A 72,089-nucleotide genomic window follows, 5' to 3' on the forward strand; every position below is an offset into this window, starting at 1 on the left:
AGTTTAAGTGTTTTGTTATCATCAAGTTAACCCTGAATTTATGCCTACAATTCTTATAGACATAAATAGGGGGAGATTGTTAGGAATGTATGTGCATTAGTTGAGTGATATGTTTAACAAAATACTTAAGTAGAAATTTAGTGTCTGTAGCCTCAACGGATAAGACCACTTTGGCTATCCGTTGATGGTGTAGCTTTACTTAGAAATAAGTCTAGTGTTGTAGCATATTTCAGTCTCTGTAATTTAAAATGTAATTCCTTGGAAGTTGAGAGAAACTATGAGTCCTGTTTACTACTAGAGATATGACAGATAGGAAGGCCAATTGTAATACTTCATGCCTTGTAATTTTGTATAAGTGAAGTGGTATCACGGATGACATTAAAGACCTTCAACGGATGAGAAGCTAAGCTTCAACGGATGTCTCTAAGCTTCAACGGATAAAGTCATCAACGGATAACATCCTTCAACGGATGAGTGCATCAACGGATGAAGCCTTCAACGGATAACATCCTTCAACGGATGAGTGCATCAACGGATGAAAGTTCAACGGATGTTCGATGATTAGCCGTTGATAAGAGTAGTTGTACCTACAGACAGAGGCACATGGGTTGATAGAGACAACGGATGTGGTAGCCGAATTTCAGGAACAACAGAAAAAGCAGCCGTTCTTCTCATGGTACAAAGATGCAATAGTCAACAAGTACTGGAGTGAACAGGAAAAGAAGCAAGTGAAGATCTTTATTTTATTACTGTATTTTATATTGTTCTTCACTTGTACACTTGGTAATATATAAACCAAGTAGAAGCTAGTAATCAGATGTGAGATTTTCCAGAGCTTGTTAGAAAAACATTGAGAGAAAATTCATCTAGTTTGTACTAGGATCAGCTGTGATCAACATTGTTTAATCACAGATTTTCTATATACCATCTCTGGTGGAACAACAAATCCACCAGAAAAGTTTTTAAGGTCTGTTGTGTCTTTACATTTGTGCTTGATATATATATCGGCTGCATTAGCTTAAAGCAATTCACACACTTGTTCTTCTTGAACACACAACTTTCATAAACTGCTCAAAACTTGAAAAAGTTTTGAGATTTACATTCAACCCCCCTTCTGTAAATCTCATTGTTAGTCCACTAGGAATAACAATTGTCTTAACCGTTGATACTCATACATACAGCTGTATGTATTTGTTTTAAAGGTAGTTTTCAGAATACTTACGGTTTATTCTTAAACGGCTGAAATTCACTTACACATATTTATTGTTTAATCTCTTATTTATGGTTTTTTTTATTTGAGAAAGTATATAAGCCCTTCTGATTTTTCATTTTTACTTTACGCTTTCTTGAAATTTCAAAGCTTTTACCATTTTCTCTCTGCAAAACCTTCAAGTTATTCTCTGCAATTTCTACTCAACAATGGCACCAGTAGTAAAGATTATGTCTCAATCTGGATTCATCTATGAGAAGAACAATTTCATAGCTTTGGTAGAAAAGAATGAAGCCCACTCAGATTATCACAAAATGATGGACTTCATCAAAAACTGTAAACTTAGCTATGCAATGCTGGAAGCCCCAATGATTTACTGTGAAGTAGTTGAGGAGATTTGGACATCTGCTGAGTTCAACTCCATAGATATGACTATCTCTTTCACTCTCAAAGGTAAAAATCACTATGTTAACTGTGATGACTTACTAGCATGTTTTAAATTACCCGAGAACAATGCCATGACACCACACACTGATAATGATGTATCCAGCATGTTAGATTCCATAGGTTATTCTCTTAACTCTGCTAGTTTAGGGAGTATTAGAAGAAAAGGCCTTAGGAAAGAATGGAGTTTTCTTGGGGATGCCTTTATCAAGGTTTTCTCTGGGAAAATTAGCAATTTTGATGCCATAACTTCATCTCTTGTTAATATGCTCTATATGCTTGTTTCTGATAGGTATTTTAATTTTAGCAACTATATTATGCTAGAATTGGGTACTAGATTAGGTAACAAAGCTAATAGACCTAATAACATCTATTATGCTAGATTCTTTATGTTATTGGCTAACCATGTTGCTGAAGGTTTGGTCATTACGAATGAGAATAATAAACTCAAGTGCTGGGCACAAGATAAAAGAGTTCTTGCAGATTTATTGAGAATGGATCTCAACAGCCGTGTGCCATTGGTATATTTACCAAACATGAATGCACCACAGGTAGGCGAGGTAATTGCTTCTACAACTCCTACTTCTTCCAACCCCTCTATTTCTTTATCTTCTAGTGTGGCCATGGAATCTGTGACAATGCCCCAACAGATTCCTACCAAGGTCACCAAAACTAAACTTTCAAAATCAAAGACAAAGAAAACCACCTCTGTTGTTTCTCAAAAGACAATAGTTGTAACACCTACCATTAACCCTGAGGGGAGTGAACAGGGTGTGAGTGGTGAGGGGAGGGGTGAACATCAAAGAAACCCCCAGGATAAGGAAGGAGAGAAAAGTGCTTCCCAAGCTAGCCAAGCCACAGTTTCTCAAAAAGCTGTGGTGGTTGAAAAGGTTACTAGCATATCCCTAGCTGCATCCTCCCAAAAGGATGTAACTATTGAAAATAGTTCCCAACCAGGAACACACAAACGAGGGAGGGACACTAAAGCCAAACACTCACCAACAAAAGCCTTTATTAGAAGAAAGAGAGCTAGAACCCAATCTTCTACACAGGGTGCACACACTGCACAGATACATCCATCTGTATCTATGCCTTCTCAAACTCAGTTTGATGTGGCTCCAACAAATGTGGAGTCACAGCCCCATTCTCTCACAATTAACACACATCAATCACCACACACTTCCTCACCATCTCTAGATGTGGATATGTTATTCCCATCAATTCCTGATTCTCCCTCTTTACAACTCAGGGAGGAGCCCCACTCAAATACAGGTGATCATCATCTTTTAGATGATTTGTTGGATCACCCGCAAATTCTTTCAGATGTAATTGAAGGATCTGTGTCACCAAAACTCATATCAATCTACACAGATTCAACAGTTATATCACTTTCAATTTCTACTTCTTTTCCTTCTTCAACGGATATCACTCATCCGTTGACAAGTGGTTGTTCTTCAACGGATAAGCTTAACAGCAGTTATCCGTTGATACCATCAGTTTCACCTTCAACGGCTATTCCTCATCCGTTGATAGTCTCTACACACACAAATGAAACAATTCCAAGTGTAGAAGACTTGTTTACTGTACAATCACTTCTAGGACTGAGGGAAGGGAGTGACAATTTGAGTGAGAGGCTGGGTTGCTCCCAGACAAAAGGAGAGATTGAGAGCTCAAATATGCATGCTATTTCTTCCAGCATGGCAAAAGTAAGTGAGAGGAGTACCACCTTAGTAGGTGAAGGTGAGGGAGTGAGTTGTGTGAGCCAGGGGGAGCCCCTGATGCAAGAACATAGAGAAAATGAGAGAAAGGCAGGTACAGCAGATATAAGGATGAATCCAGCCATTGCTAGTGAGTCAATGATTGTGAATGATGCTGAAAAGGAAAGGCAATTTCAGCAACATTACAAAGCTGTAATTGATAACATTTCCTTGGATGCTGACACTTTTACTCATCCTGTTTCAGCCTATCAAGTATTGGCTGCACATGGCAATGTGGAGGCAGAAAAGGCACTACATCTAGTACATACAACAGCATCTCTTCAAAGGGACAAAACTGCTATTAATAAGATGCCTTCAACAGCTGGTGAGTCATTTGAAGAATTTGGAGTAAATTCTGATGATGATGACTTTGTTTCTTCTGATGGAAGCATGAACTTAGGGGGAGATGAAGGCCCTAGTTCTATTCCAAATCTACCTGAATGGGCTTTCACAAAGGAGTCTACAACAGGGCAATTCAATGTCTCCTTAGTCAAACAAATCAGTACTATCAAACAGGCCATTCAGAAAACTTCTCATGCTGGTACAAAGGCTATCCTTACAGCTCACTTGGACTCACTGCATCTCATGAAGTTGTAGCAAGTAAAACAGAATCTGAGTGTGGATGAACTCAGAAAGGATATTGCTGACTTGAAATCCTACAATTCTGAAAAATTGGATTCAGTCATGCCCTTTGGTACAATTCAGGACATTTTGTTGAGATTGAAAAAGGAATCACATACTGAAAAGAGGCTGGCCAAATTGGAAGACAGAGTTCAAGTTATTGAAGATTCTGTGGCCACCATTCTTCACAACCAACAATCTCAAACAAATCTACTTATGCAGCTGGCAAAAGCACAGGGCTTGACCCCTCTCCTTGATGATAACAAAAAGGGGGAGAGTAAAAGGGAAGGGGAAGGAGAGCCATCTACAAAAATCCAAATATCTAAAGTGCTAGTTCCTGCCATCACTACTTCTCCAATCATTCAAATCAAAGGAAAGCCTGATGGAATTGATTTAATCCAGCTAGCAGCAGCTGAAATTCAAGTGAAAGAGCAAAGGAGGAGAATTGATGAAAGGATGCAACAGCTGTTTGGCTCAACACAAGATAAATCAATATCTGTGAAACATAGCACAAAGGTTGAACCAATCAATATGGAGCACAAGCCAGAAAGGAGAAATAAGGTTGGAGAGACTTCTTTCAAGAATCTAAAACCTATGGTTCTCAAGCCCAACACCAGAACCAGCAAGGACTCCACAAAGAACCCTCTTGACTTTGCTCAGATGAAAGAAGTGGACTTTCCTCTTCCAAAGCCTGATGAAGACAAAGTTTTGGGTACAAGCATCATAAAACACAAGGAGACCATGGATGAGGCAGTAAGGAGAAATATGGCTATTATCTTTAGAGAGGGAAAAAGCATATGTGTGATGCAAGGACATCCCAAATTCTCAATAGCCAAGAGGGAAGAAACCAAAAGGTTAAAGAAAGAAGCTGAAAAACTCAAGGCTGACAAAAGAGCACAAGCAAAGCTTGAACAAAAGCTAAAGTCAAGTCTAGTTGAAAATGAGAAAGGAATTGAAGTCAGGGGTGAAGACAAGATTGTAAACTTAGATGAGGTTTTTGGGAGTATATTTGGTGAAAGCATGGAGGAAAAAGAGAAATGACAGAAGGGAAACAGAAGAAAGGCCAAGACACATAGAAGGAGTGAAGGCAACACTGAAGAAACTAAATCTCTACCTTCCATACCTGAACCCTTTGTTGTTGATCCCACTATAAACATCCATGGTGAACCAATCATCCCAAAAGAGGAACCTATTGATTGGGACACCATCAATTTGCCTACCTTTTTAACCACTCTTCCACTACCAAAGAAACAGAAAAGAAAATCCAAATCTACACCTCCCCTAAACTCTAAGAAATTCACTCAAAAATATAAACCTAACCCTAAGCCACCCATTTCTAAAGATGATTATGTTCACATCAGTGAAATAAAAGAAATTTCAGACATTGAACTTTATCTGGATGAGCTGGAGGATGTAAGGGGAATTGCTGCTTACAGACAGCTACCAGAGAGATTGGTGTTCAGATACAAAGGAGCTAGGGAAAGAACATGGCCTCTCTACAGGATTCTGAATGAAGGCTACTCTACCTTGATCAGAGTCTTTTCAGCCATTCAAAAGGATTCTGGCTTTACCAGGACTGCCAAGACTGAAATTCTCAACAAGATTGCCAACATAAGGAAAACTTGGAGGGAGCCCAATGCTTTGCCCAGAACCTTACTCATTCAAGAAAGGGGAACTAAAATTCACAAATCACCTCATTGGTTGGTGGAATTCAGAGATGATAAAGGAGTCAGAAGATTTTTCAGACTTGAAGACCAACTCAAGATTGCCAGCAATGAAACTCTCAAAGAAATGCAATCTAAGTTGGATATCAGTGATGAAGATGAAGCTGAATTCTTCAGACAACTCCAACTCCAAATTGAGGAAAATGACAAAGGGCTAGGAAAGAAAACCAGGGATCAAAGAAGAAAAAGATGATTTTTGCTCAGGCTAGAGGAGCACCCTTGGAAACACTGTAAATCTTCAATTACCTTCTAGTACATACACTTTTGCAGCACTTTTAAATTTCTACTTAGTTTCAGTTCATATATTTGTTAAGTGTTTTGTTATCATCAAGTTAACCTTGAATTTATGTCTACAATTCTTATAGACATAAATAGGGGGAGATTGTTAGGAATATATGTGCATTAGTTTGATGATATGTTTAACAAAACACTCAAGTAGAAATCTAGTGTTTGTAGCCTCAACGGATAAGACCACTTTGGCTATCCGTTGATGGTGTAGCTTTACTTAGAAATAAGTCTAGTGTTGTAGCACATTTCAGTCTCTGAATTTGAGATATAATTCTTAAATGTTGAGGAAAATTATAAGTCATGTTGACTACTAAAGGATATGCAGATAGGAAGGCCAATTGTAAATATTTCATGCCTTGTAATTTTGTATAAATGAAATGGTGTCAACGGATAACTTAAAGACCTTCAACGGATGAGAAACAAAGCTTCAACGGATGTCTCTAAAGCTTCAACGGATAACATCCTTCAACGGATGAGTGCATCAACGGATAGAGCTTCAACTGCTAACACATCAACGGATAAAGCCATCAACGGATGAAGGCTTCAACGGATGTTCTGTTAAATAGCTGTTGACAAGTGGTAGTTGTACCTACAAACAGAGGCACATGGGTTGACAGAGACAACTGAGATGTGGTAGCCTATTTCAGGAACATCAGAAAAAGCAGCCGTTCTACTCTAGTATAAAGAGGCAATAGTCAACAATGCACTGGAGTAAAATGGAGAAGAAACAAGTGGAGAACTTATTTTATTATTGTACTTTTTATCTTTGTCTTCACTTGTAAACTTGGTGTTATATAAACCAAGTAGCAGCTAGTAATTAGATAATAATTTTTCCAGAGCTGTTTAGAAAAATCTTGAGAAAAATTATCTAGTTTGTACTAGGATGCAGCTGTGATCAACTTCTTGAATCACAGATTTTCTGAAATACCATCTCTGGTGGAACAACAAATCCACCAGAAAAGTTTTTAAGGTCTGTTGTGTTCTGTACTTTTATGCTTGAATATATATCTGTCTGTATTAGCTTAAAGCAATTCACACACTTGTTTATCTTAAACACACAGCCTTTGAAACTGCTCAAAACTTGAAAAAGTTTTGAGATTTACATTCAACCCCCCCTTCTGTAAATCTCATTGTTAGTTCACTAGGAATAACAATAATAACACAATTAATAATGTGGTGGAGTGGTTGAACATGACACGTTAAAACTCTTTTTCTGCACGTTGCGTGTTCGAACCCAAACACTTGCAATATCAATAATTATACAAAATTTTCAAATTTTGGGTTAGAGTTTCGGGTTCGGGTATTAATATCCAATTCAAAAAAAAAATCGGGTTTCTGGTATACCCGAATCCGATCCGAAATCCGATGGATCGGGTTCGGGTTCGAGTATGGATTAAATTTTCGGGTTTGGATATAAATTCTTTAATACTCGACCCGATCCAACCCGATTGTCATCCCTATTTATCCATTTCAATGTGGTGTATAAGGTTATTTAACTACATTTTCACTTACAAGGAATGATTTTTAAGAACTCATATCTCACTTATCTTTTAATAATTTTGAGTAATTCAAAATATCTCGGAAAACTGTTATAAAGGAGGACGCATTACAAACATCACTTATTGCACACATGCAACATTCGCTCAATCAAGTAACGCTAGGACAGGCTAAAACCCGCATTCTCCAACAAAGTTGAGTTATCTCGTTACTCTAATTTCTTGAAATTTACGCGGGCATAAAATACCAGTGGTGTCTATATTGTCTTCACGTACAGTTTCTGGGGTTCTATCATGCAGTTCATGATTTGTTTTTGTTCATGGGTGTTGTAACACAAACCTACATGGAACTGTCAGTCCCCAAGTGCTGAACTGAAACAATATTTTCCTTATAATACTCGCCATATAACATAACTCTCATTCCAAACCAGTCACTGAGAAATAGGGTTCAAATTTATTAGCTCAGATTCAGAATCACGAATAGGGATGGCAATTTTACCCGACCCGACAGATACCTGACCCGTTCTGATCCGATTGGATTTATTTGAACCCGATTTTTTAGGTTTGAATCTTATTTTTAGACCTGAAAAAGTTTAAATCTGAATTTAGATCTTAGGTATACCGAACTGATACCCAATCGAAATCGGAAATTCGTTCCAAACCCGATCTGAACCCGAAATCCGAAAAAAATTCGATAGCATGTTCAAATCTTACATTATTTTATAATAATAATAATAATACATTCTATGGAGTCCCATATTTCATTGGAGTCATTGGAGTCCATATATGTTCTGCAAGTAAAATATAGCTTAAATTATTGCAAAACATATTATTTTTCGAATGATATTATACAAATATCACATTTTTATTGAAAATCTTGCAGATTGCATAGATTTTACAAGTAGAACATTGCAAAATATATTATTCTACAAAACATGCTTAGTTTGCAGAACATATATATTGTTATTGTAAATATATGAGATTTGCATGATTTTATTGAAATAATGATATTTGTGAAATATGTTTTGCAAGATAACACGTTTTAGAAAATATTTTATTTGCTGAACATAGATGGATTCCGAGAACTCCAATTAAAAGGCGAACTCAATAGAATTTTACTCTATTTATATATATTAAATATTTAAATCTAATATTTATAACCGGGACATTGGATAATTATCGATAATTAAATTTATTATATTTGACGCTAATATTGAATTATCTAAATATGTCTAGTTCTATTTTTTTAGTTAAACAAACGCACACATACAATATAGTCGAACTTTTAACTTACATTTAGAAAAATGAGACCTCGACCACTGTATCAACCCTATATTAATAATATATAAAGTACTATTTTTGTGATCTTAGCATCCAAAAAAATATGTTAACATATTTATATAATAATATAAATTTATTTATTTTAAATTAATTATTTTTAAAGTATCTGACCCGAAACCTGATTGATTGGATCTAAATCTTCGTTTTTAACATTCGGATCCGAACCCGATCCGAGCCGAAACATAACAAATCTTACGAAACCTGATCCAACCGTTGCCAGCCCTAATCATGCATCAATGCCTTCGGGAAGACTAGAAGCTTCAAGCCTTACTATCAAAAAGGCCTAAAAACCTAAACCCGAAATGCTCTTATTAAAATTAAGGCTATCAATTTGTTATATCTTGCGTACATACTTGACAGATCGAAAAACAGAACCAAAAAAATAAGATAATACATTGTACACCCAAAATTACAGGATTGTCACAAAATCAAGAGCCAACTCTGCTCAAGCTGGGAACAATTAAACGTTCACACCAAGCGGCACCCCGAAACAAAATCAGTCTTTAAAGGCATAACAATGAATTCTATAATCAAATAACATTCACTATAGTCCACATTTATAATAACGAAACTAACAAGCATATATATAGTAAGAATCAAATGTTAACTTATTTCACTAATTAACTTAGTAATTAAATAAGAACCATCAGATTGGTCACATATTAACGATCTGGATTATTTATCAAACGTAGAAAATAACTGCCTAATTTCACTTAAATAGAGTTTAAAAACCTAACTTGCAAACTAACTTGTACTTGAACACCTTTCAAAAGAAAAAAAAAACATGCACAAAAAACACGACACTTTTTTGTTTAATTATAATTATTTTTTCTTGTTATATGTATTTTGTACATCTTAAATTTAAATTTTATGTTTTGCTGTTATATATTTTAACAATGCAATGTGCCCCTTTCAAGTTCAAATTTTTTATAATTTAAACTCAGAAAAGAAAATATATATCATATCTATATTATACAAATTTTAATTTATTAAAACATGACATTTTAAAGGCCTTTGTAAATGATTTAATTTTGTAAAACATATTAAATTTAAATATTTTATAAAAATATGTTATATGTGACTTAATGCTAACGTGTTCTGTAAATTTTTAGTTTTGTCTTGAATTTCTTGTTCACTTATTTTATATTCCATGTTTTTCATAAAATAGAATTGAAAATTAGAAAAACTCTAAAGAACCTTATACAAGTAGAATAGAACTCTAGAAAAAAAGACATGAAAATAAAATTAATGAAAAAACAAAAATTTACTATATAACACAAAATATAGAACACTAAAAAAATATACATTACACAATATAATTACAATACATGTAAAAATTATATAAAAATTTTAGCTTAGAAAAATTGATTATATGCAAAAAATAATACACCCTATTACACAAAATAAATGTTCAATCCCTATATCCTACGGTAATAATTATAGAACACATAAAAATTAAATAACATTAGTTAAAAATACAAACACATAAAAAAATATACTGTACACAAAGAGTTAAAAGAACATAAAATTAATTATATAGAGCGCTGGACATATTTAAGAACACTCAAAATAAAAAATAATTAATATTTATAAAACACTGAATACGTGTAAAGAAAAAAACAGTACACTATAAGAAAAATTCTACAGAGAGTGTACAAAAAAAACAAAGTGATGAATGTGTGTGTTATATAGGTGGACCTATCACAAATAGTTACTTGGTTACCTCAGTACACTGGTTATCCATTAAATCTTGACCTATATATATATATGTAAAAGTGGCGTGCAGAGGATTAATGTCATTGATTTGTACAAAAACAGATCCAGCAATAATACTGGAAACTGCACAAGTCCAGTATCAGGCTACAGTAGACAACTAGGAAAAAGATTAAAGATACATAATTATATTTAAAATTTACTTGCAGAAAATACATGAGCAGGGTTTATCTAATTAACATATTTCTTAATATCCAAATGACTGCTTTCTTCCTCTGTATACTATACTTTAACAGTCATGGAAAACGGCATACAGTTGTCAGGGTTCTGGACAGACATGTTAGCTGTGAAACCTACGTTCTGAGAAACCTTGAAGTTGCGCTCCCTGGGGTATGGATGTTTACATGACAGCTCCTTCACACGATGCAGAATATCATGTGGTAGATGTTGCTGAGTCACGAAATGTTTTCCTCTTCCATCCTGCAAGAAAAAAAAAGGTATTTCTTGACAAGGGTTTGTAGAAAATTTGATCCAATGTTAGTACAAGTACGAGTCCTACAAAATAAAGCATTTATCGACCCATCAATGCATAGTTGCTCTATTATAAAAATAGAATAGTTTAGCCATTAATAACCAATGCTCCATTTGGTTAAAGGAATGGAATGCGGAAGAAATGAACTAAAGAATTTTTAAAAAATATTACAAGTCAAAGAAAGGATGCAAGGGGAAAGGGTGAAATAGGGTGAGAAGTTTCTGCGAAGAGGTTTTTTACAGTCGGTAGAAATAGAAATGGTGCATTCATTAATCTCTAGTTTTAACATTGTATTTGTAGAATAGAGGGGGATGAACTAAAATAACGACATTAACCTTTAAAAATAATACAAGTTTCATTTCTTACCTACCTAATTCATTTCTTCTAACCAAATTGATTCAGAGAGATGCTATTTAATATATGCAACAGTGTTAACTTTTAATAAAAAGAAAGGCCAACTATTTGTAACATGTTGGAGGTGCAAATTAAGGATGAAGGAGATGAAGAAGACCAGATGATAGTTTTGCAAGATAATGAACAAATTTGTGAAAAAGGAATAAGTATGCACTACAAGAGACTTGATGGAAGGTGATGGAATGGAAAGAAGGAAGAAGGAACATATGCTAATTTCAATCTGATTCCAACATTCCATTCCTTTCAAGTATCAAAATGTAGTGGCATTGGCCAAGTTACCTGTTCCGCTACAAGGAAAAGCCAAGAATATCAATCCTAGTGTAATCCCAACATACAATGTTAGTGAGATGGATGATATAACTATGTAGTCACGATATCAGATATGGAACAAAAGGATATGCATTTTTACAAAAATGTAATCATAATATGACGGTTCATTAATTGATGGCATTGGGATGGGAGAATGGTTCAAAAGTCTGATAAAAATGGCATTCAAAACATACTACCACCGGTATTGCTCTGACTCTTCCAATGAAGAGGAAAGGTTTCAAATATCCGAGTAAAAATGCAGTCTCACAAAAAAATAACTTACCCTTTTCTTCCTCTCAAAATGTCTGTAGCTAGCACTTAAAAGATTTCTCCATTTGTCCTGAATAAAGCCAAAATAAAATAGTTTTTAGATTCTTAATTTAAGGGCGCTAGAAAACTGTAAAACTAGAAACAAAAAATACCTTGAGATCAACCGCTGAGCGGTGTGGAGATGAGGAAAAACACGTCTTCTTTATCTCAGTCCATTTCCCAACTCCATGTCCAGAAACCCCATCAACTAGCTGCTGCACCTCTCCAAGAGACCATGGTAGATGTCGCTGTCTCTTGCTACTATTGTTCTTGTGTGTCTTAGCTACTGAAACCAAGCTACCATCCGAACTGGTCTCTTGAGACTCCAGAGAATACAATCCCATATCAGAGTCCACATCTGAGCCCGATGATACATTATATGCAGAATCCTTAAACTCGTTTCCCTGAAGAGAGGTTATTTACAAAAACTTTTAACAAATTGATGATCCGAAAAAGAACCATAGGCCAACATAATACATCACCCCTCATTCCCATTCCCACCTCATACAAACAAAAGTCTAATTACAGATCTCAGACTTTCGACATCCACAAACGTACAAAAGCATGAGATGGTAATAATAGTGAGTAGTGACTACAATTTCCCCCCTATAAAATCTTGCTTACTAAATTCAGTATTATTTTCCAATCTGTATCAGACAGTTAAACTTGAATAATTTAAAAAAATCAGGGTAAGCAGGCAACTGTTTAACAGATGATATATAATGTAATAAATCACACCACAATAATATTTTTAAGGAACATGCTATATATGTGTCTGTGCACGTGTTTTAATATTAGCACCTTTTTAAGTGAGCTCTGCTCGTCAAGCGGTTGACCAGATAGCACCCCAGAAGAAGCACCTTCACAGGTTTTCGTCCCTAAACCATGGATCAACACTCTTGGCCTTAATCCTTCTCGATGACATTGTCTAAAGGAAATTGTAGGATGAACCATATCCTTTGAAGCTGCAGAATATTCAGAAGTCCTATTTGGAAATTTTGAACTCTTGGCTATTGATCGGTTCATGTATCTTTGGGCTGGTTTATGTTTCCCTCTGATGACCTTCACAGTAACCTTTTCTTTCAGATCAGGTACACTGGACAAGACATCAGTATCCTCCACATAAAATGTACTCAAATAATTGGAATTAGTATGCTTGTACCTCCTCATGCGTCTGCTCCTTGGCTTAGTTCTAAAATTAAACACTCCAGTTAAAGGATTGGATGCACTTGTCGAAATCGCATCCTCTTTTGATGCAACCATTATCCCTTCATCAACTGTCAATTTGAAAAATGAGTTCTTATTAGCTTCAGGCACTAACTTGCTTGAGGCACACCATCCCTCTTTCACGACATTACACTGGATTAGACCAAAATCTCCACACTGATGATCTAAATTTAAGTTTCCTGTGGAATGTCCTTTGCCCGGGACAGAGTTCATGTCAGAATCACACTCCAGGTATTCAGCATCTGAAAGACAGTCAATTAATAATGTAGAGAAAATTTTGGGGTAAGATAAAAGATTCAAAATTATAAAGGACAGTAAGAAACATAAATATGTCATGCTGACGTACCCAAGAGGTAGTCTTCATATGCATCAAGAAGATCATTTGTTGCAGAAGACAGAGTGTGATGACTTCCATTGTTTCCTTCTGACTTTACATCAAAAGACTGCATAACCAATTGTTTCAGTATATCAACTATAGTCATAAAATTAAAAAGATTCATGAAAAGAAATTGACATAATTACAATTAGAACCAGTGGTCATAGAGCAATACTATTACATGCAAATACTTCTAGAAAATGTGGTATTTGTCTATGCTATGTCGGATGTTTTGCCAGTTCAACGCAACTAGCAAGAACCGTCAAAAACTACCTTGCCCTGAAATCCCCCCTCCCCATAGGCAACTCCATGTGACTCTTAAACATTAGATTTTGATACTTGCTGGTCTAACCAAAGTAACCCTTAGCATACACACACCTATTGTACCTACTACCAACTACCAACGGAAAAGAAAATCAATTGCAAGATAGACAACCAAAATGTAAAAAACAAAAGGGACATACTCTTTGTCTTGCCTTCTCATGCAGCATACTACTGATATTTGGTTTATCTGAATCACAAGCCACAATGAAAGCATCAATTAATAAAACCATTTAAACACTTGAAGATGAACGAAGATACAAGACTTCTACTTGTCAATTGTAATACCACAACAAAAACACATAAAGAATAAGCATATTAAAGATGTGACATCCAGCAATGAGAAAATCAACTTCCATTTCCAAAGATGTAACTAGTGTCTGCTACTGCGGCGGAGCTACACAGACTCAGGCACTCAGCAGAGGAAATTAGTTAGCCTGCCAGCTAATGTTAACTTTTCCATGTCAGGTTAAGATACAAAATTTTGTTGACTGAAATCAGTGGAATAGAAATCAACAAAACACAATCGGCCATGCAAGACAAAAATATAACTAATACACGCTTAACATGCAATTTTTTTCAATATTCATGAACACTATGGACTCAGATATAGAACTTTAGTAAAAGATCTGTCTACTCAATCTTTTGCAATTTGAGCTAGTAACACAAACTTATAAAAATTTATGTTCAAAGATGCTATTTGATATTACTATATTAGCAATCATAATCTGCTGATATATCCAGGATAAGAAGCGAAGCCAAGAAAAATTCATTTGTGTATGGATTTAGTGTCTCTGCAAAGTTTATAAAATGATAAAAGTATATTGGTATTACAGATTATATTTGTAATACAAATATATATTCAAAGATGATATCATTACCTGCACTAGATTCTGAGTGCCTGTAGTCGGGTGTTGATAATTGTTCAGTACTAAGGCAATTACACAAACTAAATGCATCAAATTGTAGAACACTTCTAACCGCATCGATGTATTCAGGTACCATTTCCTTTAGCAAATGATCAACTGCTTCATCTTCAGAGCCTAGATTATGAAAGCCACCTCCACTTACCTAGACATAAAATATCATATATAGAGAGTTTCTTTGCATCATCACCTTCTGGTGGATTAAAATAATAATGATTTATGTTGCGGAGAAATATATAACAAATCACTTCATCAACGCAACAACCTCCCACTTCAACATAATAAAATTACAAAATAAAAAGGGAAATGTAAGAGAAGTAACTTGGCAAACTTGAAAAACAATATTGGGTTTTAGAATGCAAATAAGCGAGCCTTCTACACGGACATTAAGTTGAACAAGAACTATGCTAGCAATCAATTATTGGATTCCATTCAATAACATTCTGCATTTTCAGATCACAAGCAAGGAGTGTTCAAATTTCAGTTAGTTCTTACTTCTTAGTATACATAAATTAAAAAAAAAAACAGGAAACACTTTTAAGTAATTGTACAAGCTCATGCAGACACCAAATTTATCCGGGAAGAGATGATATACTGAACAGATCTACACTTTCAGAAGTGACACTCGTACCTACAAATTATTTGTTCTTTCTTTTGTTTATGCACAAAGGGTTGTGATGACTGTGAGCCTTTGCCTATAGGTGTAATCCCCCTATTCCAAATTACTTGTCCGATTTGACTACTGTTGACAATTTAACATAGATTTAGGTTGTAATAAAACCTCATCTTCATGTATCCATTTGTTTCTTGACAAAACACAAACAGATCACATTTAAACAGAGGAACTTCAACAAGATCAAGACAAATGATATAAATGGAAGTTCCTTCAGTTAAAGAGGTTATCATACTTGGTGAAGCCCATTAGCAAACATTTCCGGGCACTCAATTGAAGTTACTGTTCTATTTGGGGCACTCATCAGAGTCCTGGAACTGAATTCTTTTTGCCTGTTCTCCAACACTTATTCAAATGCCAAACAACGAAAAAGCATTAATAAACTTATGAAAACAAGCCAATAACAAACAGCAGTAAAATCCCTTTACTTCCACATAAATACATAACTAGTATAAAAACTTTAATTCATATCAGCTCACATTTATAGGCATAATAAAGTAAGCCAATTACAGGTAAAATATTTAGAGAGACCAGGACATGCAATCCTGTAGCATTAATCAATCATCACCTCCCCCTTGTATTTTCGAGTGACTTGATTAGCTCTATGTTTCTACTACGAAATGGAACAGAATATAGCTCACTTCAGATGTTAGAATCAAATAATCCTTAATAATAAAACTTAATCAAAAGATTAGATTCATCCGGTATCAGTACAATCATTTAACATCAGTGTGTGTGTGTGTATACACACATATAAAATGAAGCAAGAGTTGTTCTCTGATTTGTAATGTAGGGCTCACTATGACTAATAATCCCCAAATTAAGTCTCACATTTAATCAAACAGTGAATCTGTTGTTGCATGTAAAACTAATCAAACAAATACAAACACATGCATATTCATATTCATGAATACTTAACAGTTTGAGAAACCCCATGATACATTAAGAAAAAAACAAAAGAAATCAAGAAAAACTAGTACCCACAAAATTCCAAACATGAAAATCCAAAACTAGAAGCTCAAAAGTCCAAAACACACACAACAAAAAACAAGAAACACAAAATAACAAAACCCAAAAACAATAGTAATAAAACTGCAAAATGATAAAACAGTGTATGCATATGTACCTGGTCCTGACATGATGAGCAGAGCTGAGAAAAGAGAACACAAGAATATGTATCAAACAGTTCGAAGAGAAGTGTAAATGGATAGGAAGCTGAAGAGGTGAGAGTTTACACATACTAAAATCACATAATTAAGGGAGAGAGAGAGAGAGAGAGAGAGAGAGAGAAGTGGTGGGGAGTGGAGGGGGGCAGGACAGAGATTGTGGCAAGGTAAGGACACTGGAACAGAAGGGGTGGAGCAGAGATTGTGGGTTCTCTTTTTAATGTTGTTGTAACCTTTTTGGATTCTAATACCTCCAGTGCCACGGACTTGAAATGTTTTGTTTAAGGTGGTTTCCATTTATGGACGGGGATTTTGAAACACTGTTGGAGTCCGCATGTCTGACACGTGGATCTTCGGGTGATCCCCTGGCCCTGGCGTTACTTTTTAGGACCCTCCTTTTCCATTATGCAAGCCGTGTGTTTTGGGATTTCAATATCTTTCTTTGTCCATCTATGTACTCCATTTCGGGTATGATTAATTATTAGGAAGAAGATTGTCATGTCATACTTTTCAAATAAAGAAAATAGTGATATGTTTTATATTTAATTTCTCGCTTAAAATTCGTGTGATACGTTATATTTATTTCATATTATATAATTTTTTTTATGAATGGAAGGTTTTTAATTGAGATATGCAATTGATTTATTTACATTTTTTAAATAATATGATTTGATAATAATATTATAATATTATATAGATATTACCGGGTTCTAAAAATCGGCGATTTGCCCGATAAATCGGCTGAGAGATCGCTGATGGGAGAGCTATCGATCTGATAAGATAAAATCGCCGAAAAAAATGTTTTCCGATCAAATGGGTCAAAATCGCTGAAAAGCGTGTCAATTTCGAAGAAATCGTGTGATTTATCAAGATTTGGTAGAGCAGAGTGCAAATTGGACGAGGAAAAGAATAAACTTGAAAATGAAGAAGCTAGTTCGGCAGCTCAGTTGAGAGTATGTAGGGGATCAAAAGGCCGAAAAAGAAAAGAAGGAGAAGATAAGGGGCGTAAGATTCAATTTTATCATTTAAAGACGGAGTACAACTGTACAAGTTTCTTTGTGTCTAGTACAGCTTAGAAGTACTGTTAGAAAATTAGGATTTTAGAGCTTAATTTAATTATGTTCTTGATGTTAATCCTAAAATCTAATGATTGGAAATTGTTCAATGATATTTGAACTTAAATTTTCATGTATGGTTTTAAGAATTTTCTTAATGAAATCCATATGAAATTAGAGATGAAAGTAGCTTGGAAAAGCTTGGAAAATTTGAGAATGTTTGTCCCACATTGAAATAAATAAAGGGGGTTGTGTGCTTTATATGGTATTACCCACATGAGTAGTATACAACTACTAAGGTGTGTGATGGTCCATTGTGTTGTTGTGTGCTTCACGCGCACACACGCGCGCCCCGCCCCGCCCCGCCCCGCACCGGACCGGGTCGGGTCGGGTCGAAGGGCGATTTGGGCGAATGTCTCTGCGTCTCGCGTACGCGAGGCGACCTGGGCGAGGATTTTATTTATTTGAGAATTATTTTAATTCGAATTTATTTATCGGTGATTGGATTATTGGGCTGGGTTCTGAAATAGGCTAAGTAGTCTAAATATATTGAACCTGCAAATAATCTGATCTGTAACAAGTTCTGATATTAGAATCAGAACTTAAGAACTGATGAATAAAATCAGAACTTAACAAGTTCTGATATCAGAATCAGAACTTAAGTACTGATGAGTCGAATCAGAACTTAAGTACTGATGAGTTAAATCAGAACTTAACTTAAGTTCTGATAATAATGTGGGTGTTAATGTGAAAAGCTGTTACAAATAATTTAAATTCAAAAGCTGATCAGTTTTGATTTTTTCATTAATGAATTCAAAATCTGATCAGTTTTTATTTTTTATTAATGAAGCAGTTTAATTCAGACATTAAGTGTGTTGACAGTTTCATTTTTCCTCTCCTATAAATAGAGGCTAAACTGAATGAATATAACATACAACACACTACATTCTCATCTCTTCTCTTCAACCTCTCTGCATTTTTCTCCCACAAGAACTGAAGTGCTGATATTTTCCGGCGACTGAGGTGCTGGTCGAAGTGGAGGTTTTGTTGCTGCTGTTAACATAAACTCCGAGCTGTTTTATCCTGGTGGAGATATTGCGCACATCCCAAACGCAGCAGGTAGGGGGCAATAATCTCTTCAAGAGCAGCCAGGACTTCAAGCAAGGCCTGGTGACTCAGCTGTAATCATTTTCTTGGCGTTTTGTATCTGTAAACCTTTATTTCAGTCATTGTTGAAAGCTATGGTTTCGGGTACATCTTTCTTTCTCTCTACGTTATTTCAGTTACTGATTTTGTTTACCTGCATATTTTGTTTTGTTAACTGTGGTCTTGGCCTAAACTTGTTAAATTCTTTATACACTTGCCTCTATGTTGCTATACTTGTTAGTGAGATTCTCAATATTCTTGAAGAGATTATTGGTTATATAGAATTTAGCATAATGGTTAACGAAAGTGAGGTTATCGTTGGTGGTGGTAGCAGTTCGGGTGCAACTGCTGGGGCCATTGATTGGACCACCTATAGTTTCCCACAAGCAGTTGAACTAACCGGTTTATCGGAGAAATTCAACGGTGGCATTGGCTTTTCTCGCTGGCAGAAAAGGATGAAGTTGTGGTTGACTATAAAGGGTCTGTGGCCGGTTGTGGAATATGAGAAACCAGTAGTGGATCAAGAGAAGGCTGACACAGTTAAGGCTTTTGCGAAGTGGGCTGAGAAGGATGGAGTGGCTAGAGCGGCCATTCTGGCGGCACTAACAAACACTTTGTTTGATGTCTATTCTTCTGATGCCTACTCTGCAAAACTCTTATGGGAGAAGCTGGACCAGACACATAATACTGACTCACAAGGTCTAGAAAAGTATTATGTGGCAAGGTTCCTCGAGTTCAAGCTGGTGGACAATAAGTCCATGACTGAGCAGGTGCATGAGTTCGAGATGATAGTGCATGCTTTGAAGGAGTCTGGAATGAATCTCCCGGAGAAGTTCAAGGTGATGAGTGTGATTGAAAAACTCCCGAAGTCTTGGGAAGAGTTCTCTCTCTCCCTGAAAAGACAGAAAGGAGAGATCACCTGGACCAACCTTATGCTGGACATCTCGGTGCAAGAACAACACAAGTCCAAACAGGGACATGTGATGCCAACTGAACACGGTACCTCGAAGGTAAACATAGCAACTGTAGGACAAAAGAGGAAGGCTTTTGCTAAGAAAGCTAATAGTAATAAACCTAAGAGTGACAAGGACAAGGCCAAGAAACCCAAGGCAAACAAACCATGCTGGTCTTGTGGGCAGGTTGGGCACTGGAGTAAGGACTGCCCTACGAAGAAAGCGAAGAAAACCGAGGTAGCACAAGCAAATGTTGTGCTTGGAACCGCAAGTGGGCCTGTAGTGAACATGGTTGTTGGTGAGGCTATGGCTTCTGAAACCAACGTTGACCGGTATGTATCCTACAACCCTGTGATATTTTCTACCTATCTGTCAAATGAATGGTTGATAGATACTGGAGCTAATGTACATATTTGTGCTGATATTAGTTTATTTGTATCTTATCAACAGAGTCATAGCTTGACTGTGAAGATGGGGAATGCTAGTGTTGCTCAAGTACATGGAGTTGGAAACGTGGATCTGAAGTTCCCTTCAGGACGTATTCTATCTCTGACGAGAGTGCATCATGTTCCCAACATGCGTAGAAATATAATAAGTGGAAGCTGTTTAGTTTCTAGTGGTTTTGAAATTTCGTTTAAGTGTAATAAAGTAGTTCTTATTCACACTGGTACATTCTTTGGCAAGGGTTACTTGTCAAAAGGTTTATTTGTTATTAATGCGGATCCCGTTTTGGGAAATTTGATTAATAATGTTAGTCCTACTGTTAATTTTATTGAATCCTCAAATATATGGTATGCTAGACTAGGTCATTTAAACTTTGGTGCTCTTAAGAACATGATGAACTTAGAGTTGATTCCAAAATATACCATAGAAAAGAATTCTAAATGTCAAGTATGTGTGTCTGCTAAACAGATAAGGAAACCTTTTCATAACGTTGTTAGGGATTCAGACTTGTTAGATTTAGTACACACTGATATTTGTGAATTTGGTGGTGTGTTGACCAAGGACCAGTTTAGATACTTCATTACTTTTATAGATGATAGTAGTAGATACTGTTATGTTTATTTACTTAGACATAAGGATGAAGCACTTAGTAAATTCATTATATATAAAACTGAAGTAGAAAAACAAACTAGTAAGTTACTTAAAAGGTTGAGATCTGATAGAGGTGGTGAGTATACGAGTAATGCTTTTAATGAATTTTGTGCAAACAATGGTATAGTTCATGAAGTTACTCCACCATACACACCTGAGTCTAATGGGGTTGCTGAGCGAAAGAACAGAACATTTAAAGATATGATTAATAGTATGCTTATTAACTCTGGGTTGCCTAAATACATGTGGGGAGAGGCTCTAAATACGGCTTGCCATATTTTGAATAGAGTCCCTCTGAAACACATGGATAAAACACCCTTGGAGTTATGGAAAGGCAGGATGACTAGTCTTAAGTATCTTCGTGTGTGGGGGTGCCTTGCTAAGGTGCTTGTTCCTGAACACAAGAGAAAGAAACTAGGTCCAAAGACTGTTGACTGTATCTTTCTGGGCTATCTTGAAACCACTACAGCTATGAGATTTTTAGTGTTAAAATCTGACATAGATGGTATAGTGGCAAACACGATAGTTGAATTTCGAGATGCGACATTCTTTGAGGATGTCTACCCTATGAAGACTGGAATACCTAAAACGACTTCTGAGGAAGATCCTACTCACACATCAAGTTCTATTCCTGATCATGTGGAAAAGATGACAAATGTGGGGACGGAACCTAGTAGTAGCTCTATTCCTAAGGAATTAGAGGAACCAAGGAGAAGTAAGCGTGCAAAAGTAGTCAAGGATTTTGGAGGTGATTTCATCACTTACAATATCGAGGACGAACCTTTAACTTTCCGGCAAGCTATGGATTCTTCTGAGTCAAGGCACTGGAAGGGCGCTGTCAAGAGTGAAATTGACTCTATTGTTTCCAATGGAACATGGGAGTTGGTTGATCTCCCTCCTGGGTGTTCTACTATTGGGTGTAAATGGGTCTTTAAAAGGAAGTTGAACCCTGACGGCTCAATAGATAAGTACAAAGCTAGACTGGTAGCTAAGGGTTTTAAGCAAAAGGAAGGAATTGATCATTTTGATACATACTCACCAGTTGCAAGAATGGTAACAATCCGAATGCTTATAGCATTGGCTTCAGTCCATGGTCTTATCATCCATCAGATGGATGTAAAGACGGCTTTTCTTCATGGTGAACTTGAGGAAGAGATTTATATGGATCAGCCTGATGGATTTGTTGCATCAGGCAATGAAAGGAAAGTATGTAAGTTGATCAAGTCCATCTATGGCTTGAAACAAGCTCCCAGAGATTGGCATAAAAAGTTTGATGAAACTATATTGCCTTTCAGTTATAAGATTAATGAAAGTGATAAGTGTGTCTACACTAAAGTTAAAGGTAATGAGTGTGTTATTTTGTGCCTATATGTGGATGACATTCTACTGTTTGGAACCAATATTGAGATTATTAACGAGACTAAAGAATTCTTGAAAAGGCATTTTGAAATGAAGGATATGGGTGAGGCAAGTGTGATTCTTGGAATCAAATTGATTCAGTCCACTGAAGGAATAACCTTGACTCAATCTCATTATATAGAGAAATCTATACTTGAGAAATATGGTTATTCACAGTGTAGAATCGCTAGTACACCTTATGATTCAAAAGTTGCCCTTGTCAAGAATACTTCAGGAGTGCCTGTGTCTCAGTTAAGGTATTCTCAGATTATTGGGAGCTTGCAGTATCTTGCTAACTGTACTAGACCAGATATTTCATATTCTGTGTCTAAATTGGTGAGATATACAAGCTGTCCAAACAGAACTCATTGGGATGCTCTTGATAGAGTACTTAGATATCTAAAAGGCACAATGTACCTTAGTTTACACTACAGGAGATTTCCTGGTGTGCTTGAAGGGTACAGTGATGCAAGTTGGATAGCTAAGAAGTCTGGTTCCAATGGAGTGACTGGATACGTGTTCACCTTGGCTGGTGGAGCAATATCCTGGAAGTCAAGCAGACAGACTATTGTTACTCGGTCTACTTTTGAGGCTGAGTTGTGTGCACTTGATGCCACAGGGACGGAGGCTGAATGGTTACACGGACTTATGTCTGCAATACCTGTAGTAAGCAGACCGCTTCCTGCTATTGCTATTCACTGTGATAGTCGAACAACTATCGACAAGATTAGCAGTAAAAAGCATAATGCTAAAACTAAGAGACACATCCAAGTTAGACTCAAGTCTATAAGGGGTTTAGTGACTGATAGGATCATAGCTATAGAGTTCATAGGAACTCAGAATAATATAGCTGATCCTCTTACTAAAGGACTGGAACCTGCAGTGGTCCTTAAGTCAAGGTTGGGGATGGGATTGTCAACCCATCATAATTCATCAACAGTGGGAACCCAATACACATGAGAGGAGATCCCTCGAAGTGTATTCAATGGGTAATAACAAGCTGTAAGGATGAGTTGGTAGTACCTTTGCTACATAGATGATACTATAGTATCTGAGTCTATCCCCTGTAAACCTAGAAGGTACTGACACTGCCAGAAAAGCAAGAGTGTTAAAACGCTGAATGGGATCAAGTCATTTGACGAGATAGAGGCAGTATATCTCTGGAGATGCCCAGCTAAGCGAATGTAATTGTGTGGTCGCAATTAGAGGATAGGGTTAATCCTTGAAGCATTCGACGAACAGGATCGAGACATGACCATTAATGTCTCAAAGCCGTAGATTGGCACCATAACCTTTGACTTGTCGTCGTCTATGGAATATGGTTATACTAAACGGATTAAGATTCAAGGTGAAACATTCCATCTGAGTCCGATAGCCATTGAAGTAGAGGAATTAGGAGGGTTCAAACCCGGAAGGGTACCGACTCTGAAAAACAAGTCATGATGGGAAATTGATCACATTTCTGTATGGATTTGTGGGGGATTGTTAGAAAATTAGGATTTTAGAGCTTAATTTAATTATGTTCTTGATGTTAATCCTAAAATCTAATGATTGGAAATTGTTCAATGATATTTGAACTTAAATTTTCATGTATGGTTTTAAGAATTTTCTTAATGAAATCCATATGAAATTAGAGATGAAAGTAGCTTGGAAAAGCTTGGAAAATTTGAGAATGTTTGTCCCACATTGAAATAAATAAAGGGGGTTGTGTGCTTTATATGGTATTACCCACATGAGTAGTATACAACTACTAAGGTGTGTGATGGTCCATTGTGTTATTGTGTGCTTCACGCGCACACACACACGCGCGCCCCGCCCCGCCACGTACCGCACCGGACCGGGTCGGGTCGAAGGGCGATTTGGGCGAATGTCTCGGCGTCTCGCGTACGCGAGGCGACCTGGGCGAGGATTTTATTTATTTGAGAATTATTTTAATTCGAATTTATTTATCGGTGATTGGATTATTGGGCTGGGTTCTGAAATAGGCTAAGTAGTCTAAATATATTGAACCTGCAAATAATCTGATCTGTAACAAGTTCTGATATTAGAATCAGAACTTAAGAACTGATGAATAAAATCAGAACTTAACAAGTTCTGATATCAGAATCAGAACTTAAGTACTGATGAGTCGAATCAGAACTTAACTTAAGTTCTGATAATAATATGGGTGTTAATGTGAAAAGCTGTTACAAATAATTTAAATTCAAAAGCTGATCAGTTTTGATTTTTTCATTAATGAATTCAAAATCTGATCAGTTTTTATTTTTTATTAATGAAGCAGTTTAATTCAGACATTAAGTGTGTTGACAGTTTCATTTTTCCTCTCCTATAAATAGAGGCTAAACTGAATGAATATAAAATACAACACACTACATTCTCATCTCTTCTCTTCAACCTCTCTGCATTTCTCTCCCACAAGAACTGAAGTGCTGATATTTTCCGGCGACTGAGGTGCTGGTCGAAGTGGAGGTTTTGTTGCTGCTGTTAACATAAACTCCGAGCTGTTTTATCCTGTGGAGATATTGCGCACATCCCAAACACAGCAGGTAGGGGGCAATAATCTCTTCAAGAGCAGCCAGGACTTCAAGCAAGGCCTGGTGACTCAGCTGTAATCATTTTCTTGGCATTTTGTATCTGTAAACCTTTATTTCAGTCACTGTTGAAAGCTATGGTTTCGGGTACATCTTTCTTTCTCTCTACGTTATTTCAGTTACTGATTTTGTTTACCTGCATGTTTTGTTTTGTTAACTGTGGTCTTGGCCTAAACTTGTTAAATTCTTTATACACTTGCCTCTATGTTGCTATACTTGTTAGTGAGATTCTCAACAAGTACAACATATTTTTTATAATGGCAGGGGCTGTTATATGCACAGACTATATTACATAGGCCCAATTTCTGTTTAATAAGGTCAGGATGGACGACATTATGTCACATAACATATATATTTAACATATAAATTTAAAAAATAATATTAAATTATATCCGATTTTATTCCGATTTAATATTCCGATAAATCCCCGATTTCCGATAAATCGTAAATCGGTATCTCAACTGATTTGGTCCAATTTCCCATTTCTATAACCATGAGATATCATGATATTTCTTAAATAAGACATACTTTGGTTTTTTAAAATAAACTAACATCCATTAAATTATGAAGATATTGAAAAGATAAGCACCACCATAAAGTACATTGCAACAAAGTAAGTCTTATCTCTATGACATGGTTTGATCGTCATTTGTCATTCAAGTATTGTCATCATTATGGAATCAACAAACGATTTGGTTAACGGAATCAACAACATATCGTTGGAAGAAGAGAAGGAAGGAGGTATGGATCTGATAACTGAGGAAATAATAAGAAACGAACAGCAATTGAGTGATATTGATGCAAAGCTGTGTGTGGTGGCATGCTTCTTATCCGAAGGTCGTACAGACTTTCAGGCCATGCAACAAACATTAGTAGCTTTGTAGAGACCTGGAAAGGGCGTCTACACTAAAGAACCAGAAATTTATCTCTTCTTGTTTCAATTCTATCATGAAGTGGATGTACAAAGGGTAATGGAGGGCTGTCCATGGTCGTTTAACAAAATGGCGCTTTTAATGCAACGCTTGAAAGATGGAGAAAATCCTCGAAGTGTGGAACTAAAAGATTTTATGGGAAGAAGTTTTGTCAGCTTGGGGAAAGGAAATCACAGGAAATTTTAAGGGAAGAATAAATAGAAGCAAAAAGATTTTAAAATCCTTGAAGGGAAGAAGAGATTCTCAGTCAACCAAAATAATTCAAGAAGAAAAAAAAACTTTTGGAAACTTATGCTCAACAGGAGGTCTTCTAGAGACAAAGGTCAAAACAATTGTGGCTTCGCGAGGGAGATCAGAACAGTAAGTTTTTTCATGCTTCCAGAAAGAATAAAAGAAAAAAAATCTCATCAGTTCTTTGAATAATAGTGATGGCAGCAAAGTAACGTGGGGCTCTGGGCTTGAACAGACGATGGAGAAGTATATCAATTTGCTTTTTACTGCCACCAACACATATTGGGATTGTGTAACAAATTGTATAACAAGTAAAGTAACTCCAACACAAAATGACATGTTGCTAGCAGAAGTTAGTGAAAAAGAAGTGAAACAGGCTCTTTTTAACATGCATCCTGATAAATCCCCAAGCTCGGATGGCATGAGCTCGGTTTTTACCAAAAATGTTAGAATATAGTGAAGAAAGACATGGTCTTATTTGTGAAAAGATTCTTTGAAACGGGGGTGATTGAGGAGAAATTAAAAGACACGAACATTGCTTTAATTCCTAAGAAGCCAAATCCAATGTTGCCCAATATCTCTCTACAATGTAATAAACAAAGTTATTTCCAAAGTCATAGCAAACCGTATGAAGAACATTATTGATTCTTTATTCTCCAAGGTACAAAGCGCATTTATCCCAGGAAGGTTAATCACGGACAACATTATGGTGGGTTTTGAAGTTATGCATTATATGAAGCGAAAGACTAAAGGAAACAACTATTGGATGGCTTTGAAACTCGATATGTCCAAAGCTTATGATCGCGTTGAGTGGAACTGCTTGGAAGCGGTATTGTTAAAAATGGGGTTCAATCAAAAGGTGATGCAATTAATCATGAGCTGTATAACTTTTGTAAGATACAGTATATCTCATGCAGGTAGACACGTTGGAGATATTTAAAAAAAAAACAAATTGAGGCCTTAGACAGGGGGATCCACTGTCCTCTTATTTGTTCCTAGTCTGCATAGAAGGCCTCACAACATTAATACAATATTTTGAATGAAGAAAACTGTTAAAGGCATCAAAGTGGCAAGACAACACCTACCATATCTCATATCTTCTTTGCATACGATTCTTATATTTTCTGTAAAGCTACCGGTGAAAGTGCTAACAATCTTTTGCAGATGCAAAAATTATTTGAAGCTGCATCAGGACAACAAATCAATGTGGATAAGTATTCGGTCCTTTTTTAGTAAGAACACCCCAAACTCTCTGAAAGTCGAGTTATGTCAGCAGCTAAGATTCACAGAAGCTGGTGATCACAGTTTATATTTAGGTCTTCCTAATACATTTGGGAGAAAAAATTCTTCATCTTTGGTTTTTTAAAGGAGAAGCTGCAGCATCAAATTCAAGGTTGGGACAAAAGAACACTTTACAAAGGTGGTAAAGAAATTCTTCTAAAGACTGTCGCTCAAACTCTCCCCAACTAAACAATGGGAGTATTTTTATTGCCTCTAGATCTGTGTCAACAACTTGAGCGGCTAATGTGTATATTTTGGTGGAAGACAGACTCAAAGAAAGACAACGACATTCATTGGAAAAGTTGGAGCAGCATGTGTGAAAGGAAAGCAGTAGGTGGTATGAGGTTTAGAAGTATAAAAGACTTTAACATAGCTTTACTTGGGTAAGCAAGGTTGGAGGTTGTGTTACGTGCTAATTCTCAATGATCAGAAGAAGCTCAGGATCTGACTGTGTTTAGATGTCATCGGTATTTGATGTGTCGTCAGGATTTGATGCACCGTCAGTATTTACATATCATCAACATCTGAAGGCAGTCTGTTATGAAGATTGATTATGTTTCTTATTTTGAGGGATGAATATCTATTACGTTCTGAGTGATAAGACTTTGTATATTCAGTTGAAAATATGTATCATTTTCTGTTAGTATTTGATAATGCATATCTTAGACTGATTTGTAGCAGCTGTGTAATATATAAACACAGTTTAGGTCATCACATAGTAGAAATCTCAAGTATTGTACGACCTAGAAGCTCTCAAGAACATCAGTATTTCTTGAGAGAGTTTGTAACAATTTTTACCAGAAATATAAAGAACTGTTATATTTTTATACTTGTTCGAAATATCAATACAATTGTATCCAACCCCACTTAAACAATTGTATTACTACTGGGCAATAATTGGTATCAGAGCAAACTGATAATTTACTATCAGAAATGATCTAAACATGTTTCTAAACAACTATAAAAGTATCAAAATTCCCATTCTAAAAAAGACTGAATATCCCACATGGAAGGTAAAGATGCTCATGCACTTGGAAGCTACAGATCCAGACTACCTCGATGTAATCAACGATGGACCCTACAAGCCAATAAAACTGGTTCTTGCAACTCCTACTGTTGTTGAACATCTTCAGTTGAAGACGAAGAGTAAGTTGTCACCAGAAGAAAAAGTTAATGTGCTGAAGGATGCAAAGGTAAGAAACATTTTACATAACAGTCTTGACTCCTTTATGTCAAACAGGGTTATAGCCTACAAGACTGCCAAGGAGATCTGGGATGCTCTTGAGACTCAAAGTCAAGGAACCATGGCCATCAAGAAGAACAGAAGGGTTGTTCTAATTCAAGAATATGAACATTTTGAGGCCAAGTCTGATGAAAGTCTCACTGACATCTATGATAGGTTTCTCACTCTACTAAACAACCTATCTTTGGTGGGAAAGGTGTACGATCTGGAAGATTCAAACACCAAGTTTCTGAGAGCTTTGAATAAGGAATGAGAGACTCAAACTTCAATCATATGACATCAGTATGATTTGAAAATAGTCACTCTGGATGAAATCTATGGCATGCTGAGAACTCATGATTTGGAAGTTCAGCAAAGGAAAGAGAGGAAAAGCAACAAAGGAAAATTAGTTGCTTTGAAAGTGAATGTTAAAGCTTCAAAAGACAGGTCTGGTGAAGCTGCAAGGAAATAGAACAATCTGCCAAAATCAGATACTGATGATTCATCATCAAATCCTGATGATGATACTGATTTTAAAACTGATGAGAACATGACAGATTCTGATGTCATATAAATGGCTGCATTACTAGTTAAGGGCTTCAAGAGGATGCAATTCAGGAAGTCTTAGAAGAAAGGAAGCTTCAGGAAGAAGTTCACTGAAGGAGAAAGGAAGTCGTCTGGAAGAAGAGAAAGAAATGACTCTATAGCTGGAAAAGTCGACAGGTCAAAAATCAAGTGTTACAACTGTGATGAACCTGGTCACTTTACTACAGAGTACAAAAAGACAAAGCATGACAAAGGGAAGAACAAAGCCTTGATTACTTCAAGTAAGGATTGGATGGATTTCACTGACTCTAAAAATGAAAAAATATGTTATGCACTGATGGCTAGCTTTGATACTCCTGCTTCCTCTGATTCTAAGGTATCAACTTCCTTCCTATCTCTTGATACTAAAGATATATCTGAATTGAAATCTATTCTTAAGTCTCTCCATGGAAATTTTAAAAATAGGATTATAGAGAATAATAGACTGTTGACTTAAAATGAAGTTTTAAAATCTAGGAATGATCAGTTGGAGTCTGACTTAGTAAATCAGATGAAATTCAAAAAGAATGTGAGAAAGCTAAATATACAGTAAAGATATTGGAAGCTAAGTACAATATGTTAGAAGATGAATTAGAAAATGAGAGGAAACCCCTTAAAGCCTGGATCCGTTTCAGGCAAAAAGGTTCATGAGATGATCTCTAAGAAAAACTGGAAAGAATGTATTGGTTATGTTGATGGGGTTAAGGATGTTGACACTGAAAATAAAACTTCCCTTAAGACTCTTGTTAAGTTTATCTCTTCAGAAGCTGATGAACCCAAATCTACCTTTGAGAAGGGTTCAACCTCAGCATCCCAAGAAAAGTCAGTAAGTGATAAATCTCAAAGAAAGGAAAACCAGGAAACTATTAAGACTGTTAAGAAAGAAAAGAACATAGGACTTTTGTCTAAAAGACAATTGAAAAAGAAATTATCTGAGGTTACTGACAAACCTCAAGTAAAAAGTCCTAAAAAACAGGAATGGTAAGCAAGATATTTCTAAGGATTCTAATTATAAGTTTGTTCTCAATGTTCTTAGAAAAACTTGTTTTAACTGTGTAATTCTAATCATCTTGCTATTGATTGCAGGAGGAGTAAGAAAATGAAAACTGCTATTCCTGAGTCTGATGTTAGAGGTAGATCAGTATTTTATAAACCACAAAATCCTTGTTTTCATTGTGGTAGTAGTTGGCTTTCAATTTACACTTGTAGTTCCTATCATAAGCTATACCATAAATATTATGAACCTTTGCCTAAATTCAATAAAACTGCTTATGTGCTTAATTCTTCTAGTTTTACTAAATCTACCTCTGATAAGACAAATCCTAACAAGAGAAAAACTGTCAGAAGTAAGCTTGAATCACAAAGATTTAAGTTGTCCAAAAGAGGGCCCAACAAGTGTGGGTCCTTAAAAATCCTTCTAATTAATCACTCATCTGACTGCAGGGTAACATGAAAAATACTCTTGTCTTGGATAATGAATGTTCAGGACACATGACTGGAAATAAATACCTACTGTCAGAATTTGAGAGGAAGGCTGGCCCAAATGTATCTTATGGGGATGGAAATATATGACACACTCTGGGATATGACAACTTGATAATTGGAAAGGTAGTAATAGAAAATATAGCTCTGATGGAAGGACTGAAGCATAATTTTCTAAGCATCAGTCAAATCACTGACAGAGGTTATCATGTGGTATTCTATGACTCACACTATGAAGTTATTCATAACAAGTCAAAGAAAATTGTCTTGATGGGATACAGACATGGCAACATGTATGAAGCAAGACTACATGAAAGTCTTGAGCAAGAAGCTACTTGCCTTATCTCAAAGGCATCAGTAGATGAGAGCTGGAATTAGCACAAGAAGCTCTCACATCTTAACTTTAATTTAATCAATGAAGTTGCGAAGAAGGAGCTAGTAAGAGGATTACCAAATATGCTATACTCTTCTGATGGTCTTTGTGATGCTTGTCAAAAATCCAAGCAAAGAAGAGTATCTTTCAAAAGTAAAACATAATTCTCTATCACTGAGCCATATCATATGTTACACTTGGATCTCTTTGGACCAGTAAACATAATATCTATCAACAAGAAAAGGTACACACTTGTAATTGTTGATGATTTCACTAGATACATTTGGGTTTATTTTCTACACAGGAAGGATGAAACTCCAGAAATTCTTCTGGATCATATAAGGCAAATTGAGAATGGATCCAACTTCAAAGTGAAAATACAGAGAAGTGATAATGGCACTGAGTTCAAGAACTAAAAAATGGAGGAAGTCTGCAAATACAAAGGCATACAATAACAATTTTCAGCTCCTGGCACACCCCAATAAAATGGTGTTGTTGAGAGAAAGAACAAAACCCTGATTGAAGCTGGCAGGACTCTGCTAGAAGAAGCTAAACTATCCACTTACTTCTGGGCTGAAGCTGTAAACACAGCCTATTATACTCAGAATATCACACTGATAAACTAGACATGGTGTCACTCCTTATCAGATGCTGAAAGAAAAGAAACCCGGTCTCAAACATCTTCATGTATTTGGATGTAAGTGCTTTATTCTGAGAACTCATACTGATCAGCTAGGAAAATTTGAATCAAAAGCTGATGAAGGAATCTTTGTTGGTTACTCACCATCAAGAGCATACATGGTGTTCAATCTGAGAACAAATACTGTAGTTATCTCCATCAATGTATTTTTTGATGATAAGAAGATTCCTTGTTTTGAAGAAGACTCTCATGAAAGTCTACTCTTTGCAAATGAAAATGCATTGTTGGAATCTGTATCAAACTCTAATGGAATGTCAATTACTGATGACCCAAATCCTGATACTCCTTCAGATCCTGAAGATGATCATTATACTATTGAACCTGCTCATGTTGAGGGGGAGTAACAATAAGGTTCAACTGATAGTACTAACATTGAAGAATCAACTCAAGGTTCTTCTCAATCTGGTCATTCAGAATCTAATGCTGATTTAATATCAGATGGACATGAGTCAAGTCCTAATACTTCATCAGAAGATAACAGCACTGACTCAGGGGGAGCTTCAGATGCATTTGATGAGATATATGATTCAGGGGGAGCATCTAGCTCAAGAAGGACATTTCTTAGTGCCAGAAAATGAACTAAAGATCATACTCCTGATCTAATCATTAGAAATCCTGATGAAGGTATAAAGACAAGGAGTGCAACTCAGAATGAATGTTTGTATCACAATCTACTTTCAAAAGAAGAGCCAAAGAAAGTGGAAGATGCACTTAAAGATGCAGATTGGGTTATAGCTATGCAAGAAGAGTTGAATGAGTTCGAAAGAAATGAAGTTTGGAAGCTAGTGCCCAGACCTAAAAACAGGTCAATTGTAGACACAAAGTGGGTCTTCAGAAATAAGACTGATTCTGATGGAACCATTGTTAGAAATAAGGCGAGATTGGTGGCTAAATGATATTCTCAACAAGAAGGCATTGACTATGATGAAACTTTTGCTCCTGTTGCTAGGCTGGAAGTAATTAGAATTTTCTTGGCATATGTTGCACATAAGAAGTTCAAAGTTTTTCAGATGGATGTCAAAAGTGTATTTCTCAATAGAGAACTTGAAGAAGAAGTCTATGTTAAACAGCCACCAGGTTTTGTGGATCCTAAACATCCTGACTATGTTTATAGACTTGACAAAACACTCTATGGACTAAAGCAAGCACCTAGAGCATGGTATGAGACCCTTGCTCAGTTTCTGCTTGAAAGTGGATTCAAAAGAGGTACAATAAATAAAACTTTATTTTATCTAAATCAAGGTAAATATCTGATTTCAGTTTAAATTTATGTGGATGATATCATTTTTGGATCAACTAATCAAAAAATATGTGATAAGTTCTCAAAGTTGATGCAATCAAGATATCAAATGAGTATGATGGGAGATATGAGCTATTTCTTGGGATTTTAAATTAAACAGACTGATAATGATATCTACATTAATCAGTCCAAGTACATAAAGAATCTGTTGAAAAGATTTACTATGCAAGTGAGTGCAACCGCGACTACTCCCATGGTAACTGCTACAAAGCTTGACCATCATGAAGGTACAACAGTTGATGTCATAAACTACAGAGGTATGATTGGTTCTCTTTTGTACCTAACGGCTAGTAGGCTAGACATTATGTTTGCCACCTGTTTGTGTTCAAGATTTTAGGCAAATCCTAGGGAGCCACATCTTATTGCAGTGAAGAGAATCTTCTAATACCTCAAGGGTACTGTATCACTTGGTCTCTGGTATGCAAGGGAAGCTGATTTTGGATTATGTGGATATTCAGATGCTGACTTTGCTGGCTGCAAGATAGACAGGAAGAGCACATATGGAAGCTATCAGTTCTTGGGAGGAATAATAGTCTCATGGTTTAGTAAGAAGCAGAAATCCATTTCTACTTCAACTGTTGAGGCTGAATATATTGCAGCTGGGAGTTGCTGTGCTCAGTTGTTATGGATGAGAAATCAGCTCATAGACTTATGGATTATCATTTTCTAAAATTCCTATTTATTGTGATAATCAAAGTGTTATTTCAATGACAGGAAATCCAATGCAACACTCTCTTACTAAACATATCAGCATCAGATATCACTTTTTAAAAGAGAGCGTGTCATGGAAGGAATGATTGAGCTTCATTTTGTTCCTACTGATCAGCAGCTAGCTGATATCTTCACAAAGCCATTACCTGAAGCAACATTTACAAAGCTTGTCAATGAACTTGGTATGGTTAGTTGGGACAGATAATTTCCTTTAATTTATATTTGATCAAATCCTGATGTATATTGATCAAATCCTTATGTGTTCTAAATGCTGTTGAAGTTATTACGTAGGGAATTTTTGATGTATTTTATTATATGCATGATAAATTAAGTGAATTTATTTGCTAAATGTGCATGTATGAATCTATATCATTATCATCATTGCAAATCAGTCTAAGGAGACGCGCTTCAATAAGATATTTTTTGGTTAAATCATTAAGTTAACTCTACACTTAATAATTAATCAAACCCCTAGTCCTTTGATATTTCCTCTCTCTCTCTCTCTCGGTTATTTAAACCATCATTCATCATCAAGTTGAATCATATCTTTCCCAACATAAATCATTCTCATCACTCTCATTTTTTACATCTCCTTCTTCTCTCGATCAATGACAAATTTCACTTAGTTCTACAGCGCTGACACTAATATTGTGACACTTTTTCGTGAGGGAATGCAAACTCAATATCATATCAATGCCATTCCACATAACATTTGTGTTCAACTTCCTGAAGTCACCAAAAATGATTTTCTTGGGTTTCAAAGAGATCTTCATCTCTACATCCTTTGTCAGCAAGAAAGGATCATTCGTCTTGTTGTCCTCTCTGTTGAAAGCAGGAAGAAGCCCTAAACATCCTCGGGCTGTTTCTCTTCACCATCAGCTTTATCAAGCTTCTCAGACCAAGGCTGTTGTAGCTGTTATTCTCTATTAGACTAGGATTCTCTTGTACTCACCTATGCATGTAATCAAAAATTTCTTGAAATGTACTCTCTTGAACTATTAATGAAATTTTGTTTGTTTTGTTTACAAGACCTAATCTATATTCCTTAGTTGTGTATGTATGTGCTTGTTCTTAATTGTAGCCTGTTAATCTCTAAATCACACACTTAACATGTATCTTTTGATGATTCTTGAGATTAAAATTGTGGTTTTCTAATAAATTTGAGTTGTTTTGACAAATCCTGATGAATTTGAATCGCCAAATCCTGACATTGTCAAATCCTGACAGATAAGAGGTTCCAAATACTGACGACATGTTAACATGTTTTAATTTAGAATATTATTGAAAAATGACTTCTGAATTGTTTAGTGCTGAAAATTGAATTTCGTATTTAATTATTGTTTAATAGTGGATTATCTATTGAACAAATTCACACAGTAAATTATTGAAAGAGTTGTGCGTATTTTGTTGCTAATTCCGCACTTTACTTCACTTTTAAATCATATTCTCCAGTTTTTACCATTTGTCAGAAGTCTGATTCACTAAGCTTCATTCTTCGTGTGTGTTACATGCAACTCAGCTTTGCAAACTTGTATATGCACAAGAACTTCTGTGACACAAATCATCATACCCACAGCCTCATTGTCCATATTTCACGTATATTCTTCCTCAACTCCTACAAACATCATGTCATCTTCTGAGGTTTCACATTTCTTCAGTCAAACCACTATCATTTATGGAAACACCTTTGGCATGAATAATTATTTAGCTCTGCTTACACTTTAGCAGTTTCCATAACCTTTTCATGATATACAAGATTTCTTACTCCAATGTCCAATTAGGTATGCTCTCACAAATCCTACTAAGGTGTTATACAGGGCTGTAATGCAGGTATGGAATACAGCTCTAGTTAATGAAACGAACATTGCTTTCTCTTTTGAATATAAGGGACGCAGGTACGAAGTTGATGCTGATGTCCTGGTTCAAGCATTGAGATTGCCTGCTTGTGATGGTGCTCCTGATAATTATGCAACCGAGTAACTGTTTGATATGCTTAGAACTCTGAGCTATAAAGGTAAAATCACAACCATCGGCAAATTGACAAGGACAAAATTGAAGATAGAATGGAATTTCTTCTTTGACTGCATCAGTAGGTGTTTCTTGAATAAAACAACAAATTTTGATGCTCTTCCATCTATTTCTCTGAAAATTGGGTACTCTCTCCTTTACTCTGGTAATTTTGACTATGGTAATACTATTCTTCAATTCATAATTGCTAGGAGAGCAGATACATCAGGAGTAATAGGGTATACTAGATTTCTTCAACTAATTTTTAATTTTCTATGCCCTAATGCCGAATTTGATAATGATGAATTGCTTCCTGTATTTCAAATTTCTAAGAAGGCTATCACTGATCACATTAAAAGAGATGAAAAGAATAAGTTTTCAGGACCTCCTTTCCTGCCTCGGGAGGTCAGGAAATTTCGATTGAGAAATAGACCTACTCCTTCACAAGTTCCTACAAATCCTGATACTGGCACCTCTGTAACATTTTCTGATGCTGTGGAACAAGACACTACCCATCTTGTTTCTAACCCAAGCATTCCTTCTCCTAAACAGAACTATAATCCAGTTCCTACATTAGCCTCCTCTGGTGTCTCCCAAAAGGCATCAGTTGTACCAAAGAAAAGGCTGCTTAAGAAATATGTTAAATCTGAACAGAGAGCTCAACAGGCCTCACTGAGTGAGAGTGAGAGGAAAGAAGAATGTTTTCCAGTCCGGAAAAGAAGGCTGATCATGCAAGATGATTCTAACTCTGATGATCAGATGTCCATTGGGTCAAGTATGAAGATAAAGAAATCAACAGTTGCAATTCCTGATGACTCTGTTGACACAACTAAAACCAACGAGCCAACTACTGATGTTAGTGCTCTGATAAAAAAGATTCCAGTGATCAAAGAAACTGCTGTGCCCAAGACAGCTGACAAGAGCAAGTTGAAAAGAAAAGCTGAAGACGTGGTTAGGTACATCAGAAAGAAGAAAAAGTGTAATAACCCCAATTTTTGGAATTTTTAAAACCCTTATGAATAGTATTTTGCTGATTATGCTGAATAAGAAAACTTTTCATACCACACTATGTAGGGGTTCTTTTATTGATCTTCTGAGATATTATTAGTACTCTATGTGGTATATAAGTGTATGTAAAGATCGTCAGAATCCAAATCCGAACACTTTGATTTTTCCCGAAAATCCACCAAATACCGAAAGAATTGAGTATAAGGTAACATGATTAAAAGGATTTAAATTCGAGGATTATAAGAGAGGATCATAAAAGGAATATAATGTATTGAGAAAGGTTAAGGGAACCCAAGTAATAAGATCCCGGGTATGATCCCTCAAGCGATAAACGAGAACGAAAGTTAAGCGAACCGTATAACATATCAGCGGTCATTAGCCAAGTGATTAGGAGTTAATCAAAGAGTTAGTGGAGGGTGATGTCATCTCACCAACAAGAAGAGGACAAGTGTGGGACGATGACATAAGAGGATGACATGAGCATGACAAAAAGGGAAGGAAGTGTTGGTTGATTCTAAACCACACAAAATTCACCATGGTTAAAAGTAATTAATCAAAACAAAGCAACCAACCAAGGCAAGCAAAACAAATCACAAAAACACAACTTGACTTCGTTTTTTCTTCAAGAAAGCTCTCGGCTTTTCCATGGAAAGCAAGGGAAATTTTTCAAAACTTAAGCTACACACCTTCATAATTCAAGAGGTTTGTTTCTTTAGCTTCTATAATTCATAACTTAGATGAGCCATAAGTTTAAGCTCAAGATTCCATGATTATCATAGCTAATCAATTCATCAAAGTTCTTGGTGAATAGTGTTTTTCAAGAACTTGAAATTTTGATCTTGTGTTTTTGTTTAGATATAGCTTTGGTAAGGATTTTCAAGGGTGATTCCAAGCTCCCTAGTTACTTTTACTCACCAAAGAAGGTATAATCTCATACCCTAGCCCTACTTTTGTATAAATTAGAGTTAGTATGTTTGGTATGGTTCATGAGAGGCATGGTTATTGTGTATTTAGAGATTGGTTGGTTTTGTGATGTTTTTGGAATGGTAAATCTTGGTAATTAGTTAATGAACTTAAGTAAGCTTTTAGTTTATGATTGGGAAGTAGTGTAAATTGGAAATATTGAGTTGTTGGGGCTGTTGTAGCATTGTATGTATGGATTTTGGTTGTATGGTTGAATTGTGGTTGATTGGTGGTTGATTTGGAGTAGGATAAAAATTGGTAATCGCGTAAACATAGCCGTCGTAATGTCCAATTTACTTTAGACTGTTTTGTTCTTAACATCAGGACCCGAGAACTCACTGTTAGGTTTTAACCACTGCCATGATTAGATAGTTCATGTTACGAGCTTCGTTTTGATATGTGGTTCGCTTGAATCCGATGTACGGTTTAGGAGAAACGACCGTTTTAAGTAACGGCGTTTCGCGAACGAACCATTACCCCTCGCCTTACTTTGAAACCTTGGTTAAGGACTTTAAATGACTATTTGGGGTATGAAACAATTATGTTAAGTGGATTAGGCAGTTCATAAGGTACTCGCAAAAGAATTAGCCTTAAAACTCTTAATGTTAATTTATTAAAAATGGTGGAGCCGAGGGTACTCGAATGACTTATGTGATTCGTTAAGTGTATACGTTACCATAAGTGAACGTTATGGTTCAATTGGTTAAAGTCTAGTTTCTTAAGCGACCGGGGTTTAATTTCGACTTATGTTGTTGTTCATAGGTTATCGGACCCACTCTAAGCTTAAGTCTACCCCGGAGCACTCAGGCAAGTTTTCTACCCGTTATACTGTTGTTGTGATGTATATATGTATATGTATTATCTAGTGATAAGTGCATTATTGTTATTAGAGAATCTTGCGATACATTAGAGCATGTTGATATGATATATATGCATGCCTGTTTCGCAATCTTGATATCTAATTGTTGATTCAAATGCTTATAAGTTGCATAATACCTATGCTAGAGATAAGCAGTAGTTGCGTATACCCTTAGTATAGGGGACCCAAAGGTGAACATTTTTTTAAACCGGGAGTCGATGTTCCCGAGTATAATATATATATATATATATATTATTTATATATATAGATATAGTTTTCAAAACTATTAATCGAATAAGGTTTATTCGATAACTTTATTTTATTCAATGAATATTATCTTGAATATTCATTCGAGGACTTATGACTCCGCTTATTTATTTAATGAATATTATCTTGAATATTCATTCGAGGACTTATGACTCCGCTTATTTATTTAATGAATATTATCTTGGATATTCATTCGAGGACTTATGACTCCGCTTATTTATTTAATGAATATTATCTTGAATATTCATTCGAGGACTTATGACTCCGCTTATTTTATTTAATGAATATTATTTTGAATATTCATTCGAGGACTTATGACTCCGATTCTTTTATTAAATAATATTCTTTATTTTATTAAAGAATAATGTTTCGATAATCAAACTTATTTTCAATTATTCAAATAAAGATCGTACTTTCGTATAAGTATATCTTTGGTTATTTATTATTCATTTCAAGTATGAGTTTTAAAACTTTTACTTCAATTATTTTTATAAGGATTATCCTTATGGGAATATTATTTAAATAATAATATTCAGATATTTTCTAATATATCGGGACTGATTTATTTCATTAAATCAGCATTACTCCAAACATTCTTAAAAATGTTTTCGAGTCTTCAAAATGATTTTAAAAGTTAGAGCGGATCCCAAAAAACTCGTTTCTAGATTTAAGATCTTCCTTTCGAAGGAGACTTGAATATTCGCTTAAAAATCTTAGGGATCCGGCTCTGTGGTGTATTTTGTATTCGCAACGAGGTTGCTGTTTTGAGAAAACAATTTGATTACTTGCCCAATGTTCGGGAAGTAAGTTCATCCAATTGAGTCGGCATAAGCGACAGGCCGGGGTACGGTCTATGAAGGTGTAAGAGGCTGGGTGACAGTCCATCCACGCGTGAGTGGCCGGGTAACGGTCTAGCGCGAGGTCCTAATGCGGTCAGGGTGATGACCGGCGAGGAATTCATCCATCTACAGTAGAAAAGGTTACTTATTGGTATCTTTTCCTGATCAGCAAGATATCGGGTTTATGCCAAAATTCTTTTCTTTCCAAAATTCATTGGATATTGCAACTCTGTTCATACTTTACATGACAGAAGTTTTCAGGAAATGTATGAGAGATATATATATGGATATATATATATATCGGGACTTAATGAAGTATCTCGTAACTTCATTTCATTCAATAATATTTCAAAGATTGAATCTATTCAAGTCTTATCTTGTATTCTCATCTATGTGATGAACTTTTGAAACTAATTATAACTTGAACGGTGGTAGTTCAAGTAGTATTCGGAAAAGATATAAGTATATTGGAGTATCTTGTAACTTCATCTTTTCAACTTATATCTGGTTAATGATTATCTTATGCATGACAAAGATTTTCACAAAAATGTTGAGACAAGGTTAGATATATGAGATCACCTTGCAACGATATTTTTATACAGTTATAAACTGGAACTCTGTGTACATTATACATGTCAGAGGATTTCAATAAAATTGAGTAGTATATATGTATATATATACTAAATATTTTGCGACTTGTCGCGTTAAGATATCAACTTGGTTCATTTCTTCTTGACCAAGACTTTCATGAGTACTATGAGAATGCTCATATATTATTAATTATTATCCATATCATTTCGGTGGGCTTGTTGCTCACCCTTGCTTTCTTCTTTCATCACACAACAACAGATAGACAAGATGAACGGGACCAAGCTCCCAATTCGTGAGCGGATAGGAAACGTTCCGCAGTTTCCTGTAGGCGTTGATGCCGTTGTAGTTGAGGTAGGAACTACCAGTAGGCTAGGCTTTCAACTTTTGTTGTGCCAGACTTATGTATATTTATGAATTGTAATAATGGGAAAGGATATGTAAATTTATTCAGAAACCCTTTTAAGGTGTAATGGTTTATAATTGTGGAATAAAATGACTTGTGTTATTTTTGGATATTCATCTCTGAGACTATAACTTATGGTGTGTGTATATTGTGGGGTCACAGTACGCAGTAGATGATTGTTTATTAAGAATTAGGTGTTATTAAGGGAAATGGAACTCGTGACAACCCGGATCCCCGACCCCGAATTTGGGGGTGTTACAAAAAGGTTCGATCCTCTGCTATGGATGTCAGTCCACAAGAACGTAAGTCTCGAAGGGATTTAGCAACTGAGACACATCCAGTCACACAAGAACCATCTTCTCAAAGGGAAGATATAGATAAAGAGGACGCACAAATCATTGTTGATTTTGCTCAAGGTGATCTTCTTGCTGACTCTGAACAACTGCTGCATGAAAAGAAGGCTCATCAGGATGTATTGTCAAAGGTGGATGCAGTTATTAATGATCTTATATTTGAGGAGAGTACACAAGAACCTTCACCAATACTTGCTGAAATAGCTCATATTCCTCATGGCCCACAAGAACCATCAGTTCAAAGTACTGATGCTGCCCTATTTCATTCTCCTCAAAAATCAAATCCTGATGCTACAATAAATCCTAATGTTGTTCAACTTTCCACAAAAGCAACTACTATTGATGATTCCTTGCTGCTGACTAGCTTGTTAAAGCATCCCGGTGTGTTGTTTGTTCCTCCACTATCATCACTTCCACTTGAGAACTCACCATTAGGTATTGCTTATTTTCTTCTGTTGTTCCTCATGTTTATATGATTATAAATAGTCTCTTGTTTGAGGTTACCTCTATTTATATGACAAGCATACTACTCCTCTCAGCCATCTCTTATTTCTTTGCAAAAATGTGTGACTGTGCTTTTCTGTGAGACTGTGTGAAAATACTATGAGAGAAAATTAAATGTTTGAGTGGCAGTCTCCTGTACAGGCAAAAGGAGAGGTAGCTTTGAGAAAAGAATTTTATAAGTGTTTCTTTACTTATAAACTTTCTTCAGTGAGAAAAATATTACTCTCAAAAGTAATATATTGTGTGAGAAGTGATGAGATCACTTGAAAAGAAAAGAGAGATTTAGGTGTTACCTTGTTTATGTTTCAGGATCTCATCAGGAACAGACACCTATTGCTAAGGATCCTCATAAAGGAAAAACAATTCTACCTAGCTCTGCAAATTCTTCTGAGGGTCTGTCTAGCTCTGATCCTGATGAAGATAGTGATCATGATAATTCTAACACAGCTCAACTTAAGACTGCTATTGATGCATCTAAGAAGTCCAATATTGGTTCTTCTTCACATTTCAATGCAGATCCTTCTTATTACAATGCTGATGCTGAGCATTTTTGAAAGACTGAATATGATTTTGCATGGAGAGATGCACATACTTCTATCTCCTCTACTGTTGGTATGCAACATGTTCACAGGGCCTATGATGAACTTTAAAATTTTGAACTTAAAATGCATCTTAAGGCCTCTACAATTTTTATGAATATATATATATATATATATCGGGACTTAATGAAGTATCTCGTAACTTCATTTCATTCAATAATATTTCAAAGATTGAATCTATTCAAGTCTTATCTTGTATTCTCATCTATGTGATGAACTTTTAAAACTAATTATAACTTGAACGGTGGTAGTTCAAGTAGTATTCGGAAAAGATATAAGTATATTGGAGTATCTTGTAACTTCATCTTTTCAACTTATATCTGGTTAATGATTATCTTATGCATGATAAAGATTTTCACAAAAACGTTGAGACAAGGTTAGATATATGAGATCACCTTGCAACGATATTTTTATACAGTTATAAACTGGAACTCTATGTACATTATACATGTCAGAAGATTTCAAAGATTTTGAGTAGTATATATGTATATATATACTAAATATTTTGCGACTTGTCGCGTTAAGATATCAACTTGGTTCATTTCTTCTTGACCAAGACTTTAATGAGTACTATGAGAATGCTCATATATTGTTAATTACTATCCATATCATTTCGGTGGGCTTATTGCTCACCCTTGCTTTCTTCTTTCATCACACAACAACAGATAGACAAGATGAACAGGACCAAGCTCCCAATTCCTGAGCGGATAGGAAACGTTCTGCAGTTTCCTGTAGGCGTTGATGCCGTTGTAGCTGAGGTAGGAAGTACCAGTAGGCTAGGCTTTCAACTTTTGTTGTGCCAGACTTATGTATATTTATGAATTGTAATAATGGCAAAGAATATGTAAATTTATTCAGAAACCCTTTTAAGGTGTAATGGTTTATAATTGTGGAATAAAATGACTTGTGTTATTTTTGGATATTCATCTCTAAGACTATAACTTGTGGTGTGTGTATATTGTGGGGTCACAGTACGCAGTAGATGATTGTTTATTAAGAATTAGGTGTTATTAAGGGAAATGGAACTCGTGACAACCCGAATCCCCGACCCCGGATTTGGGGGTGTTACAAAAAGGCTCGATCCTCTGCTATGGATGTCAGTCCACAAGAACCTAAGTCTCGAAGGGATTTAGCAACTGAGATACATCCAGTCACACAAGAACCATCTTCTCAAAGGGAAGATGTAGATAAAGAGGACGCACAAATCATTGTTGATTTTGCTCAAGGTGATCTTCTTGCTGACTCTGAACAACTGCTGCATGAAAAGAAGGCTCATCAGGATGTATTGTCAAAGGTGGATGCAGTTATTTATGATCTTATATTTGAGGAGAGTACACAAGAACCTTCACCAATACTTGCTAAAATAGCTCATATTCCTCATGCCCCACAAGAACCATCAGTTCAAAGTACTGATGCTGCCCTATTTCATTCTCCTGAAAAATCAAATCCTGATGCTACAACAAATCCTAATGTTGTTCAACTTTCCACAAAAGCAACTACTATTGATGATTCCTTGCTGCTGACTAGCTTGTTAAAGCATCCCGGTGTGTTGTTTGTTCCTCCACTATCATCACTTCCACTTGAGAACTCACCTTTAGGTATTGCTTATTTTCTTCTGTTGTTCCTCATGTTTATATGATTATAAATAGTCTCTTGTTTGAGGTTACCTCTATTTATATGACAAGCATACTACTCCTCTCAGCCATCTCTTATTTCTTTGCAAAAATGTGTGACTGTGCTTTTCTGTGAGACTGTGTGAAAATACTATGAGAGAAAATTAAATGTTTGAGTGGCAGTCTCCTGTACAGGAAAAAGGAGAGGTAGCTTTGAGAAAAGAATTTTATAAGTATTTCTTTACTTATAAACTTTCTTCAGTGAGAAAAATATTACTCTCAAAAGTAATATATTGTGTGAGAAGTGATGAGATCACTTGAAAAGAAAAGAGAGATTTAGGTGTTACCTTGTTTATGTTTCAGGATCTCATCAGGAACAGACACCTATTGCTAAGGATCCTCATAAAGGAAAAACAATTCTACCTAGCTCTGCAAATTCTTCTGAGGGTCTGTCTAGCTCTGATCCTGATGAAGATAGTGATCATGATAATTCTAATACAGCTCAGCTTAAGACTGCTATTGATGCATCTAAGAAGTCCAATATTGGTTCTTCTTCACATTTCAATGCAGATCCTTCTTATTACAATGCTGATGCTGAGCATTTTCGAAAGGCTGAATGTGATTTTGCATGGAGAGATGCACATACTTCTATCTCCTCTACTGTTGGTATGCAACATGTTCACAGGGCCTATGATGAACTTTAAAATTTTGAACTTAAAATGCATCTTAAGGCCTCTACAATTTCTATGAAAGGAATTCATTCTGAACTTGCTGATTTGAAGAAATCTCATGCTAGTAAGAACAAGATTGATGCATTTATGATTAATCCACTTTCTTCAGCCAAACTCGTAAGTGTGAAAATTGCTGTTAAAGATGTGGTTCAATCTCAACAAAGCATGGATTCTCGATTTTCTTCCTTGGAAGATAAAGTATCTTCTATGGCTGATAAACTGAATGATATGTTTTCTCTTCTTTCAAATATTGATGCCAAAAAGGGGGAGAAGATAGTTGTCACAAAATGTACACCTGACTCTATTCAGTTGAAAGATAAAGATACTAACGGTGATGGTGATAAAAATCCGGTTACCAATGTTCCAATTTCTCCTACTGCTCAAAAACTTCAACATTCTAAAAGATTTGTTTCTTCAGGACAAAGGAAGTCTACTGGTGCTCATGAAGCTAAGCACAAGACTAATGATGATGCTCCTGAAACTGGTGATGTTACAATCTCTAACTTAGATGATGCTAAAGGGTTATTCTTTCCTTACAGACACAAGGAAACATGTGAAGAGATTATCCTGTAGTACAAAGATAAAAGGTTTGAGCAAAAGAATGCTAGGAGTGCTCTTGGATAGATAACTGAAGAATTTCCTGATCTTACAACTAAAGAATCAGTTATGTAATAGAAGGAGTTAATGGCTCAAATTGAAGCTGAAACCAACACCTCTAAAGGAAGAGGAAAAAGGGGTGGAAGATCTACAAGAGCTAGAGGAAGAAGAGGAAAAGGAAGGATTCCTAAACCAAGTCAAATGCTCTCAATTGATTCTGCATTTTTGAATGTTTAATCCAGAGAAGGTTATGTTCCTGTACAAGGACATGATTTAGTTAGAGAAGTTGAGAATACTGAAGAGATGATTGTTCAAAGGAAGAAGAAATCAACCGCTGACATTGCTCATATTGATATAACTAATGTAAATGTGTCTCTTGAAGCAGACATAAATCCTGAGGAAAAAGCAGATCCTGATGCTATGAACCTGATAGCTGATTTTGACACTGATGAAAAAGTGATCAAAGCGTTGGATGAGTCAATTCTTACTACAATAGTTGCTTCTCATAATTTAGAGGTTGATTAACAAGAAAGAATTGACAGAAGAAAAGCTGATCAAGCATGCAATGACTATGTGCAGAGTATTCTAAATTCAAGGAGAGAGCTATGGCATAAAATAAAAGGAAAGATTTATGATTTATCTACAGGCTATGCTCCTCTTAGAAAAAAGGATAAAAGATGGAAAAATGTTTATATATTCAATTATCCTAAAGGGTTCAAGCATATTGAATTTATGTCAGCAGGACTAAGGGATCCTATTTCAGAACATGAAGATGTTGACAAATCCATCAAGAAACCTTCTTGTGTGGAACATAATGAAAAGCTAAAGCTTATAAAAACTCGAACTAGATGAGGTATTGGTCATTCTGGAATGGAAACTCTAAGGTCTGATTTGCTGGACACAAATATTCTGACTGACAATCTTGGTGAAAGAGTTACTCCTTCACATCTTGAGAAGGTTGAAGCTGTGAAGATTGTTTATAGAAAGATAAATCTTGATAATGTCAGAGAGGAGATTCTGTACTTTTTTAGAGATGGTAAAGTAAAGAGTTTTACATTGCAGCAATTCTTGATGAAGACTGTGACATAATTGAAATACATTCACTATCTCTTGAGAGTTGAGGACAGTATTGTTAGTCGCTAAACACGCGCTAATAATACACGCAAGTATACAAGTTCGCAAGTAGTATGGAATATTTCCTAGTTCATTCCCACAGAGACTGTATTGGTTAACTAATTAATTTATGCACCTAAGAAATAATGTATGGTTATTATCCAATGCTAAGACTATAACAAGTTGAGATTGTTTATAACTAAGAATTACACTAAAAATTATAACTACGAGAATAAGATTGACTGAATTGATATATATGACAAACATAGGATTCTTACTTCATTAAATACTTCATTCAATAGCCTTATTATTTTTAACCTTAGCATGCAATGATGATGACACTAATCAGATAACACGAAACTGATAAACGCCAACTTTCGTTGCACGAGTACCATTCTACCAGACATCCACAAAAGAGATAGAAGCTGAATAGGCACCAATTATATTGAGACCCTATATGTCTATAGAATTTGACAACATAACGGTTTAAGCACAAGTTATTTATCTTGATTACATAGGGCAAGTAAGATGGTTAAAATTACCTACGAATCATGCATAACACATACATGAACCTATGCTAGCATGGCAAGTTCTAAATCCTTAAATTCACTTTCACTTCATTAAGAATTAACACAATATCTTATAAGTTCGCGACGCTCATAAGACGAATACGCACAACCAATACTAGGATATCGTACAATCACCACATACTAAGGCATCAAACAATTTAACTAAAGAAATCCATAAATAAATCCGCTACAACCCCACGATAATGATTAGCCCATAATCGGACTCATCATCAATGTGGATTCTAATGAAAACATGATATAGCAAATGTAGTCTTTATATGAATAAATAAAACCAAGTACAAACAAGAGTATAGGTTCAGTAAAACAAGAAACAAGTATCGAAGTTACAACTCAAAACAAAGATTCACGAGAATAAACTAGACCGTCTTCGCCTTTGTTGATTGTGCTAAAGGTCTCTTGTCGTCTTCTCCTTGTGCTCTGGTCCATCTCTGACTTGATATATTATTAAAAACGACCTAATATGAATATATATAGCAGCCCTCAACAATCTGGAAGCCTTCCATTTTAGAATTTTAGTAGAAACAGGATTCTGAAATTCAGCCTCGGCGCGGCCGCACGCTATCACAGCGCGAACGCGCCGTCCTTCTGGGAAAAACTCAGATTTCTTCTTAAATCTTGCTGCTTCGAGCCGGCTTTCCACGAGCTTTTATTACAACACCACCTGGACACCAAATTAGCACCAAAATAATGCTAATTCACCTGATTACCTGAATAGTGCCTGAAATGCAAAAACACTAGAAAACACATTAAAACACATAACAACTTGAATACAAATGCATCAAATTAAAGCTTATTAGAGCATAATAAAGTGTCATAAATGCCACTCAACATCACCATAAATTGGTCTTCTATGATACTTGAAGTTATCAAAAGAAGAGTCATGACCAAGGATGACAAGTTCAATGGTGATTATGTCCCTATGTACAGAACTTATACTGGTCAAGAAATAAAGATGCAAAAGGGAGCTTCAGTTCTGAAAGTTTTTCTCAACAATCCTCAGTTATCTTTCAATCCTGATCATGAAGATGTTAGTTTAAGCTTTATGCTGATTGGTGATCTTAAAATAACTAAAAGCTCGATTTCTAAACTAAGATCAGCCATCTATCAGCTTGAAGAAGATACTGAAGAAAAGAGAGAGTTGAAGAAAAAGCTTGTTAAAATCCTTCAAGACAAGGAGGAAGAAAGGTCGAACAACTTTCTGGAAACAACTGTCACTTATCTTAGGATACTGAAGTAAGCTTTACTCCTTGTACATTTTGTAATTGGTTTTGGCATCATTGAGAATGGAATTTGTGCTTCATTACATTAAGCATAAATTGGGGGAGATTGTTTAGATGTCAGAAGAAGCTCAGGATCTGACTGTGTTTAGATGTCATCAGTATTTGATGTGTCGTCGGGATTTGATGCACCGTCAGTATTTACATATCATCAGCATCTGATGGCAGTCTGTTATGAAGAATGATTCGGTTCCTTATTTTGAGGGATGGATATCTGTTACATTCTGAGTGATAGGACTTTGTATATTCAGTTGAAGATATGTATCATTTTCTATTAGTATTTGATAATGCACATCTTAGATTATTTTTAGCAGCTGTCTAATATATAAACACAGTTTAGGTCATCACATAGTAGAAATCTCGAGTATTGTATGACCTAGCAGCTCTCAAGAACATCAGTATTTTTTGAGAGAGTTTGTAACAGTTTTTATCAGAAATATAAAGAACTGTTATATTTTATACTTGTTCGAAACATCAATACAATTATATCCAACCCCCCTTAAATAATTGTATTACTACTGGGAAACAGGTTGCTAAAATATCCGGAAAAGCTAGTGAGTAAAGTATACAAGGCACGATATTATCCCCACGATTCCTTTCTAAATGCTAAAATTGGCAATAACCCTAGCTATATTTGGAAAAGTGTGCTAGAGTCTCATGCAATCATCAGGAAAGGAGTAGAATGTAGGGTTGGAAACGGGGAATTAATCAACATTTTGGAAGACCTATGGCTACCAGATGCAAACGAGGCATATGTTCAAACAAATAATACATCTCTTGTAGGCCAGATAGTCTCTTCATTGATGAGCATATAAGACAACGGTTGGGACATTGACCTAATCCTTGACATATTTAATAGTAGCGAAGTAAATATTATACTCTCTATGCCATTAGACAAGGAGGTGGAAGATTCATGGTACTGGAGGTGCGAAAAAATGGGGAATTACTCGGCCAAGAGCGCTTATCTTCTACTTCAAGACAATACGAGTAATAATATGACAGTTGCTAATTCAGGTTTTTGGAAGAAGCTCTGGAATTTAAAAATACCACGAAAGATTAAGAATTTTCTTTGGCGAGCATCCACGAACTGTTTGCCTACTAAAGATATGCTTCGAGCGAGGAGAGTACAGATCAATGCCTTTTTTCCCTTATGTAATACCCATCCAAAATTTGTTCTACATGTGTTAGTGTTATGCCCTCATGCTAGATCCAGTTGGGAAAAATTTCAAACTTTACATGTTCAAGGGGAATTTCATTCATTTGCAGAATGGCTTCAGATAATTTTTCAACAGCAGAGCAATGATGAGGTATGTAGCATTGTTACAATTACGTGGATGTTATGGAAAAGCATAAATGAGCTCGTATGGAACCAGCAAAGTATGGAGCCTTCAGAAGTGGTTCGATCAGCATTTTCAATTCTTTACCAATGGAGAAGTGTTCAAGACCTCACATTCGATCGCTTTCTGGGATATATGTCAGAAGACTACGGAGCAGAACAATGGAGCCTACCATTACTAGGAAGTGTTAAGGTAAATACTGGTGCAGCCATATTGGAGTAAACTGGGCATTATAATTACGCTTTTGCAGCTCAAGATCACGAAGGTAGCTTCATTGAAGCCAGAGCAAGATGTGCGAGAGGGAGTCCAAGTGCAGAACTAGCAGAAGTAATGGGGGTTCGGGAAGCACTTAGTTGCATAAAAACCAGAGAATACATCAATGTGGTACTATAATCTGATTGCTTGCAGGTTGTACAGGCTATCCGTAACTCGTTCATGGGTTATTCTTACTTAGGGAGAGTGATAAAGGAGTGTCGAGTTCTACTAGCAAGCCTGAATAACAAAAATGTGAAGTTTAAATTCGTCAAACGGTCCAGTGAACAAAGTTGCTCACCACATAGCGAAGCATCATTGTTTTATAACTGATCGTATATGGAGAATGTGAGATGCCCATTCTGATTTATATGATGTAATGTTGAATGATTTGAGTGCTTAATAAAATTCAACACTTTATGGAAAAAAACAAAAAACTTACATCAAGAATAACTCCTTCTTGTTCGCCCAACTTGAACTGAACACGATATAATCAAACTTATCAATTGAAATATATCTTTTTATTAATATTTCTAGTTGTGATTACAAAATATAATTTTGTTCCAATTAAAATATAAATTGTAGCCGAAATCAGTATTATATGAATTATATTTTAGTTTATTTTTTATTTTTTTTAGTCCCCATCAATAATGTTAACATTTTATAGATCGAACAACAAAGAAATTAACATCTATGTAAATGAAGATACAAAATCAAAGAAGAACAAAAAGAATTGAACATTCATTCATTGAGAAGAAAAAACACGTGGTCTAAAATATACATATATGATTGTTAATATATATCTTACACTAATGTGACTTTTAGTTATGCATGAAAATCAATTACATCTCAAAATGTGTTGACTGGATTATCTAATATCCTAACTGAAAAATATATTACACTTATTTACAATTATAGTCAAGTAACATTAACACTCCCACTCAAATTGGAGGGTGACGTAGTAACGCCCAACTTAAAAATAATACTAAGATGTTGCAACCTATCAAAGAGTTTAGTGAGAACATTAGCCAACTGCAACTTGGTGGGAATATGAGAAAGAGTTATACGACCAGAATAAAGCTTTTCTCGAACAAAATGACAGTTTAATTCGATATACTTTATTCTATCATGATAAACCAGATTTCTGGCAATGTAAATGGCTACTTGATTATCACATTTTATACGAACAAGTGTGATATCTAGGTCAGTAAAATTATGTAATAAACGAGATAACCAGACAAGTTCAGCAGTCAAACGTCTCAAAGAAAGGTATTTAGGCTCAGCAGAGGACAAAGAAACTATATGTTGTTTCTTTGACTTCCAATAAATAAGACTGTCTCTCAAGAATCCAGCAAATCCATTGACAAATTTTTTGGTGTGAGAACAGGTAGCCCAGTCTGCATCACAATAGGCAGTGAGCTGATACGAAGGAGAAGAACTGTAAAATAAATCTTGGGCTGGACTAATTTTAAGATAATCTCAGAACATGAATAGCTGCATCTCAGTGGGGTTGTCTGGGACATGTCATGAACTGACTTAAGTGTTGAACACTAAAAGAGATATCAGGACAGGTATGGATAAGAAAATTTAATTTCCCCACCAGTTGTCTTTAGGTAGAAGGATCAGAAAGCAAAGAACCTTGATCATGAAAATTTTTATGGTTGAGATCTAAAGGACTAACCACAAAAGCACCATCTAGAGATAGAAAATCTTGTAACATATCTAGAGTAAACCTTTTTTTGGGATTTAGTCGTGCGAGTAGATAATCTGTTGAATTCAAGCCTTAAGAAATAATGTAGAGAACCTAGATCTTAGATCTTAAAGGTGTAATCTAAAAACTATTTAACAACATTGATTTCATCTATATCATCACCAGTAACAAGAATATCATCTACATATGCAGTAGAAAAACCACTGCATAATGGGATTTTTTATAAAATAAACAACAATCATTCTTGGATGTTTTATAACCTTTAGAGAGTAAAGAAATACTTAATTTGGAGTGCCATTTCCTGGAGGCTTGTTTGAGACCATACAATGATTTTTCAAGTTTGTAGACAAAATCAGAAGGGACATTAAAACCAGGAGGAGGTTTCATATATATAACCTCGTTTAAGTCTCCATACAAGAAGGCATTATTAACATCTAGTTGAGTCAAATTCCAATTTTTCTTCATATTCACTGCTACCAGACTCTTGATTGTTGTCATTTTCACTACATGGGAAAAAGTCTCAGTATAATCTATACCATCTTTGTGTGTAAACCCTTTGATGACAAGTCCAGCTTTATGCCTTTCAATAGACCCGTCAATATTGTATTTGATTTTGAAGACCCATTTACATGATATAGCTTTCTTACCAGGGGTAATGCTACTAAATATCAGGTATTGTTACTTTCCAGTGCTGGAAACTCTGTGGCTATAACTTGTTACCACTCAGTAGAATCAATGGCTTCCGTGTAAGAAGAAGGAGTTTATGAAATACTTGGAAAATGAAGGTGTACAAGTATCAATGACACAATGGATAAAAGAAGGAGATTTGTGTTTGGTTGAGTATAGTAAGAAGTAATTGTACAAGAACATAGAGAATCTGTGTAATGAGCATGGAGTGGATGAATGTAACTATCAAGATATAAATATAATTGAGCTTGAAGTAATTGGTAATCTGGAAGATCTAGATGATCTTCTAGCTTGATAAATGATATCAGGTTATTCTTGTAAAACAGGAACATGAGAGTGTGTAAGACTATCAGAAAAAGAGTGTGGAGTTTTGATGTTATTAGAAGTAAATATAGGGCCAGAAGTATTGGATGGCGTAGGAAAAAATGTCTGGTAAGTCAGGAACAGAGATAGGTAAAAGCTGAGAAGAAGAAGAACTTATGAATGAAAAAATATGCTCATATAATACAACATCTCCGAAAATATGAATTTGTTTAGACTCAAGATCCAAGAATTTGTAAGCTTTTTTTCCCATAGGGATAAGCTATAAAAACACATGGAATGGCTCTATGTGAGAACTTATTCCTATAAACTTTAGACGTGAAAATATAAATTAGCCAATCAAAAGGTATCAAATGAGAGTATTGTAGCATTTTTTTGAATAAGAGTTCAAAAGGGGATTTATTATGCACGATTTTAAAAGGAAGCCTATTAGTCAGGTAGGTTGCTGTAAGAACACACTCCCTCCAAATTTATTTAGATAAATTTGATTGAAGAAAAAGGCTCTAGAAGTTTCTAACAGATGCTTGTTCTTTCTCTCCACAATACCATTTTGTTGTGGAGTATAAGCACAAGAAGTCAGATGAGATATGCCCTTAGAAGCAAGAAATGACTGTGCAAAAGAAATTAATCCCAACTCAAGAGCATTGCCTATTCTTATGGTATGAACATGAAACTTAAATTGATTCTCAATAGTTGCTATAAATGACTGAATTAAAGAGAAATCATTGCTTTTGTGACTTAACATATGTGTCCAGGCTGCTCTAGAAAAGTCATCAACAATGTCAAGAATTGCTTATATTTATTATAAGTTAGAATAAAATATCGACCCAAACATCAATATGAAGTAACTGAAAATTAGTAGTACTTTGTATTGTACTATGAGGAAAAGGTAAATGTGATGTCTAGCTTTAGCGTAAGCAGTACAAGAAAGATGAGAAATATTATCCTTACAAAGATGCAGAGTTTGTAATTTACCGAAAGGCAAATGACCTAGTCTTACATGCCACACTAAAGTAAAATTATTACAATTTTGAGAGCTAAATATAGAAGATGTTGATAATTCTGAGGAAAGAGAAATAGTTGGATATGGAGAATCAATGTGCTTTACGAAAAACTAGTGGCTTCTATTGACGGAGGAATTTGGTAGCAACAAAATTCGAGGTTTGTAGGCGGAAACAAGATATGTGATAATATTTCTTCGTCGAAAAACATGAACAGTATTTGGTGGTTATGATTAATGGTGGCTGAGATTGCTTAGGGTTAGTGGTGACTCCTTTGCGCTCTCAACTTCTGACCCCTTACAATTTTCCTACGTATGCCTATTTATAGGGAATCAAGCCAACATAGTTCTTGGGGAACAAGAAACCTAATATTCTTAGATTCTTCATCCCGAGGCCCAGTGGGAAACCTACTGGAAACTGTCTTCGACTAGCTTTAGGAATGTCCATCGATGAGGCCCAACCACAAAGGCCCAAGGCTCGTCCACGTCTTTAAGACTTCGTGGGTAAGGCATCTCCCCGACCGAGGATAATCCTTCGCTACCAATTGTTTCTCTAATCCAAGGATGCAGGTATATCCGTGGTACACCCCAAATATTGGACGCATTCTTGTCCCCTGTATAAGGAGCCCCTATCAGATTGCAGGACTAGTGATCCTAAGCCTTTGGGTGAAAATTGTAGAATACTCTGAAGTCTCCCAAGGAGGACACCCGTTGACTAAAGAGATAGAGCTTCCAAAGTACACACCAGAATTTACCTCTCATCTCCAATGAGGACACCCATTGGCTACATGAGGAGGCCTTCCGTCAAGGCATACCCCTAGAAGTCTCTGACCATGGACACCGCCTTTTTGTGGTTGCATTACAGAAATGAGTTCTTTCATAGAGTACCTGCAATAAATATGTTCGTATTAATAATCCTCTTTTCTCGGGCGCGTCCCTGTGATCTAGGCTTTTATGTTTGTATCATTATGAGGGTGTGTCTCAAGGCTGCAAGGTATCTTTGATCCATATATCATGGAGGGAGCACCCTTAATTCTATGGAAAAGTAGGCTCACCCTATCTTTCCTAGATTCTAACTTTCAATGCTTCAGTTTTATTTGATCGACCCGTTTTTGACCCGGATAAGGCTTAAAACAAACTCTGGGATATAACAACTACCCCCCAAATTTCATATATTGAAAATAAAATTGGAATTTTTAACCTTTGTCATTATTTATAAGGATTTGCGTAAGTTTTATTCGAGAAATTATTGGAACAATAGAATCTTGGCCCTGCGTTTTATGATATATCTAAAAGAGTACGAACAGAATATTAACCTTCATCGCTACGATGCAAGCGATTCAAGTCCACGTCTTCTATTGTATTCCATGATTCTCCTTGGACGAAGTGTGGGCTTCGATCTCCCAAGGTGTGCCTCTTCTTAAAGCTCTGAAAATCCAAAACCCTAGCTGGCTCCTTGAGAAAAATGGCTGCCTCTCTCAAACCCTAGGATCTGATTTCATTTTTGTGTGTCTTGCCCTAACTTTAGGAGAATGAGAATATTTATAGGTTACGGTATGAATCATGGACCATTATGTCGGGCCTTCCAATGACATTCGGGGCCAAGCCCAATATCATTAAATATTAATTCAATCCACTAAAGAATTAATATTTGCACTATCTTTCCTAATTCCGTAAATTAATCATTTAATTCGGCTCCCATATTAATTGCTTATTAAATTCCCCATGTTTAAGATATCACATGTCCATTAAATAAATTAATTTCTGACAATTAATTTAATCAATATCTTTTATCCTTGATCATCCACTCAACCTTATAATTATGTAAGAAAAAATCTGCCTGTAGAACTAAAGCATAATTATCTTTATGAGCTTTCAAGAGGACATCATCACCCGAATATATTTTCGGACACAGTTTCCTTTTATAGTTAATATCCCACTCTGTATATAATGTCATTACCCAATACATAAATTCACAATTTAAAATAAATTACTTAATGTATGAATCAAGGCATGTGTATTAAATACAAGTGTCAATCACTATATCCGGATTAAGAACCTAAGTAATAATAATATCATTGAATCTTAGATCTTCTTAATTGTCAAAATAAAAAACAATTATTCTACTATTTTGATCCCGTTCAATATACACAAAGTATACAAGTATTATTCAATAGTCAAGATATACTATTTCTAAATAATACTTCAGTCGTTCCAGTGGTTTGTCTAACACCACTTAGACTGTGAACCTTTATTATATTATATAAGGAGTTTGACAATCTAATTTTCTACTATCCCATTTGATAATAGATCGTCTACAATATATAATATACAAACAATATGAAAATATGCATTTAAGATTCTCAAATGATTATTATAATAGTATATACTTCAAACGAATAGTTCAGTATAAACCTTAACATACATAGGGCGCGCCCTCTCAATAGGACACAGCCTTTGAAGTTATAAATCTACTCTTATTGGTAGTGATGTACGACGTGATTGATGGGATATAACAGTTGTCCCACGTCTTTTTCACCTATAAATATAATTTTTTTACCTTCTTTTAACTTTACTCTTTCACTTTTACCTTTTTCTCTCCTAAACAGACCATCGGCGCCATTTGAAGTCTCAGTTGCTTGGAATCAACCTGTTTCCTACCATTTTCAAATCTTTTTCTGGTCAATTTCTTAACCGATCAAAAAGTTACACAGTACTTCTCATCTTTTCAGATATCATTGAGTAGATTATGTATATTGTTATCGTGACTGTTTATCTTCTATCCTTCATTTTCTTCATAATTGTGATTATTTATATGTATGTATATGTAAGTATATTATATATTGTTTAATTTAGATCCATAGTTTTAGAATTTTGAAATTTAAATTTATGTCTCTGAAATTTCAACCATTATCCTAGGGTTATCTGTAGCCAATTTAAATTTAGGGTGCGTCTTAAAGACTTTCTAGAAGATATATTATGTTTTAATCTGTGAATGGCCTTCAAATTAACTGCGGCGTGCCATCTTAAGTTAGGGTGCGCCTCCTTCTTTAAAGGTGCTTGTATTGGGTCTTTAAATTGCTTGTTCGCTAGACAGGGCGCTTCAAATCTATTTTCTGCCATTATTCTTTATTATTTTTCTCTTTTGGACGTGTCCTCAATAGGCTTTTTCTTTTGTTTTGACAGCTGGAAGACGAGGGTGCGTCCTCTCCCTTCCATCCATTCAAAAAAATTTCACCAAACTAGGGATATATTCTCCCCTAACCACTTTTTTCAAGCCAAATTTCCAGACGCTCACAGAACCCCTAAGTACTTAGAATGAGTGGCGCACCATATTCAAGATCCTAAAGAAGAAAAACTCATGGCAGAATTCTCAAACGACTCTTCACTAGACAATATCCCTTTGGCACAAAGAAAATAAAAGAAGAAGTTGATTTTGAAGGAAAGATCACCAGCCCCTGTAGACACAGATTTAAATGACTGCTTGCGGAATTAAATTCTAATGATTGAAGGCTGAAAAAGAGGAAAGGGACAAAAAATATGCAAGGGAGATAGAAATATTTGAGCAGAGATCTAATGAACTCAAGGCAATGGGGTTGAGTAGAATATCACAAGATGGACATTTTCTGAACATACAAGTTGGCAGATTCTCAAGATTCAGAGTTGGTTACCTAAATGGTTACTCATTAGATGAATGGATCAAGTTTGTAGAAGCTCTAAGAGGGACTGAAATTATAGAGGAACTTCAAGTGCTTGTAGATCCAAAAGACCTTATTAGAAAATAATCAGGCTATGAGAAATTCATTTGATGGCTGTAATTATTGAATTTATGTAATCATTCAATATATAAAAGTTGTATTTATTAATCTGTCAATTTTTATGTAATCATTTGTAACTTAGGGTTAGTCTTGTTATCAGGCATAAATTTGTGTTAAGCAATCTTCTCACAAATTGGGGGAGATTGTTGTGCAAGACATGCCTATATAATAACAGGACTAAGTCATATTGACAACCCTAAGATTTAGTTATTTGACAATTAACTTTGTATTTTGTATTATATTAATTGAGTCTATAAAAAGGTTAGAAATTTATACTGGAGTATTTTTCTGTAAACAGATTCAAGCTAAGGAATAAAATCTGGAAGAAGATCAAGCCATGATCATGCCTCAGAGAAAAGTGAAGAAGCTTGGAGTTGAATAAAACTGTTTTAGGAAAAATATTCTAAGTCAAGATATCGAAAAGTCACTGATCAAGTAATATAGAGAAGTCATTCAAGAACTCCAGAATGACTTATCGAGAAGTCCAAAATGGCTTATAGAGAAGTTTCAGAGATATTGACAAGTCAAATAAAGTTGTGAAGATTGGAGATATCGACAAGTCATTTCTGCATGTAGAGAACTCAGAGATATCGACAAGTCAAAATGAAGATGTGAAGAGTGGAGATATCGACAAGTCAATTCTTATTAGAGATCTCAGAGATATCGACAAGTCAAAATATATATAGAGATCTCTGAGATATCGACAAGTCAATTCTACATGTAGAGAACTCAGACATATCGACAAATCATTTATCATACAAAGATCAAGAGACCTCGACAAGTCAAATATACCTATAGAGAACTCAGAGATCTCGATAAGTTATAATTATGTTAGGAGCAATTGATGATATCAAGCAGAAACTATCAGAAGTTCATATCAGAACTTATATCAATGGATGATGATGACATCAACAGATGATGATATCGACGGATAAGGATATCGACGGATGATGATGTCAACGGATGATGTAATCAGTATTTGTCACATCGGTTGATCTTCGAGAAGGAAAAGGAAACAGAACTCAAGGCGGTGAAGGACTTTATCTCATAAGCATTGTATAGGTTTACTTGTTGTTAATAGAACAAGATTCCTTATACATTGTGTAGCTGTGATATATATAAAGCACATATTAGGTTCATGTTATATGCATTGCGACATTGTTATATCTTTCACATAACCTAGCATCTCTCAATGATATTTGTTCATCCTTTCGAGAGAGTACGTTTGTAATCAGTTTTTATTCTAGTTAATATAAAAATTGTTGATTCTGTTGAAGCTTTATCAAATTGATTGTATTAATTGTATTCACCCCCCTTTATAGTTAATTAAGGGCCTAACAAGTGGTATTAAAGCTTGTTGTTCACGTACAAACAATTTAAGATCTGAAAATTAATCAACCATGTCAGACAAAGAAGAAAAAACACAGAATCCGAAGCCACCACCCTCAGCCACATCATAAATAAGCAGCAACATGAGTAGGTTGATAAGTGGATTTTATATCCACCTGAAACGCTTCATTACAAGCTTAAATTGGTGTTTTGGACTCAAGTTGTTGGTATTTTGATGTGTTTTTGTGTTATTGCATTTCAGGTATCAGTTAAATGAAGAAAGGAGCTTTTAAAGGAAATATGATAAAAAGTGATCAGAATTGGAAGCCTAGACCATTTTCAAGTTATAGGGAATCTCGTTAGCTTCGCGTGGATAGTTGAATCGCCTAATTCTGACGAGTAGAACTCAAGTTATGGCCAAAATAAGATTCATCAGAATTTTTCCAGAAGGGTAGCAGGCGCCCGCCTGCTGATGCGCGGCTGACTTCGCTGATTTCGCTGAAAAAATCTTTTTTGATGTGGAATTTGACGATTTTAGAGGTCCAGGTCCAATATGGGCTTATATATACTTAAAAAAAGGGTTTTCATCATCCGGAAAGATTGGGATACCAAGGAGAAGACCTAGAAATATAAAACAACTCCGAAAAAGAAGATCTTGTTTTCAACTTATGATTCTTTGAATTAGTTGTAACTTTGGATGCTCGTTTTCGTTCTTGTTGAACCTAGATCTCGTTTATTCGTACTTCAATTATTATTCAGTTTATTAATACCTTGTTTATACCATGCTTTCATTGGAACCCATGGTGACGATGAGTTCGATTATGAACTAATCGTTGTCATGGGATTCTGGCAGATTTACTTATGGATTTCAATAATTAATTTGTTTCGATATCTTGGTGTGTGGTGATTGATTGATATCCTAGTATTGGTTGTGCTTATTTGTCTTATGTGCGTAGCTAACATACAAGATAGCGTGTTAATCTCTATTGAAGCGACAGTGAATATAGAAGTTTAGAACTTTCCATGCTAGCATAGGTTCATATATTTGTTATGCATGATTTGTAGGTAATTTTAACCATCTTACTTGCCCTATGTAATCATGATAGATAACTTGCACATTAAACCGTTATGTTTTCAATTCTTATAGACATATAAGGACTAAGCATAATTGGTGTCTATTCAACTTCTACCTCTTTTGTGGATGCTTGGTAGTAGGGTATTCGTACAACAAAAGTTGGCGTTTACTAGTTTCATGTTATCTAATTAGTGTCATCACCATTACATGCTAAAATTTAAAAATAATAAGGCTATTGAATGAAGTATTTAATGAAGTTAGACTCCCATGTTTATCATATATAGTAATTCAACCTCAATTCTCTTAGTTAATGTTATTTAGTATAATCTCTTAGTTTAATCAAAACCCAATTTGTTATTTTTCTTAGCATTGAGAGATAACCATACATTGTTGCAAAGGTGCATAAATTGAACTTAACCTAAACCAGTCTCTGTGGGAACGAATCTGATTTATATCTTATATTACTTGTGAACACGTATACTTGCGTGAATTTTAGCGCGTGTTTTCGCCCTAACAAATTTTTGGCTCCGCTGCCGGAGACTCGTTGTTAATTTTTATTTTATGTGCTTGTCATCAATGGTCGTTAAAGAACACTGACTCAGACTCTTTTACTCTCATGGTTTATTTGTTTGTGTTTCAGGTACTCAGTACAATGGGAGATCCAGCAGCATGAACGAAAGCCTTGATGGATTTCTCTCAACCCAAGATCAATGACATTCAATCTAGCATTGTCAGGCCAACTATCACAGCTAATACCTTTAAGATCAAGCCTGGCATAATTCAATGGGTGCATAATTCAATCCAGTTTGGGGGTTCTTCAACGGAAGATCCCAATATGCACATTAGGGATTTCCTTGAGATCTGCGACACCTTCAAGTTCAACGGTGTTTCTGAAGATGCTGTGAAGCTGAGACTGTTCCCATTCTCTCTGAGGGACAAGGCTAAGAGCTGGTTACACTCTCTACCAGCTAGTTCGATTACTACTTGGGAAGATCTTGCTCAGAAGTTTCTTACTAAATTCTTCCCTATGGCGAAGACAGCTGGACTCAGGAATGCTATTACTCAATTTGCGTAGCAAACGGGAGAATCGCTATGTGAAGCTTGGGAGCGCTACAAGGAGATGCTTAGGAAGTGTCCTCATCATGGAATGCCTGATTGGATGATCATCAATTATTTTTACAATGGGTTGGGAGCACAGTCCAGACCCATGCTCGATACAGCAGCAGGCGCAGTATTATGAGCAAAGAGCTATGAGGAAGCTTATGATCTAATTGAACTGATGGTTGATAATGAATATCAGTATCCAACCCAGAGATGTCCACAGGGCAAGGTAGCAGGAGTTCTTGAGGTGGATACAACTATGGCTATCACTGCTCAACTGAAGGAGTTGTCTATGAAGATCGATTCTCTGGCTAACTTGGGTGTTAATCAGATAACCAGTGTTTGTGAGCTATGTGCAGGTTCGCATGTGACGGAGCTAATGCGCTATATCTAGTGACTCAGCTCAGTTTGTGAGCAACTTTCAGAGATCGCAGTCAACCAGCTTCCAGACACTTATCATCCTAACAACTAGAATCATCCTAACTTCAGCTGGAGCAACAATCAGAATGCGATACAACAACCGTTTCCAGCAGTTTGGAAATAAGCTATTCAACCCTCCTGGTTTTCAGTAATAAATTACACCAAAATAACAAACTCTTGGTGCATGTCTATATTCGAATGAAAAATATGAATTGGAGGAGTTGAGGCTTATGTACAAAAACCAGGCTCTTATATGCCAAAGTCCATGCTGTTTCTATCAAGATTCTGGAGAACCAAATAGGGAAAATTGCTAATGCCTTATTGAATCGACAACCAGTAACACTTTCTAGTGCTACAGAAGCCAATACAGGCAAGAGGGAAGTCGAAGAACAGGTGAACGCCATCACCTTGAGGTCTGGAAAGGTCTGCAAGCCCCCAAATTCAGTAAGATGAAGAGCCTGAGAAATCTCAAGTTTCAGAAAATGCAGTTGTGGCTGAAGAAGAAGAAGTGCAGAAGAAAGCAGAGGTGGAACCAAGGAAGACTACTGTGGAACACACTCCTTCTGAGGGTAATACAGGGGAGAAACAGATCTATCCTCCACCTCATTTTCCTAAAAGGCTGCAGAAGCAGAAGTTGGATAAGAAATTTGCTAAGTTTCTGGAGGTGTTCAAGAAACTTCATATCAACATACCTTTCGCTGAAGCTCTTGAACAGATTCCTAGCTATGCGTGGTTTATGAAAGGTATTCTCTCTCGGAAAGTGAAGCTCGATGACTTAGAGACCGTTGCTCTCACTGAGGAATGCAGTGTTGTGCTGCAAGAGAAGTTGCCTCCGAAGCTTAAAGATCCTGGAAGCTTCACTATTCCTTGCACCATCGGAAACTTGTCGTTCGACAAGTGTTTATGTGATTTAGGAGCTAGCATCAATCTGATGCCCTTATCTATCTTCAAGAAGCTTAGTCTGTCTGATTCGAAACCAACATACATGTCATTGCAACTAGCTGACCGTTCCATCGTTTATCCATGAGGTATAGTGGAGGATGTCTAGGTCAAGGTGGATAAACTCATCTTTCCTGCTGACTTTGTAATTCTTGATTTCGAGGAAGATAAGAAGATTCCCCTTATCTTGGGGAGACCATTCTTGACTACAGGCCAAACTATGATCGATGTGCAAAAAGGAGAGCTTTCGATGAAGGTTTACGATCAAAAGGTCACTTTTAATGTGTTCAAGGAAATAAAGTTACCCATGGCTAAAGAGGAGTGCTTTAAAGTAGAGTGGGTCGACTCTGTAGTAAATTCAGAGCCTGAGCAATTGCCAAAGTCAGATGCCTTAGAAAGATCCTTAATAGGGGAATCAGTTATTGCAGATAAAGAAGGAGCAGAGCAATTGCAGGATTTGAATGCACCTCCGTGGAAGAGGAAGTTGGATATGCCATTCGATTCTCTTGGGTTAGCAGAGCTGAAAATTTCTCAGGAGCATTTTGAACCATTTATTCAAGAAGCTCCCACACTTGAGCTCAACCGAATGCCAGATCATTTGAGTTATTCATTCTTAGGTGCACCCCATGATAAGGGGTTGGGATATATTTTTGATGATGTAGAGAGTGGCTGGACGGATATTCTCATGCCTACAAAGGGTTCCTCTCGTGTACCACAGGCAGTTGATAGGACTGGTGTTGGTGATGCACAGTATAGAAGATTGACTAGGCGTATGGAGGCCATGCATGTCATCCACCGATATTTTCCTAAAGATTTGACACACGCTTTTGGTACTATTGTTCAAGACACTGGTGGCGAGGTTGATTGGCAACCTGATCCTCCACCCGACGAGGGTGATTCCCCTGCTAACTAGGTATGCCTGAAATCCTTATTGTTACCTTCAATGAGGACATTAAAAATTTTAAGTTTGGGGGTGATAATATAAGGATTAGTAGTGTGTGTGTCCATATAGATTCATATAAATTCATATTACATGTTTAGTTGTAGCTTATTCATATTTTTGCATGATTATTTATTTAGGACATATTTGTTTATTTTTTATGTGATTTCATATAGTTGTGTTTGCATGCATATTTAGCATGATCCCTTAAGATGAACTATGATATTTGATAAGTTGATGTTGATTTGAGTGTGGTGATGACGAATAGAGGGATGTTTAAGTCCTAATGAATTGATTTGCATGCCAGAAACAAATATTTTCACAAAGTCTTATAGGGTTGCTTTTGATCTAGTTCATGATCATACTTGTTTGTTGTTGAGATTTAATCACTTGGTTATATTTAGAATTTGTGATATTCTCGTAATGACGTAAAAACACTGATTTTTTTTATCTGGAGAAAAACTTGGATTTTATTGCTAGTTGTTGTAAGGCTAGACGTCAAATGGCTAGTAGCCGACTCATATTTTTATGAGTAGTCTAGGGTTGAATGAGATGGAGCGAAACACACTCATTCAGAAATTATTGAAAAAAAGAAAAAAAAAACAAAAGAGAAAAAAAAGAAAAAAAGTATGTGTTTATGCATAATTGATCAAGAGTGAGCTCTTTAATACTCGAGTTATTAAGTTCTAGGGGACTTTGTGCCTAGTGACCTAAAACTTTTATAGTCTGGGATCCGCTAACCTAACGCTCACTACATGGGTATTATTGCATAAGTCTTTTGGGACCTCATTCATTGCACGGTCAAATAAGCATCTTTGTTATGTGTTAAATAATAGTGTGAATCCTTGTATAACTCTAGTAGAAAGGAGGTGTTGTGAGTCATAATGCGTTTATTGTCTATTCTGTTTATAAACTTTTGATTGTTTCGATGATAGATAAGTTATGGTTATTGATCTAGTATCTAGAGATATCTGTTAAGCATTCCACTCACGCACGTTTCTGGTTTGTGAGTTGGTTTGTGGGATTTATTCGAACTTTGTTTTAAGTCATTACATTCTTAGAGGCATTGGCTTATTCATTTGGTTATGGTTATTCTGAGGGGATCGATTGCATTATCATTTAGTTGCATTCACATAGTTGCATTCATGTATTAGGTTTATTTTGTAGTTTTGAGTCTGTCTATGCTTGAGGACAAGCATCGATTCAAATTTGGGGGTGTGATAAGTGGATTTTATATCCACTAGGAACGCTTCATTACAAGCTTAAATTGGTGTTTTAGACTCAAGTTGTTGGTATTTTGAAGTGTTTTTGTGTTATTGCATTTCAGGTATTAGTTAAATGAAGAAAGGAGCTTTTAAAGGAAACATGATAAAAAGTGATTAGAATTGGAAGCCCTGGCCATTGTCAAGTTGTAGAGAATCTCGTTAGCTTCGCGTGGATAGTTAAATCGCCTAATTCTGACGAGTAGAACTTAAGTTATGGCCAAAATAAGATTCTTCAGAATTTTTCCAGAAGGGTAGCAGGCCCCCACCTGCTGGAACAGGCGCCCGCCTGCTGATGCGCGGCTGACTTCGCTGAAAAAGCCTTTTTAAGTGGAATTTGACGATTTTAAGGGTCCAGGTCCAATATGGGCTTATATATACTTAAAAAAAAGGTTTTCATCATCCGGAAAGATTGGGATACCAAGGAGAAGACCTAGAAGCACAAAACAACTCTGAAAAAGAAGATCTTGTTTTCAACTTGTGATTCTTTGAATTAGTTGTAACTTTGGATGCTCGTTTTTGTTCTTGTTGAACCTAGATCTCGTTTATTCTTACTTTATTTATTATTCAGTTTATTAAGACCTTGTTTATACCATGCTTTCATTGGAACCCATGGTGACGATGAGTTCGATTATGAACTAATCGTTGTCATGGGATTCTAGCGGATTTACTTATGGATTTCAATAATTAATTTATTTCGATATCTTAGCATGTGGTGATTGATTGATATCCTAGTATTGGTTGTGCTTATTCGTCTTATGTGCGTAGCTAACATATAAATCCACTATAAATTAACAGCTAATAACCCCTAAATCAAAAAGCCCCAAATTTCAATTGAAAACATTCATACGGGTTATAAACCCTAATTTCAAAATTCGAAAATCAAACTCAATTTTGAACATGTTATTGAACTCCAAATCAGACGTATGACATATGAAAATCATCAGGAAAACAAGCTCTATAACATGCAATCATCAAATCATACAAACAATCATCCGAACAAAAATTCATATTTTTAATAAAATTAATTCGAAAATAAATAATTTTTCAGAAAATAAACCTTGATTTCTGCAGTGATTTGGAACACTGAATCTGATAGAACACCTCAAGACCTTTGGATTGAGTACTCGAGCTTTGAAAACACAGATAAATAACACCTTCGTTTTGCTGTTTGATTCTTGGAAGATTATATAAAAATAGGGTTTTTCTCTGGAAAATTATATAATTAACTGTCTGCAAATGATTTTGATACGAAATAAAATACGGGGAAAGGCTATTTATAATTACGGAAAATTAGTATCCCGTTGGATCATTCCGGATATAAAACGGTACGTTTATTTGTAAAAACTGATCCAAACGGTATCGGTTTTCGGGACAGTTATCCAGATCAGTACAATTTGTACTGCGGTCTTGGTCTCAGCGCCTGGTTACATGTACTACGAGGTGATAATTGAGATAGTTTAATAAAAAGCTCCCGTTTATCGAAAATATGAGTTTTATTGAGTTATCGAAACGAATATTGTATCAAAAATGTTGCGCCGGGACCCGCGCAGGACAAACCGTACACTGGATCGAAAAAGTCGAAACATGGAATATGCTCGGAATATTACAATTAGGTTAGGAAGGAGTTTTTCGAAGAGTTTCGGGTTCCAAAAACGTAACAATGGATGACGTCGGTTGGTTCCCGTTTTTATAAAATAGATTTTAAATACCCGGAAAAAGATTTTATAAATTTCATATGATCCTTATAAATCCATAAATCAACATAAAAATAATTAGGAAGATATGAAAATTATCTATATTTTATTTTGGACATATAAAAAGTAAAATACCCAATTAATCATATTTTTAAACATCCAAACGCATTTAACACTTAACAATTAGTTCACAGAATAGATACTGAACACATATATTAAGCAAAAATAATTACACGATATATCCCGGATATTACATCCTTCCCCCCTTAAAAGGATTCTGTCCTCAGAATCTCTTAAGAAAATAAATGAGGGTACTTTTCTCTCATATCACTTTCCAATTCCCAGGTTGACTCTTCAACCTTTGGGTTTCTCTTCAACCTTTGGGTTTCTCCATAACACTCTTACTAGCTTCACCACTTTATTTCTCAATACCTTTTCTCTTTTCTCTAAAATTTCTATCGGACTCTCTACATATAACAAATCTGCCTGAAGCTCTATTGGCTCATATTCTATTACATGCCTGGAGTCTGGATTATACTTCTTAAGCATCGATACGTGAAAAACATTGTGAATGTGCTCCATGTGCGGAGGTAACGCCAATTCGTAAGCTACTTTGCCAACACGCTTTAGAATCTCAAAAGGTCCGACATATCTTGGGCTCAGCTTTCCTTTCTTTCCAAACCTCGTTAGTCCCTTCCACGGTAATACTTTCAGTAATACCAAGATTCCTTCTTCGAGTTCCGTGTCTTTCCTTGACTGGTCTACATATTTCCTTTGACGGCCTTGTGCTGCTATCAATCTTTTCTGGATTACTTCAACAACTTCCTTTGTCTGCTGTACCAATTCAGGTCCAAGTATTTTACGTTCTCCTACCTCGTTCTAATATACTGGAGATCTACAATTATGTCCATAAAGGGCTTCATAGGGTGGCATCCCAATACTAGCGTGATAACTGTTGTTATAAGAAAACTCTACGAGAGGTAAATGCTCGTCCCAGCTTCCTTTGAAATCAATAGCACAAACACGTAACATGTCCTCTATTGTTTGAATCGTTCTTTCACTTTGGTCGTCCGTCTGGGGGTGATAAGCCGTACTCATATTCAATCTCGTTCCCAAACATTCTTGAAAACTTTTCCAAAATCTTGAATTAAATCTTGGATCTCGATCAGGTACGATAGACACAGGAACTCCATGACGAACTACAATTTCCTTTAGGTACATATGGACCAACTTGTCGAGCGAAAATCTTTCATTTATAGGCAGAAAATGAGTTGACTTGGTAAGTCTATCCACTATAACCCAAATGGTATCATGATTAGCCCTTGTCCTTGGTAATCCCACTATGAAATCCATGGCAATATGTTCCCACTTCCACTCTGGAATTTCCAATGGCTGTAGCAATCCACTTGGTCTTTGATGTTCGGCTTTAACTCTCTGACATGTATAACATCTGCTAACCCATTCCGCAATTTCCCTCTTCATGTCTGGCCACCAATAATTCTCTTTTAAATCTCTGTACATCTTGGTACTTCCTGGATGGATTGGATACCTTGAATTATGAGCTTCCTGTAAAATTTCATTCTTCAGTTCCATCATCGGTGGAATCCAAATTCTTGAAGAAAACCTAAGAATACCTTGATCGTCCTTTTGCGTGCACAATTCTTCACCTACCAAACGATTTATATCTTGATCCATTACATTTTCTTGACATTTCTTTATTTTCTCTAACAACTCCGGCTGGAAAGTCATACTGTACATTTTTGCTTCATCAGGCTTGCAAACTTTAATCTCCAATTCCAGTTTCTGAAATTCCTTATATATCTCTTCAGGTACTGATAACACATTTAACTTTTCCTTCCGACTTAACGCGTCTGCTACAATGTTCGCTTTACCGGGATGATAATTAATCGAGCAATCGTAATCCTTGATCAATTCTAACCATCTCCTTTGCCTCATATTAAGTTCCTTTTGTGTGAATATGTACTTTAAGCTTTTGTGATCCGTGAAAATCTCGCACTTTTCTCCATACAGATAATGTCTCCAAATTTTTAAAGCGAAAACTATGGCTGCTAGCTCCAAATCATGAGTAGGATATTTCTATTCGTGTGGTTTCAGTTGCCTTGACGCATACGCAATCACCTTATCGTGTTACATTAGAACACATCCTAGTCCTTTCTGAGAAGCATCGCTATAAATTACGAAATTCCCTTGATCGTCTGGAAGTGACAAAATGGGTGTGGTGATTAATCGTTGCTTTAGTTTCTGAAAACTCTCTTCGCACTTGTCATTCCATATAAACTTTTCACTCTTTCGTGTAAGCTTTGTCAATGGTGTTGCAATCCTTGAAAAATTTTGAACGAATCGACGATAATATCCAGCTAATCCCAAGAAACTTCTTACCTCGGTGGGTATTCTCGGTCTTTCCCAATTTGTAATTGCCTCGATCTTTGCTGGGTCCACTTTGATCCCTTTGTTACTAACTATGTGTCCTAAGAGCTGAACCTCCTGTAACCAAAACTCACACTTCGAGAATTTAGCATATAATTTCTTTTTCCTTAAAATCTCCAAAGCTGTTCTTAAATGTTCTGCATGATCCTCTCCCGTTGTTGAATAAATTAAAATATCATCTATAAACACAATAACGAACTTGTCCAGATACTCCTTGAAAATTCTATTCATCAGGTCAATAACCGCTGTCGGGGTATTGGTCAATCCAAAAGACATCACTAAAAATTCGTAATGTCCATACCTTGTTCTGAAAGCTGTCTTCGGTATATCTTCTGGCTTAATCTTTAGTTGATGATATCCCGATCTTAAATCAATCTTGGAGAAGTACTTGGCTCCCTTCAGTTGATCAAACAAATCATCAATTCTGGGTAACAGATACTTGTTCTTGATTGTAAGCTTGTTGAGTTCCCTATAGTCAATGCACAGTCTCATGCTTCCATCTTTCTTCTTAACAAATAATACCGGTGCACCCCACGGGGACACACTGGGTCTGATTACTCCTTTTTCTAACAGCTCTTGCAATTACTTCGCTAGCTCTTTCATCTCAACGGGTGTCATTCTATACGGGGCCTTGGATACCGGTTCCGTTCCAGGTGCTAAGTCGATTGCAAACTCAATTTCTCTATCTGGAGGAAGTCCTGGTAACTCGTCGGGAAACACGTCTGGAAATTCATTCACTACTGGAATATCTTCAAGTTTCGCTGGCTCTTGACTCCTATCAATCACATATGCCACGAAATGCTCGCATCCTTGTCGTAATAACTTCTTAGCTTAAATCATCGTTAAGAACTTCTTTAATTGTTTATGACCCTTGAACGCTACTATTCTTTCGTCTGGCGTTTTCACCATTACCTTCTTATTTCGACAATCTATCTGGGCATCGTGCTTAGATAACCAATCCATTCCTAATATAACGTCAAATTCTCCTAACTTACACGGTATCAAATCTACACAAAATTTACTACCAGAAATCTCAATCTCACAACTCTCACAAACTTGATTAACAGATACTCGTTCTTGATTTGCCAATTCCACAGTCATTATTTCAATTAAATATTCAACTGGGCAATTTAACTTACTAACAAAATCTTGTGAAACAAACGATCGAGTTGCTCCCGAATCTATTAACACTTTGGCACATAAAGAATTCACATTAAGTGTACCTGCCACGACATCCGTATCCTGGATAGCATCCTTCACAGACCTGTCAAAAACTCTAGCCCTCGGAGTCTCATTTACTGCTGGGGTAGATCCCATAATCCTCAATGCATTACTGACTGGGGCTGGTGTCTTGAAATTCCCTGGCTATATGTCCGGGCTTTCCACATTTAAAGCACGTAAATCCAATGGCTGGAACCTTCACTGCTGGATTCCGGATAGGCTGATCCTTATTTGCTGGCTCTCTTGCTGGCGGATTTCGGCACTCCCTTGAATAGTGCCCTTTCTGATTGCACTTGAAATAAACTACATTCAACTTATTACAAACTCCCCCATGCTTCTTCCCACATACTTGACAATCTGGAAAAGTTAATCTCAACTGATTTGACTGATTCGTATTAACTGGACGGTTGCCCTGGCTTCCGTCGCTTGCATTTTGTCTCCTGAAATTAAAATTCCTCCCTGGCTGAAACTTGCCCTTCTTAAAATTTGGAAACTTCCCTGGTTGTGACTGACCTTCATTCCCTTCAAATTTCCTTTTCTTGCTTTCTTTCTCCTTCTGTGACATCTCACTCTCTGTCTCTGCGATCATAGCCTTCTGTCAACTCCTGCGTAAGTATCTAATTCAAAAATGGCTACCTTCCCTCTGATCCATGGTTTCAAACCTTGCTGGAATCTTTTAGCCTTCTTTCTGTCAGTATCCACATACGATGGCACATGCCTTGACAATTCCTCAAACTTGCTATCATAATCTGTCACCAACATGTTTCCTTGCTTTAGTTCTAAAAACTTCAACTCCATCTGATCCTGGACAAACTGAGGGAAATACTTTTCTAAAAACAATTCCTTAAACCTTTCCCAACTAATAACATATGTACCTTCCTTTACTTTCACTAAGGCAAATGCCATCTCCCACCATCTCCCACCAATAGGTGGCCTCATTCTTCAAATAGTAACTTGCAAACTCAACCTTCTGTTCTTCCTTTACTTTCACTAAGGCAAATGTCCTTCTCTATCTCCTTTAACCAAACATTTGCTTCAATCGGATCTAAGGAACACTTGAATTCTGGTGGGTTTACTGCCTGAAAAGTTTTGAAAGTTACCTGGGGATTGGTCTGTCTTTGTTGCTGTTGTGCCAGGTGAACTGTTTGTTGGGCCAAGATTTGAAGAATCTGGGCTATTGCTAGGTCTATGGGTCCTGGGTTTGCATTTTGTTTTGTATCATCTTGGTTGTTATTGTTGGTTTCTTCATTCTGGGTGTTGGTGCGGGTATTTCTTCTGGGAGGCATTTTCTGTAAAGAATCAAACAACTTATTTAGCTTTTAAATCAAATTCTTTGTAGAAAAGAAAAGTTTTGTAATACGAAAATATCTCCTTTTTGAAAACAGTTATAACTAAGTAAATTGCATGCTTCTTTACAGAATATAAACAGTTATGAAAAATAGGGTACATGGTATCATAGGGGTATAATTGGTGCAATAAATAAGGTAAAGTAAAACAGGTGCAGTAAAATGAATGACAATACTGGAAAGGAAAAGGTGTTGATATATATAGATCAAAAGTTTTGGGTAGTATAAGCGTAAAGACGCTTCGAAAGTAAAAATAAAAAGGGTACAACAACCTACTCACTAGTCAGCATAGCTAGTCTATAAATACAACTCAAAAGTCTACTAATACATACTACACACTACTGTACATACTACATAACCATCACAATACTGCTCAGCATTTCTGGATCTCTAACTCATGGCAAGTCTGGACCTCCAATCTCCTCAAGCTCCTCTAGAACCCACTTAGCCCACTTCACTAGGAAATCAGGGGTGATGTCCTCATGTGTAGCCTCAGCAATCCTCACTGCAGCTGCTCTACGAAATGCCTGAAGCCTCTCTCCGAGTCGCCTCTCACCACTCCCAACCTCTCTGGTGCGCATAATATGTAGTAACTCCTGAATCTGACCCTGTAGGAATCGCTGCTCCATAAGGCAAGCCTCAAACTGATGATATGGGACATGATAGGAAGAGAACAGGAAAGGTACTCTTGTAACTGAGTGACTGGTAAAGCCTGAATCAGCAGGTGGGGGTCCTCTGATAGGTGGCCTCATGCCTGGAGGTGGAATAGCCTGCAATGGTACGGGCTGCAACACAGGTGGAGGTAGTATAGCCAACACTAGTGGAACAACAGGACGTGGATCCGAAGACGGTACTCCAACTGAAGGCTCTGAGTGATCAGCTGATACGGGGATAAAAGAGTCGGCCATCGCTGTTGTCTGAAATCATATCGCAATATAAGAATCTCGAACCACGACGCGAATTACACTA

At 36.0% G+C, this 72,089-nt stretch overlaps 1 protein-coding gene and 1 non-coding gene across 4 annotated transcripts; both read right to left on the reverse strand.

The window, feature by feature from the left end:
* Positions 1 to 10,664: 10,664 nt before the first annotated feature.
* On the reverse strand, positions 10,665 to 17,289 carry LOC141696777 (uncharacterized). 3 transcript variants are annotated; one of them, XM_074500901.1, is made up of 9 exons: positions 16,808 to 17,289; positions 15,917 to 16,026; positions 14,964 to 15,153; positions 14,226 to 14,272; positions 13,732 to 13,828; positions 12,960 to 13,627; positions 12,272 to 12,562; positions 12,133 to 12,189; positions 10,665 to 11,074 (listed from the first exon to the last, which is right to left on the reverse strand). In XM_074500901.1, exons 1-9 carry the CDS (start codon positions 16,818 to 16,820, stop codon positions 10,877 to 10,879), a joined length of 1,671 nt encoding a protein of 556 aa, XP_074357002.1. In that variant the 5' UTR covers positions 16,821 to 17,289; the 3' UTR covers positions 10,665 to 10,876. The 3 variants fall into 3 exon arrangements, with proteins under 3 accessions (XP_074357002.1, XP_074357003.1, XP_074357004.1); XM_074500902.1 differs by lacking the exon at positions 15,917 to 16,026 and having other exon boundaries at positions 16,808 to 17,288; XM_074500903.1 differs by lacking the exons at positions 14,964 to 15,153; positions 15,917 to 16,026; positions 16,808 to 17,289 and adding an exon at positions 14,371 to 14,677.
* Positions 17,290 to 60,788: 43,499 nt separating this feature from the next.
* On the reverse strand, positions 60,789 to 60,895 carry LOC141699158 (small nucleolar RNA R71). Its single transcript, XR_012565641.1, has one exon. It is a non-coding gene; the product is annotated as a small nucleolar RNA R71 (small nucleolar RNA).
* Between the last annotated feature and the right edge of the window lie 11,194 nt (positions 60,896 to 72,089).

The sequence above is a fragment of the Apium graveolens genome, chromosome 11 (assembly GCF_009905375.1).
Source record: "Apium graveolens cultivar Ventura chromosome 11, ASM990537v1, whole genome shotgun sequence".
NCBI classification, from domain to species: domain Eukaryota; kingdom Viridiplantae; phylum Streptophyta; class Magnoliopsida; order Apiales; family Apiaceae; genus Apium; species Apium graveolens.

What these genes read in the sequence shown, in the direction of transcription:
- LOC141696777 (XM_074500901.1), bottom strand. An exon ending in ATATGAAGACTACCTCTTGG is followed by an intron (nt 13,628 to 13,731) that starts GTACGTCAGCAT and finishes ACTGTCTTTCAG; the next exon opens with ATGCTGAATACCTGGAGTGT. An exon ending in GCTCAGCGGTTGATCTCAAG is followed by an intron (nt 12,190 to 12,271) that starts GTATTTTTTGTT and finishes GGCTTTATTCAG; the next exon opens with GACAAATGGAGAAATCTTTT.